Here is a 72,089-nt window from a genome sequence, read left to right as displayed (position 1 = left end):
TTTTCATATTTAAAAAGTATAATATTTATTTTTATGAGCAGGTTTTTTCTTCTTTATTTGCAGTACTTCAGGAACACCAAATAGTCTTTAAAGTGGTTGTTGGAAGAAGGTAAAGACTTCTTTTAGCCATGCTGTAGTGACTGGCAGCAATTCAACTTGTTGCAGTCAGAGGACTTTTAGTACATCCAGTGTATGGAGACGTGTAAGGTCTTGCATAGGGTACACCATGTGTTGAGAAATGTGCCACTGCCTCTGTACACTCCTGAACACAGTTCTGTAGGACTTGCAAATAAAAACTGGAGGGGAAAGGGAACTCTATTTTAAAGGTTCAATAGAGGAAAGACAACTGAAGGAAAAAACCCATATAAATGTAAGCAAAGGCAGTTCATTTAGTTATACACAAAGGCCAAATTAATGGAAAAATGGGATAATATTTTTCGAAACATAGCTCAAGACCACTTTTGTAAAGCTCTTTCTCAGTGAGAAGCTGTTTGAGTTGCAAGCTTTCCCAAATGGAACAAGTGTTGACACTTGGGGAGAAAGGAAAAAGGAAAACGTGTTTTTCGATTTAGAGGGGAAATATTCTTCATAGCACCCATAATGTTGACAGCTTTGTGAATAAAAAGATGATCTGTGCTATTAGACATGGATATCTGCCTTTTTTCTTAAAAGTATGTCCTATAATAGGTTCATGGAACGTTTGAACCACCAAAGATTTCTTATGTTTTCTTTTAAAAATCTTGTTTCCAGAGTAGTCAAGATTTTCAGCTGATATAAAATTGGGATAGTTTGTAACCCAGTTGTGTACTCTGTGCTGTTGAAGATCTGTCCCATGGAATGGGGTCTGGGGAAGTGTTGCTTTTTCTGCTTGTGGCAGGAGAGCACAAAAAATCAGCTCTATCCATCTCTTTCATCCTGTGCTGAGCACAGCATAGTGTGAGCTCTCCAACCTTACAGCACTGAACTCAGCCCTTGTCTGCTTGCCTAAAGGACTCCACTGTTGGTTGCAGAAATGTAAACTCAGTGCTGTTATTTTGGATAGCAGCACTGACTGATTTTCCCAGTTGATGAAAGAGCTGCAATTGCTCTTGGGCTGGAGGTTGAGTTTCGGCTTTCTGGATGAAATGGAATGTACTATATTTCCATGATTGATGTATGAAGAAAACTCAACCTTCATGTTCTTGAATAACATTTTTGGGAGTTGCATGTAGTAGAGGTTAATACAGATTCTGAGGACTGTAACAGCTGTGAAAGAGGACAGGAGTGATCAGTGTATGGACACTTATGCTGAGATAAAACCTAAGTCTTGAAATTTCTCTTGGGAAAAGCAAGCTGGAGCACAGGATGGGTCCCATGGTGCTTGCAGCTTCCTTCACGCAATCACATGGATCTCCTGTTAAAAGCGAGTTAACAACATGCTCCCCATTCTTTTCTCTGCTAGAAGTGTGGTAATTGCCTTTGCAATACTGGGAGAGCATTGTTCCCCCACAGTCTGTGCTCCCTTCCAGCTCTGCAGTGTCTGGATGTTGTCTGGGATTGATCTGTGTGTGACAGACTGTGGAGATGCTTGTTAGTTCAGTCAGCCCTCACTGGACAGGGAGAAGTTGGTCAGAGAGGTGATTCTGTCTGATCTAGAGAGAAAACTTAATTCAGAGGAAAATGTGAAAGAAATATTAAAAGCTTGTATGGGCTGTGGCAGCTCTCAGCTTGTAATTTTTATTATTTTACAGGTATTTGCGTTTTCTATCTATAAATTATTTCATTAGCAGAAAGTTTTTTTCTGTTTGCATGTTTTATGTAAAAGTCAGGATACAGGATTTTCCTTGTAGTACTTACAGAAGTCATTCAACTGGGGCAGGTAAATGCATTGAATTTGCCTATCAGAGAAAGTAATGCATGCTCCAGGTTATATACATGTATACATAGATATAGATACATATACATGTGTATGAGTTATCAGTATTTTTAAAAATGTATATAATTGTTTGAATTTTTCAACTTAGTTATTAGAGTTCTACTAAATGCTTATGGACAGTTTTGAATAAAAGAAAACACATCTAGGGAAAAGAATTGTGAAGTATATATTTAGATTTACTTATAGTAATAATATCCTCCTACAGAGTCACCTTACAAAGAATAACTGCAATGCTTTTTTGTCTCATTAATTTGGTGAATTAAATAAACTCTGGCTGTGAAGTAACATCTACTGTTATATTAATGTCTGCTATTTTAAAATTACAAACAATTTTTAAACAAGGGCAATCTAAGCTGATGCAGAGGCATTATTTGTTGGTTTATCAGTCTATAGATCCTGTGACTTGTTTTTTCCCTGATATTTTGCTGTGGTACTGTTGCTGCCCCATCATGCCTTATGTAATGGAGTTATTGGAATAATGTATTTTATTTCCATGGTTATAACTGCCTTCTTGCTTAGTTACAAAGCCTTGCTCGTGCAAGCAGCTTTCTCACCTGGCTTGTAAATCTCAGTGAACTGTGAAAAGTTCAGTTACCTTTGTGTATAAAAGGGAAGTATGAGCTAGTAAAACCCCTGAACATGTTATTTTGAAGCAGAAATAGAAATTATGATGTTTGGAAAGTGGCAAAATAGCCAACTATATTCTTTTGTAAATGAAGATGAAGGAGCTAGTTTCAAGAACATGGTATTTAACTAAAAAAGGAATATTTGTGTATTGAGTTATTTTCATTCTGCTGCATCTGAAACTAGCCTTTATTATGAAACCAATTATAAAATATATGTGAAATACATAATTCACTTGAAATTTTTCCTTGATCTGAAGACCAACCCTCACTGGTTTTGAAAGACTGATTCTCTGATATGGAATAATTTTCTTAATGAGTACTTTTGCTAAAACGAAGTTCTTTTACTATGGATATTAATGCTCTTGTCCAAATAAAAGAAAATAGATGAACTGAGATTTTTTTTCCCAGAATGCTATAAATAATTTAGTGTATTTCATGTTTGGTTGTAATCTATGTAATACTTACAAATGTGAGATCTAAGTGTCTGCTATTATAATGGCAAAGGATCTGTGCCCTCCCTGGGTACGTTACTATCATGTGTTGATGATTGATTCTGAGGGAATTTGAACTGAAGGACCTTTGCCAAAATATGTCTTCATTAAGAGAAGGTCAATAAAAGGTAATGGCAGATTTTGATAAGACTAAGGCCCATCAGCCAAAGTTTTATCCTCTATCAATAACCAAATATTAAAATCATCTTTTCTAATAAAAAATATATGAGCAAAAAATTACGCACATATACATACATATCAAAATTTATAATGTTCAGCATTTTCTAAAGTTGGGAGTAAGGATGACCACCACTTCCAAGGAAAAGTGGGTGAAAAAACCAGATGCATTTGTGTTGTCTAGCTGAAGTAAGATGCTCTCCAGTTTCAGTTTTCTGAATCTGAAAGATTGAAAACTTCCTACCAACTTTCTGGTCCATTTGTGGTTGCCTTGACTACTTTTAAACTGAAGTGAGATATATTTTGTATAATGACGCCAGTGTGTGTGTGTGTTAAATCAGGTGATAATATGAGATAAGAAGATAGGAAATGAGTGAATCTTGCATGATCCTTTTCGGAGTGAGGCCCTGCTGGGAGATGCAGAGGTTTTGCAGTTTGGTCTCTGCCTCTCCTGCAGAGCAGCCCCAGGTGTTGGGAAGGGGGGAGATGCTGCAGTTCTGTGCTGCCAGCTTGTGCAGGTGGGTTGCAGGAGGTGCACAGCTGTTTGGCTGCTCTGCAGCTGCCTCTGAAGGGACAGCTCTCAGGAGGAATTGCTGGCCAGTGTGCAAGGCAGAGAGGAGAATGCCTCAGGGACTGCCACATCACCTCTGCTTGCACTTCCAGTGGACTATGGGTTTGAGAGCATGTGGGGAAAATAGTCACGTTGTTTGTTCTATCAAGGAAAGGTGGAGAAAAATAATGATTTCTCTGCTGTACTGCACATAATGGCAGTGACAATGCATAGCCCACTTTTAACACAATTGTGGGAATTATATAAACAAGAACATAAATCATAAGCCCACCTTTTGAAGAACACTTACCCACTCATGTCATGGCCTTCCACATAATTAATGCAAATTTGGGGGCAAAGTTCAGTTTGGATTCCTTGCCCGCTGAAAATGCTTTTTCCACCATCTCATAATAAACCTGTGGAAGAGGTGGCAAAGTTCACTATATTCATTTTTGTTTTGTTCTCCTAGTGAGAGGGTTTGGGTTTTTTTAGTGATAGCATTAGAGATTACAGGAGTTTCACATTTTCATGGGTTTGGGATTGAACATATGGTTATTGTTAAACCACATAATTTTCTATGAATGAGGAAACTAAAATCCAGGTCTGGATTTTAGCACTGGCACCAATAAATACCTGTCACTTTTTAAATTTTAATTTAATTTATTTTGATACTTCACTGACTAGTCCTGTTCTTAAAATAAATCTGCACTAGTAATACAGGATAAAATTTTGCTCAGATGGTTGTAGATCTTTTAAAGGTAATCTATGAATCTCCCTGAGGCAAGAAATGGCTAGATTATTTTGAAAGGACTTCCTTATGAGAATCCTAGTAATTTGTGGTGTGAAATAGCAGTGAAATGCTGTGAATGGTATGTGTATTCCATCATGCAGATTTTTGCTATCTGTAAATTAAGGGTTTGTGCTTGGAATTTACATGTTTCATTGAGGAGGAATTAATACAGTAGTTTGATAGTCCTTGGCCTATGAAAGTGAAATCTTGGTTTGGTTTTTTGATTGGTTTCTTTGGATTTTTAAGGGTTTGGTGTGGTTTTAATTGGTTATTAGTTTTGTTTGCAAGATTTTTTTTTTTGTGGAAAAAATGCAAGAAATTTTCTATCTCTTGTTCGATGTACATAGTTTTAAATGATTTGGCTAATTTCTCTCTCGACCCACACTCGTGTATGGGTAAGGATGTCTTTTTACTGAGGCTCAGTTCATCTGCAGAGTCAGGAATTAAGCTTGAAAATGGGAAATTCTGCAGAGCTGCAGATGGTGGTGTGTTACCCTTGCACTGAGCTGGTTCACAGCTACTGCTCACTGAGGTAGGAACTTGCTGAGCACTTTGAAGAAGTGAAAGGAAAAAAATCCTGGGACTCCTTTTCTTCCCTTAGACTTGTAAATCAAAACCTTTTGCAAGGTAACACTATATGAAAGTTTTTAGTGTCTGGTGAGTGTAATGCAGCTCAGTGTAATGCACTTTCTATGGTGACAGGATGAAGTTCAAATTAATGTCTGCCTCTGATAGGTGAGTTTTTATTAAATGTACTTCTCAGAATTGGAGATGCGTCTGTGCAGCGGGGCACTTTCAACTTTTCAAATACTTCTCAAATTCTTTTCCTACTCCTTTTCTCTGAAAACATTGAATGTAAGTGTTGAATATATTTTAGGATTATTGTAACTGAAGTGAAAAACTTTGTCTATCAAGAGCATGATGCTATGTTATAGCCATGCTTTGCTGGACCCATGCATATACACACTGCCAAAACAGCCCCACCACACCCATAATATCTCTTAGAAAAGCCAGGAGATTTTCTCAGCCATTTGTTTCTATTTTTTTTTAAAAGGCTTTCACAATAGCCAGATGGTTGAGCTTTGTAGAAGATAAATAATCTTTCAAAAATGCACTAAATGAATAAACAAATGCATTATTAATTTAAAAATATTTGTTGTGAAGGATTTACATTCTTAAAAAAGTAAATAGTGATATATATACATACCATGTTCAACACATTTTTTTCTATGTTCAAGAGCAAGCATAGCTTTTGTTTCTGAAACTCTTTGGAGTGAGAGTCTTTGAGTCTGCAGTATACTTAAAAAATAGAAGAACAAAACTTGTTTCGATAATATTAGCACTAGGATGAAGCTCCATGGAAGAAGGGATATTATGGCTATATCTTTATGAATGTATCAAAATGAAAATAGTAAATAAAGTTATTATATTTTAATCCTTTGTAATAACTCATTAGGGATTTAGGTGATCTTATAGAAGGAAAGAAGAATCCTCTGTTAGGAGTGGGTTCCTGAAAGCTGGTTTTCTTTGAAAAAAGTTATACCACTGTGAATGCATTTATTTTTTATTAAAAATATCCGAAGAACAACTAAAGAGGTAAACTGTACTGATGCTTGTAAAACCATTGTGGGGAATTTTACTAGCTGTGAATTACTGCCTCACTTCATAGCTCAATTAACAGTTCTAACTGTAGATTAATTAAAATGTCAATCAGCTCTGAAAAGAAGCAGAATTGCATCTTAATTTGATTTGCTGCTGGAGCACATCAGGCACTGGGGGGCTCTGCACAATGGAGAGTGCAGCCTATCCAAAACTTCACACAAAAGCTTGTATCTGGAGGATGGCCTGTCTCTGATGGGTTGGCACGTGCTGAGCTGCATTTGCACTAAAAAAAACCAGATTGGGGGTTAGGGGAACAGATTCTCTATAAGGAGCTATACTGGCTTAAAGACTTTAGCTATGTTTTGTGCATGAAGTTGTGGGCTATGACTTGGCAGAGTGAAAGGTTGGTTTTTTCACACTACACCCAAACTGTAGAGATTTGAAAGTAGTGGGGCAAATAGGACTTAAAGGAAAGGCCATTTTAAAAAATATTTTTTTTCCATTTTTAAATTTTTTCTTTGTGAATAAAGTTTAGGTTGTGGTCTGAATACTAAGTTACATTATTTTGACAAAACCCCTAATTCCAGTCACTTCATGATGTTAGATTTTTGAAACAAGTTCTTATCAAAATAGTTCCTCATACTTTTTCATCTGTCTGAAATTAATTATTAGTCAAGCAGTTTGCTTTTTTTAAAGATTTTTATGTTTTTATTCTTCTATCCATTCCTTGCTTTGATTGATTATATAAATAAAAAGATATGAGTGCTGACTTATGGGGGCAGTGCTGGTCCCAGCCTTGAACGAGGGATTTTAAAGCCAGACGCTTGGAGGGGCAGATTTTATTACTGTTGGGAGATGCAATGTTCTTTGTTATTCTTAGCCTGTGATCATTACTAAAGCTGAATACTGCCCACAGTTGTCCGTTGTTTATCCTTTGAGTTGTGGAATCTGCTATGCCTCTAGGGTACCCGGCCAGGGCTGGTAAATTTATGGGACTTTGTTTCTTTGTGTGAATGTCCTGTTCTGGTCTTGAGGGCCATTCTGAGATTGCATGTCTACAAATATTAGATTTTTATGCTGTAGCATGATGTACCCATAGCCTTCTGAAAAGTAAAGTAGTTTATAACACAAAGAAAAACTTTGGTCTTGAACAAGTCCTTTCTTATTAAAATCGTATCATTTATACATATATAGCATTGTTATAATTCAGATCAATTAATTCGGTTATCATTCTGTTTTCATTACTTCCTTTAAGTCTAGAGCTGAGTTCAACACATACAGTAATACTTTTACGTAATTGGCTGATACAAAAATTTATTTTAATATTTTTGTTTGGAAAACCTAGATATTACCAGACAGTGCAAGTGATCACATCTGCTGGGGTAATTGCTTTCTCTCTGTGCTATAGCTGTGGTTTCTGTTGGGTAGCACTCTTCCATTTAATGCTAACAAATTGTAGCTTCTTAGCATTACACTGCAGACAGAACCCTCTTGGATGAATAAGAATTCAGATTTTATAGAGTCTAAACTTATCATTTTCCGGGAAGTGATACATAGCAGTGATTTGTTCCTTCTGATGTTTGCTGTGTAGCACACATAAGTGAGAATTTTTCATATGGGAACTTGACACAGGGGAAGTATTAAAATAGATTGTATTGTGATTTTGTATTTGGATTAGGTGAAAATGAACATGACTTGAGAGTGAACATGGACATCTTGAAACGAGGATATCCATGAGTTATGTGATTTATTCACCTACTCCCCCCAAATGCAAAGGACACATATCTTTCAGTGCTGTCCTCTTAAACAAGTCACTGTGATTGCCTGTCACTAATCCACAACTTGCTTTCTTTTGAATTTAATATCTGACTTGAAAAAAAAAAAAAAAATCAATTCCATATACCTATGTACTTCACATTTCCAAATGTCAGCATAGGGGTCCAGTATTGGAAGTAGATTGTCAGTGTAAAAACTGAGCATTTATGACATTATTTGATGCATCTAATTTTTTAAGTGCATAAAAGTGGCCACATAGGACCATCCCACTCTCTGCCTAGTGCTGTGGCCAGGAGACAAGGTTTGTCAGAGAAGGCAGGTGTGAACAGGGTGAGTGTCTGGTGACTGCCAGCTTCTTGCTGGTATGGATGCCTCATGATCAAACCAAGCAATGAATTTTTTTGTTTCATAATGTTCAGCTCAGATGGGGTATTGCTTTAAAAAGTTCCCATCAGTAATGGGTATAATTTAAAATTATTTCCATCATTTAAATACTAACAAAAGACCTGAATAAATAATGACTGTATGTAGACAGATATAACCATTAACAAAAAAATCTGCATTTTTATTCATTATCTTTGTTATTAAAAAAACCAGGTGGAAACTAGGGCAGGACTGATGACATAAGTTGCTCATGTTTGGTGTTTAAATAGCCCTTGTTGGTCTTATTGACGTTAAGTAGTCCTTGTTTCAAAATTTATGTGGTTTATCACTCATGTTCTGGGAAAACAACATCTTTGTGCCAAGACTGTAATCCAGACTTCTCCAAAATTTATATGAATTATGCAAGGCAAGTGAAAAGAGTAATACAGGAAAAAAATAAGGGTCATATTTCAATATGCATTTCAAGAAAAGTGTTTCCAAAATATTCTGTGCTTAATGATAGCAAGATTGAAGGTTTGAGTGCTCGACATGCAGAAGCATATTTTAATATTTTTCTTTATTTAGCTCTTCAAATGTAATGTTTTGCCTCTGTGAGCAAGTGGAATGAAGGAAATACTTGTCATTATCAATGTTACTTGGATTTCTGTTGGTTTTTTTTAAATTGTAAAGTTCTCAGACATGTCAGGGATTACTGGACTCTGCTGTGCCAGAAAAACGGAACGCGCTGTGTTATTTGGATGTAGATGAAGTGTTTATTTAAATGTGCTGTGATAATAGATGGTTGCTATAGCTTGTAGCTCTGTACAACAGAGTTGGATTCTGTAGTGCCATAGACAATTATATCCAGCTTAACTGAAGTTTTCATATGACAAAAGGGAAGAATAAACATCCTGTGTTTAAACTGAGTTAGAAGGCAGAGTGAATTATGAATTGATAGTTTTCTACAAAATGTTTGGCTGGCAGAGTAAGCAGTTAAGCCTTATGATTACTGAAGTAAACTTTATAGAAAAAGATTGGTGGAGTACAAGGGGTTGTGTTGCCTTTACTCTTGGTGCAAATAGAAAATTACTTTAGAGAAGTGGGATTCAAGCAGCTAATAAATACTTGGACATTGTATCTCTTTCTGAGGTTAACATCTTCAAAAGATGAAGAACTGGACAATGTCTGCAGAAGAGCTGGCAGGATTTGTGGGCTGATGAAATGCTATTGTATTGAGGGCTATCTGAGTCAATCCAAATTTTTTACAGGACAATGATACAAAGAGGTGAATGCTTAATACAAAGATAAAAGCAACGTCAAAAGCCTTTCTGAATCACATAGAGAAATTCAGAGCAGTGCTCGGAAGCTGGATCCTGAAAAATTCAAAGGAGAATAAAGGAAGAGGGTCTTTTCTAAAACAAACAAGAGAACACTGCAGTGTTCATAGAAACCAGCAGGCAGTGAGAATGGTGTGCTCTTCCTTTGTCTTCAGACAGTGTGTGTTGCTCTGAGATGCACCAGCAGCAAACACAAACAACAGGAGCAGGACAATGGGATAAGATGCACAATGTCTCAGAGCTCCTTGGGGGGCCTCATTGCCTGAGAAGATTGGTGGGAAGTTGTTAGTGCATGGTACTGGGAATACGCAGTTAGTGACCTGGAGGAAGCATTGCCCTGGGGAGCAGAGAGCTTCCATCACCTGTGGATCACAGCTTTTGCCTCTGCATTTAGTTTGAGTTGATGTGCTTGTAAGAGGAACATATTTACCCTGGCAGTTAGGGAGAAAAGAGCAGGCTCTTTGGAAGGGAACATTGTGTTTTCAGTTTTAGAAGGAAAACCTTCATCCTTCATCCAAATCCAAGAGGGTTTTCAGACAGGCATTTCTGAGAGTTTTTTTGCACAAGTTTGTAGTGGCAGTGCTCTTTTGTTGGTTCCATATGATGAAATGTCAATGTTTGTTTTCACAGATGTGAATTTGGGAATGTTCTTTTCTGTCACATTGCATAACTGAGGCAGAAGCAGGGAGATGCTGTTTCACGACTTGTTAATCCTTTGTGATTGTACATGGAAACGGAGTGAGTCTGTTCTTGTTGGAGCTTACTAATAAAAAACACTGGCAAGAGGAGAATTATTGATTTTTAAAGATGAATGAAAATAGTGAGATAAGGGAGGAAAAGAAGGAGCAGATTTGGAAGTGCTTAAGACCCTACAGAACTGGACTTTGAGTTTATATAAACATGGTTTGTGAAGAGAATGTTGACTATTTCCTCCCTTTTTCAATTATTTAAATTAATCTACAAGAATATGCAGTGGCTGAAGCCCTTCTGTAGTTAGGAAATGCTGTGGAGCTCAGACTTCAGGCTGAAATATGGCCAAATTTAGGGTCAGGCAGGGGAGACAGGTATAATTAGTACTGGAACCTGTGGCAGAAAGGCACAACATCATGCTTGCAGTGAATTACCAGGGTAGAAAAAAAAATTCTTCAGCAAAAGTTGCCAAGTGTAATGTCTAATTAACACAGGTTTTGTGTTAATGAGGGGAAAACTAATGATTCCCACAGCAAAATCAAGTGTTGTAGGAGGATTAACACCTCCGAGGTGCTTTTACATGAGGACACACAGGGAAAGAGGAGGGGTCATCACAGGGTTCCTTACTCTCACAGAAGGAAACAGGTTTTGCCTTTTTCCCAGTGCTATTTCTCTTGGTGTGGGGCTGTTTTGAAGATGAGGATGATGGCTAAAGACACAGACTATCAAACTGAATCTGAAATATTAATATAATCATTGAATTATATGATACCAACCTTGCAACCTACCTCAAGCCCTTGATTTGAAAGGCTGAAAAAAGGTGTCTTTCCCCAGAGATAAGTGGTTGGGAGTTCCTGTTGCTGGACTTACTGTTTCTCTCATTTCACTTGTTTCAGTCACCCACAACATAAAATGGCTTGAACAACAAGAGGAGAAAAAATTTAAGGCTTACACTGTGGATTTTAAAAGCAAATTGTGTCAGGAGTGTTCTGAGCAGTCTCAGCCTTCATGCCTTTATCAGAATGGCAAGCAAATACATAATTTCTTTAAGTACAACATTCAATTGTAATTCTCAGTCTCAATAATTTTACATTGATGTTTTTAGGATCATTTTGTATTTAGCTATTGCTCTAGTAACATTGTACTGTGCTGGTGGGTTCAGGTCTGTTTTAATTTTTTTGGATTTTTTGAGTGTTCACAAATGCTTTTTTAACTTCAGGTTAAAATGTTGACAGGCTGTAGATACTTTCAATCTTGGCACATATCAATGTTTTCAAAGACAATTCCTTAGAGAAAGACTCAAACACATAAGTTGTGAAACACATAAAAGTTTGTGACTTCAGCCATTTACTGTAAGGGACTGTGTGTAGCCTGTCCTCTTCTAGAAGATCACAAATTTAGTTTTCTCTATAAGGAACACCTCTATAAGTAAGAGAAAACATTAACCAAATAATGAAATTATTTCAAAACCAAATTCTCCATTAACAGGAATGTTCTTTATTTGATTTTACCTTTTTGCTTGTAATAAATTAAATTGTGCATTTTAGTAAGAAGGTTTTAAGAGCTGTTTTATGTGACATTATTCCTGCTGTCTAAAATAATTATTCATGGTCTCTAGCAAAAGTAGTCTGTTGAGTAAAAGAGTTCCAAAATGTTTCTATCTTCAAAGGATGTGTTTGTTTTAAGTCGCTCTAGCTTTGTGTTCATCAGAGCCCCATAAACATAATGGGAATTTACATTTTCATAGGGCCAATCCACAAACCTGCAACTTCTGCCAGAATTACTTTCAGTGAAGAGTAGTTACAGTCTCTAGAGACATAAATGGTTATCACAAATATGTAATAGGAAACAGTTCAGCATTTGCATTCATTTCAATGCCGTGTCAAAATTTAGAGATATGAAGGGAAATAAAACAAAAAAGAATAATGTTAACTGTATTAGTTCCATGATTTTCAGAATGTGATGAGGTAAACTTTCTGAAATTCAATTATCATCATGTTGAATTCTGCCCTTGAACAAGTCAATGTAAGCAAAAAATATCTACTAATCAATGTAAAAAGCAGCAGTCATGCCATGAAACAACTTACTGTATAATTGAAAATATATGATTGGCAAAGGCTCTTATATGAATTTGAAAGTTCATATGGAGTTTCTCTTCGGGGTAATTTAGTTACTTTAAAGAATGCTGGCAATGAAATGGAATGTCTGCCCTAAATGAAAAATAAAGTTTTTGGGTGTGGAAGGAGAGTTACTAGATTATCTAAACTTCTGTGTGCAATACTTGTATGATAAGAGTTAGGACCTTAGCTGTAAAACTCTGAAGAACAATATGCACTTGGGTTATAGAACAGGTAATTAATGGTTGCCTGTAACACTGAGCCTGTTCAATCTGTGTAATTAGAGCAAATCAGGCAGAAACACAATTATCAGCTGTGAAATGCTATTGTAGTACTTCATTTCTCCTTTTACACTTGAGATGGGACATGACACCTTAATTGAATACATCTTGATGTTGCTGTCGAATTTTAAAGCAGATACAAGCCTGCCTTCCTGTTACCAAGTGATGGTGAAGGGTTTTAAAGCAGGTGCCCCTATGCCCCAGTGAGGAGAAGCTCACACAGACTCTGCTGCTCTGCTCAGGGCATCGCAGGTTGAGGTCTCTGCTGGTCAATGTCCTTGTGACGCCTTCCTTGGCCAGGCTTTTTCTCTAGGTTTGTTAGCAAACCTTGGCATTATGGGATATCAAATATCCATGGTGGTGGATCTTGGAGTCTGTCTGCAGTGGTCAACCCTTCCCACAGGCAGGCTCTTGAGAATGCTGCTGCCCCGTGTGTTAGGAGCTGTCACACACAGTCTCCTTTTCCTTCATCCTGGTCAGTCTGTGAGGCAGGAAGGGTGAGGGAGAAACAGGCTGGGCTGCTGTGCTGCAAATGACATAAAATGGTGCAGATACACCAAAATATCTTTGTTTGGAAGACATGGCTTATGCTTCAACATTGGGCTCAAATTTGATCCACAGAATCTGGTGATAAGATTAGTATGCTAGGCTACTATACCATATGCATCATATCTCATTAGAAATAAGTAATTTTCTACCATCAGTCTGAAAATGTCTTTCATCTTAATGCCACTTGTGGCAGCAACAAAAAATGTTGTGTTATAGTGCAAGTAATCTATAGCACCACTGATTTTTGTATCAAGGCTGTTCAAGTTTACCAAAACAGGCTCCAAACTGGCATAATTCTGTGTGTGTCCTTTTTTTTGTTAAAAGTTCATATGAAAATTTGGAGTTAGTGCCTTGCAATGTGTTGACATTTATGTTTGAAGGTATTTGCTGTATGCTATTTTAGTCTAGTGCTGGGTTTTCCCACAGCAGCAAAATCCTTATATGTCTAAATTATAACATTTAACGACTTTCATGACTTTCCTGTTTGCAGTGGTCAATTGCCACGACAGCAGCATTGAGCAGGAAGTTAAAATGTTGTACGTGCCCTCTGGGATATGCTTTGACCTTCCAGGTCAGAAGTGAAGATGGATCTGCTTAGGAGCCCTTGCCTTTGTACCAAGCTTAAAATTCTGAAATGCTAGCCTAGATGTTTAATGTGCGGAGAAAGAGTCACGAGTGTGTGTGAGCAGGGAACATTCATTACAGAAGCAGCTTCAGGTTTCCTTGAGCAATATCAGAAAAAATTAAGAGAAAAGGGGAAACACCTTTCCTTAAGGCAGCATGAAAAGAGAAACTTCATCATGTTCTGCCAACAGGGGTACATGCAAAAAATCCCCAAGTCTATTTTCTGGGTTTGCTTATTTTCTAAAACCACATAGCAATGAAAAGAATTTAAGTAATTCAGTACAGTTGTTAAAAGGGTAGCTACTACAGGAACTTATCTAGTTAGAAATACCCTTTGTAAGCTGGTGCTGAAAATCTAGGAAAGACCAGAGGAAAAGGTGTGGGCTAGGAGTGTTCATGGGTCTGGTCTATGAAGTGTGCTCCCTCAGACCTATGATGTTCCCTTCTGCCGGTGCCTCGAGGCTTAACCTAAGCTGGTAAACTGAAGTGTTTAAAGCACAAGGTGTTAGCAGCGGCAGAATAAATACAACCAGTGTAAGCTCTTCCTGTGGTTTGTGGCAGAAAGTGTCTTGCAGCAGCATCTCCAATACTTCAGTATCACATGGCAAAATCCCCTGAAGTTAGAGGAGACAACCCTATGTTGGTGGTGCTGTGTGAAGATAAGGTTCATTTTTGATAAATAGGAATATGCCATCCTATTTTTGTGAGATCCCTCAAGAGCTCTCCCTGTGGTTTGGTTTTTCAGACAGAACACACGATGTTTCTGCATTACAGCACTTCAGAGTAGCCTTTCCTTCTCCAGAGAGCTGCAGGGCCTAGAAGCAGTAGCATACTAGAAGCAGTAGTTTCTGTTTGAAATAATGCCAATGAGAAATGCTATTGGTACTTCCAAAAAGAGATGAATTCTTCTTGAAGGCTAACTGTGTTATTGCTCAGCAATGATAGGAGAGAATAGTTTGAAAATAGTAGAGATCACCTGCAGGTGTGTTGCTGGCCAGGTTATAAATGCTATTTGTTAATTGTGGAGTGGGAAAACCTGTGATAGAAACACCACCAAAGATCAGAGCCCTGTTGTGCTAATTCATGATGAAATAGGCTCAAGTTCAGAGCTTTCTGTTAGAGGAGTTTGGCTTTTTCCCCAGTCCTATGGAAGTAGTTGGGGAATATCTGTTTCTGACCTTCAGTACCTAGCAATGTAAATAGTGTTGCCTGAGTGTGCTCTCCTGGAAGAATTAAGTTTCTTTTTTGAACATTAGCATGCAGTTATAGTTATTTATTTAAACTCAAAATAGACAGTGAAGCATTTTTCATAGTAATTTCTAAGATTCTGGACTATGAATGTGTCCTTATATCTTTCAGATGAATAACAATAGATATTAATCTTGATGGAAAAAATACTTTCATCTCAGATTCTGTGAATATCTAAGTAGCATGTTTAAAGCTGTTCTAATATTTCAGAAGTCTGATCATTTAATATTTGATTTTGCTATCACGCATACTGTTGAATATCTATTAATTTTGATTTATGTCTTCAAGCCAAGGGACATACAGGGTATTGACATATTCTTTCTTGAAGGAAAAAGCTACTAAAAAACTTCAATTAATATAATGTGAGAATGTATTTTTCTGATTATTTCTAGAATATGAATCCATCACATATAGCAATAAGCTCCCAGCAATTAGTTATTAATTGTTGTGGTTTGAGGCCTGCTGAGTCCCAGTCAGAGTTCCATTGGGATATGGCTGCTTCAATTTTTAACCAAGAGGAGTTTCCCCAGCACAACCATACATCTTACAATAAAAGATTTTATACAATAGAGTCTTATGAAGGGCAGAGGGAAGGGACATATGAGGAGAGTTAAAACACCCTGGTGCTTCCTTCCAATCTGGATGTGCTCCGGTCCATGGTACTTTGATGTGTTTCTTCCAGCACAATGTTCCTACCAAGTTACTAATAACCAAATTCACTGTGTGTCCTGGGGGTGGTTTTTCCTCAATGCTTTTCTTGGGGAATAAGCTGCTTCTCAACTCTTCAAACCACATCAAGGTGAATGTACAGGGGAAGGTGAATCCACTCTCCAGTGGAGCTCATACCAGGATATTGTCATCTTTTGAAATACCTTTGCAAATCCAATTTGCCAGTGAAGGATGTGAGGACACTGGGGCTCAGTAATTGCATCATCCATGTGGTTTGACAGAAAGATGACTGTCCCCTTTCTCTGGCAGTGGCTTGCTTGCTTCTGCCGCTTTCTACTCAAGGAGAGGAACCTCCTTGAATGCACCATTAATTGTTGTGTTTTTCTGCACAAAGCCCTCCTGGTTTTGGAAGTCTCTCTTTATTAGGAGAAGAAAAGAGTACCAATAAAATTACTAAAAGCATTACCAAAAATGAGCACTGAGATTGAGGCCAGTAATCATGGATTTTTTATACTTGCTAAGTGTTTTTGATGGTTAAGCAAAAAAACAACCATAGTGGAAAGGAGTTCGCTCCTTCCTTTTTTAAAAAAACCTTTTTTCTTTCAGAAACAATGAAACACGTTTGTTTTTAAAATCAAAACATGTAATGAGCTCATTCCTTATTTAGTTTTTTTTTTTTATGAGGACATAACAGTTCTTTAGGAAGTAGTAGGGTACTTTTGAAGATGGAGATGCTTCTCTTTTTACCAGTGCTGGCCTGCAAAAGAAACTTGTGAATATTTTAGTCCATTTTGAGAATTTTTGTGTGTGTGTGTATAGCTTGGTTTTACATATATATATCTATATGTATATGTATCTATCTATATATATCTGTATGTTTTTTATTTAATTTTCATGCAGATATACAAAGAGTCATGACAGTTGGTCTGCCTTCTTTCTGTCAGGATAGTCATTAGCACATTGTATTGCATGAGATTTTAAGCAGAACTCCCCAGAGAATTAGTCGGGTATTCGACTTAAAATCAATGTCACAGGATAGTTCTATGTATTTGCATACATTAATTATATAATTAAATTGTGAATCTCGATAATTATATGATTACATGTCTTAAATGTGTAATTACAACTACTTATGCAAAGTGCATGACCAAAAGCATGAAATTAGAGGGTATAATTACAGTAGATACAGTATTTGAACAAGTGTGATGTAGTTTTTTGTGTACTAAATATAACTTAAAAATAAATAACAAGTTCCACACTATTTAGAGAATATTTACATAATATTCTCTAAAGATGATTATGAGGAAGCTGGTAACAAAAAAACCAAAAAATGCTTCACTTTTTTGTTCATGTGGAATATATGTGCCTTGACTTTTATCCTGAATACTCTGCCTAGGCAAAACTTAGTACCTGCCATAAGACAGTGACCCCAAAGACTGATCTTAAATGAAATATTCATGCAAAATTAATAATAAATCTGTTATGATCTTTGCATATAGTATATTTTTAGAAAGTTGTTTCATGAATTTTTGTCATATGTTCTGATGCTGAAAATCCAGGGTGCTAGGATCAATCATATGACAGTAGCACCAAGGTAAAATGAGTCTTCCCATTGCAGATGATTTGAAACTGATTCTGCAGATCAAATAAAGTTCATATTTCCTACACATATATCTTAGGTAGAGGCTAAGATAGACCACTTAAACCCATCTTTCACTGCACAGTCACACCAAAATAAAGTCATATCTACCCTGAGATGCTGCAGGTCATGCCTGACAATTCCCTTAAGCCTCTAGTGACTATACATTTTTTTCAGATAGGGTTTAATTTGTAGGAAGCTCATCTCCATCTTCTGTCTTCCCCACTTCAGAATGAGATACTGGTGTGTTCACAGATTTGAGTCTCCAGAAAATGCTTTACAGACTGAGACTTTATCACTGTGGAGGAAGCTGAAAGAGTTTTTTCCAGGAATTTTTGTATAGGAAGCTCAGTAATAAAGTCTAGCCCTGCTACCTGTCTGATTTATTGCAAGATGGCTGAGTGATTCTTCAGCTTGGCTTTGCAAGTATTTTAGGATGAAGACACAGGGAAGCGTACAACTGGGTGGTTTTGTGGATCAATCAACATTTTTGGAACTGAAAATTTTCTGGGGAGTTTGTAAAAGTAACCTTTTTTTAAAAAAAAAAAAAAAGGTTTTTTTTTTTTCTCCAGAGTGTCTCTTCTGGACTACAAACTTTTTGTTACCTTGAGCAACTTTATTTTTCAGTGCCTCAAGTCTGATGTGCACAAAGATACAATATGCTTTGCTGCATTGCAGGAGTGTTGTGTTGTAAGGACACTGGAGATTGCATAGCTCAGTAGGAGGTGTGTGAGTTCCTTTTATAGGTAGGGATGAAATAGGGGAGATTGCTGAGGGTGAAACAAGTGTTCCTTCTCTTTCTTCACACAATCGGAGGTGGCTGCTGCTCCTGTATGAAGCAGTAATAGGTTGTTGTATTCTCTCTTCAGGCAGCTGCCACCAGCCTTGCCTCCTGCTGTTGACCAAGAGAGCCAGTCACAGCAGGGACAGACCTTCCCAGGGAGAAAGGAACAGGTCTGGAGCCCCCAGATGGCAAAAATCAGTTAAACGAAAAAGACCCAAATTGGTCATTTATTCACCGGGGCCATTGCTTTGCTGCAAGGAAAAGGTCACCAGGAAAATGGTGCCTGCTGTGCTTTAGATCTGATATGTTCCTTCCTTTCTCAGCCCTGTGAGAGTGGATCTATTTGTGTCTGCTGCCTTCTGATTGTGAGAATTGCTTCTTAAGAGTTATATAGCAAACTTTCTGGTTTTACCCAAACCCAAGATAATAATAACTGAGTAGCAAACAGCAGAGCCACTCCAAGTCCCCCATCTTCAGAGCACAATGGTGTGGTTTACATAGCATGGTGGTAATGGTGAGCTTAGACATCAAAATGACTACAGATCACCTTGTGCCATACTCAGAAAGGTGACTGCTTAGTAGGACTTCAAATAGAACTTCAGGTTAAAAGATCTTCAGGTTGAAGATTCCTGAAGATTTTTTCTTATTGTTGTTCTGAGCACTGATGTTTGCAGAGATGTGGTCTCCTCACTAGGAGCTGTTCTGATAGCATCTGCTATCAGACCCCAGGAGATGGTAAGCATGAGTTTTCTGAAAGAGCTCATAAGCAGCTTCAACCAGTATTTCTGTCTTTACTGTACTTTAGAGGCAGGAAAACAGAAGCACAGGCAGCAGGGAAGTCTGAAGCGTCATAGGAACTAAGGATTATGAATTCCTTGTACTTGCTGAATTTTTCTTTTGAGAAATTTGATTTTTTCCATTTGGAAAAATGGCTTTCCTCAAGTATTATAGTGATTTCTTAGGAAAAGTAGTTTTTTTAAAACTTTATAGAAAAAGTGTTGTTGGATGAAAATGTGTAGCTACTGTAAACAACACTGGTCTTGTCACCACACATGGGTGTTTCAGGAGGTTTTTTGCAAGATCCAGAGTCACATTTCATTTTCTGATAATCTCTCCACCAAGTTTCTCCTGGAACTCATCACATACATGGAAATAATATGCCTTTGCATTTTTTTTGGATAAGAAGCCTTGTTTAAGAGACATTTAGCTAGTCTTAAAGACAGTGCTTGTTTTGAGTTGGCAAAAGTAAGGCCCTGTTGGGTTGGGGTTTTTTAGTTTAAAGAAATGCAGGTTACCTAATAATCCTCAAACCTTAAAAGAAAAATGTTCTGCATGGATTAATGGCCACATGTGGGAGTCTACTGATAAACTGGAAATTTTTGCAACAAGGCCCATGCCTTGGAAACAGGTGCCAGGGTTATAAAAGGAAACTATTCTATAACTTAGACTTTCACAGTTCCACCAATTCAGTAATACACTTTACAGTTTCAGGACCTTGTTCTTTGCTCCTATTTTGTATTCTAAAAATATTTGCATATAAGAGTATCAGTTTGAGTTTCATGACAAACATGCACAGAAGCTTTTTTTCTCCTTCTGTGGTATTTTTGTAAATATTTCCATGGTGATATTTAAATTCTCTCGATCATTATTATTCCTGTCATTCTTATGTTTACAAATAACTACTAAACACTTTGAGGGGAATATGCTACAGTCTTCCGGCACAGAATTTCTCCTTCTGCAGGTTCCCAGAACTGTTTACATACTCAATACATAAAACCCCCACAGAAATGTAGGTGGTGTAGACTTGTAATAGAATCTCTGCTTCATTTTCACTATAACTTTGTAGGAGATCATTAAGTCCTTTGCCATCCTCAGTGAAGCTGACTTGTGGCTAAGGTTACAAAATGTGAAAAATTTAATATAAAAAAAGTTAAGACATAAATGAAAATAATAGCAATAAACCATACAAGAAGACTGGAAAATGTACTTGCCGTATGCTAAGCCTTGTAGACAGTGTCTGAGTGGATTAAGACACTTCTAATTGCTTAACTCTGGAAATCTCCATCTCAGCTTCATAAAAAAAAGAAAAGAAGATTTGGAAATTTTTATAACATTGAATTTATGCATTAATTAGGGTGTGAGCCATGTGGTCTAGTAGTTAAAGCCAAGGGCTTGGCAATAAGAAGATCAGGGTGTTCTAATTACACAGTTTGGATAATTTTCCATTGTCTTTTCTTATTTGTTTGTTTTACTTGCATGTATGCAGTGGATGCTATAAAACGTGAAAATCAGATTTAAACTGTGAGCTATAATTCTACACGAAACCTTTCTATGGAGAACTTGTATAAATTTTGTTTGTATTTTTCATTATCCCATTTTGGACTTTTTTAGCCCTCACTATTCTGGTATTTCAATTATAATGCACACAATAGAGACTTCTGTTCTCACCCTGTCAAACAGAGCTGATCTCTGTCTATGCACAGGAAGAAATGTTCTTTGCTCTGATGCTTCTGAATTTCCCAATGACCTCTAACTTGCACAGTTCATTTGGAGAACCCTGATTTCCTTGTGCATTTTAGCATTAATATCTCCACCAGTACTATCAGGATAGAAAGACTTTGTCTTTCTACCTTGAATCTACTACACAGTCTGTAGGTCCTGTCTGTGTTGGTGTGCTCTCTCAACCCTATGGATCTGCTCTTTTCCACTGCACTTGGAGGTGGGGAGAATATAAGATCCCTATTGTCACACCTGAACAGAAGGTAAAAGGGAAGCAAGCATTTAGATAATGAACTTTAAGACCTTCCACACAGTCAGAAGTTCTGTCTTCCTGGCCTGCTTACTGGCTCATGAGATCTGTGTCTATTGTTGATGGCCCTCCTGAGATGCGTTAAGTTCTTATTGCTGCAGAACCAAAAGTGTTGGGCATCTTCCTGTTAAGATAAAGTGTAAAGTTTATTCTGCTTTCTGTTGAGAGAAAAATTGGTATTAGTGAGCACAGAATTGCATCAATAGTAACCCCCTCCCTAAGGTCTTGAACCTTGGTCACTTTTCACATAATTTTTTTCAATGTGAGGCAGGATAGGGAAAGAGAATTTGTCTTTTTCATGTTTTGAGGGAACATCCTGTTTATGAAGACCCTTCTTCATGGAAATCAAAATAGATAATAAATTGTGCTGTGAATTAGAGGAGAACTTTGTCTGAATTCAGTTTCCTTGTTCAGGGTGTGCTGATGAACACAGCAGGAGGTGTGAATTCAGGGCAGCCAGAAGAAAAGGTACCACAGACCAGAGTAATTTAAAAGTGTAAGTACTATGCTTGACATCAAGAGCTGTGTAGGGACATTAATTACTATTATTATCATCAAATAATGCAGGTCAAATAATAGGTCAGAGAAGCAAAATGTCCACAAACACTCTGTACAGAGTTCCAGTTAGCTGGCTCTGAGAACACACAGTACTGTTCCAATTAATTGAGAGAATAGCTTGATACTTCACAGGTTGGAGCAGCCAGATCATTCTAAAGCAGTGATTATCTTCCCTCCTACACAGAATGTTTAATTTCAAACTTAATTGTATCCACATTTCCGTTTCTAATTAATCCAGATATAGAAATGCTATAGTAACCGAACAGCGTGTCCTTTGAGGAAATAAAACATGGCACAATCCTTTGGTACCAGAGTAATCTGATTAAAGAGATGTTTATGTAACATGGGTCTTTATAAGTTAACTAATTTCCCATATGCTTACTATTCTTGTGGTGCACTTCTAAGGAAGAGATGAGAAAATGTTCATCTTGCTCGTTTATGCTTTGGGATTTCCACTGTCTCTAGTTTGCCATGAAATTTATGGAAGTAATGGAGAAGGGAGTCAACCACTATGTAGCATACACTTTTGCACAGGGCAAGGATGCAGTTTCTAGTAGGAAATTTCCACCCCTGGTGTCTGCTCAAGGGATTAGATGCACTGATTTTCATATAGTTAATAAGGTGTACCTCTGTAATTTGTATTCTGCAGCTCTGAGAGGGTTTCCACAGATGACCAGTGTTCCCAAGGTCAGGATGACCTGTAAGAGACTGGGAATTAATTTTTCACCTCTGATTTTGTGTGTACTGAGATTAAAGGCTTTGACTGCTTCAAGGTGGTGCAAGGGTTTCCATGGATCTGGACCATACTGAAACTCAGAGTTATCAGAGTCCTGTATGTGACTGACCTCCATCACTGGTGTGCCAGTTTTGTTGCTGCTGGACAAATTTATAACCCTAAAAGTCCAAAATTCTGGGCAAAACATGTTATTGAACTTGCTCTGAATAATAATTTTCATCTGAAAGAAAGCATTCTGCAAAGAGCAAGTGGGATTACTTTGTTCTGGTTTTTCATCTGGAAGTGCTGCACATGCACTTGTTTTGATGGGCAGAAGTATGATTGATTTTTTTGGAGCTGATTTGGAAGTTCTGGCAATGAAAGTCTATCAGTGTTTTCCTAGGAGGGAAATGGAAGAACTGAATGGAATGCTGATACATATTATTAATAACACAAATAGGAAACAAACCACTGTTGATCTTTAATAGGGTGTCTGGGTTGGGGTTAATCTAGTGTTTAGATTCTCATAGTGCAAACTGAGTGTGCCAAGGAAACCTTGTTCATAAAGTGTCTCTGAGGGGTTATCTTTTACACTTGATAAAAAACCAAGAAACTGATTTTGTTGGGGGTTTTGGGAGCCTCTGAGGAAAGAGCTTGTGTATCTCCTTTGAAAGCCTTAAGTCCTGGTGACATCCAGTTGGATGAGAGATCACCTAGAGAGACTGGAAGATGCAGTGGGAAATCTGCAGGCAGACCTGTGATAGGAGAATTGATGCAGTGGAAGTTTAATTTCATTCAGCAAAATACCTTTAGGGGAAAAGAAAGTGCTTAAGTACTGATTTAAATATCTGATCTCAAAATTCTGGTTTTGGGGGAAAAATGCCTCTGAAATCTGGTTGCAGTTCTCAAAAACAGTCGTGCAAGCTGTAAACCAGGGTTGGAGCTGTTTACTAAGAAGAGAGCACCACCTTGTGTTAGTAAGTCACTACACCTTGTAACATCAGATGTGGACATTATCATGTGCAGATGAATGGAAAAAAACCCGTGTACATATTTCTTCATGTAGTGGTCTTGTGCTTGTGCCATAGAAAACCAAAAAAGAAAAATTTGGAGTGGTTAAAAGATGGATATGTGGTGTGAGAGTCAGAGCATAGACTCAACCCATGACAGAACTCTGGGCTTATACTGAGCAGAGATTCTTATACAGAATTCAGACACACAGAATTTGCATTTGTGGGATCTGAAACTCTTCAGAAAAACTTTTTCATTGAATAGAATTACAGTACATGCATTATCTGACTTGAGAGTTAACAAACTGAGTGCACATCTCTCATAAGCACTAATGAGCAGGACTTGTGTTTTATGAGACCCTTGCTGGCTGCATACACAAATATTTCCCAGGGTCTGAGTGCTTTGCCCTGTCTGAACCAACTCAGGCATTTATCTCACATCCATCCGTAGTAATTCGGATGGTCATCTCTTCAGAAACACAAATATTCACTTGAGATCATTTTGCCATAAATTTCTACTGAAGCTTCCCTTACTTTTTTTTTCCCCTTTTGATTTCTGTTTCTTTCATAAATGGGCTGTTTACAGTTAATATATTATTATTATGTGGGGCTTATGACAAGAAAAACTTCTACATATTGGATTATATATATATTCTCATAAGGGGGAGATAAATCTGAGATGTTCCTTAATTTATAAGTAAGGTTCAGGTTGTGTAACTCACAATTCTAATATAGTGCAGAAGATTGTTTTCAAATATATTGGTTAAAGTGGGTTCTATACTGAGTTCTGCAATCATCTTTGGTGATAATAAGAATAAGTAGGAGAAAATTTTGTGGCACTGAATTCAAAAGCTGAGCAGTTGGGAACCACATTTCAGTACCTTTTAAATATTCTTTAAAAATTGAGGGTTTGGATGTGTTTGGATGTATTAACTTCGTTGATTGCATAATAAACACTGTAAGCATACAACCTGGATTTAATAATTCTAATTTATTCTTTATTACCAAAAAATAACAACAACAAAATTAATCTCTGCTGACAGAGGAGTAATACAGATATATTGCACATTATCTCAACCTTAGTGAACAGACTAGGGAAGTGTTCCCAGACTTATTTTGTTAAGGCACTGAAAAAAGATGACATACATGAGAATTTAAACTTATAAGAACTTTCTGGTTGCTTAACTGTGGATGCATTTCATCTTATGAAACATCAATTAGTCAGTTTGAATGCAGGTGATGTTTTTGCATTGTTACTTAGACTTCAGTTTCTTTATACTTGTGAAGGAGACAGTAAAGGCTTCAAGATCTCATTCACTTTTTTTCATAAAAAGATAAATTGATTGTGTTTATTTTTTTTTGCGAAGCAGAATATTCTCACAGCCAAATTGTCAGGGCCAGTTGGTTTTTGGGGTGTTTTTGATGTGTCTATGTGATGATAAATATTTCAGCAACTTTATTCAGAATTACTATGCTCCTTTAATCCATAACATTCTCATTTTGTACAGATAATCTTCACTATTTTGAACCCCTTTTACAGATGGACCTGTGTTCTGATTAGGAGCTCTTTTCAAAGGAACTTAGCTCTTCATCAGGGAGATGAGCCTGAAGGAAAAGATCACCCTATGATAGAACCAGTGGAAAACAGAAAAAAAAATCTTTGCATTTCTAAGTTTGAATACAAATGCTTGACACTAAACAGAAATTGGCTTGTAAGTGGAAAAACAGAAAGCCACAGAAAAATAGGACTTTGAAGAACTGAAAAAAAAGCAAAGAAAATTTTAATCTATTTGTATTAAAAATATCCCATTATCAATGAAACAAATATATTTAGTGTGAATGAAAAACACAAATCTAGTTCCAATAATTATGCTAGAGTTTCAGATATTTAAGGTGTAGCATACAGGAGCAGAGCATGTCTCCACCATGGTGCCCAGCAGTGAGTTCTGCCTGCACGTGGAGTCTGGAGCTGTGCGTGGCTACGCAACTCTTGCTTTGAGCATTTGCCCTGAACCATATAAACTCACCACAGTGGTTGTCAATCTACATGTGTGCTCCCTGCTGTTCCCAGAATCCCAGCATGTGTTCCCAACATGTGTTCCCAGAATATCCCAGCTGTATACTATCAGTTCTGCTCTGAATCCTTTGTAATACATCAGATAAAGCCTGTTTTCCCACCATGGAGGCACGGTAGATTGATGTTTTTTGGTGAAAAAGGATGGAGATTGCTGCAGGTTTGAATGAGAACTCTTAGTTCTGGTGCCTGACTCAAAGCTACCATGGCTACATCTTTAAAAGTGCAGGAAATTTAAGTGGCTTGTACTAAACATCATCTCAGACCAGTGCCTTTCAATTTCCTGTGCAAAGGTGTTATGGATTCCTATTTTTGGAGTAGTAATTGAACCAGGTAAAATTGAATTAGTAACACTGGTTTAGGACAAAGACTTATGAAGAGCCAAGGTGTAAGAAAACATTTAACTTTCAGTATTTTCAAATAATTTCAGACCAAAATTAGTTGATTGCCATAAAAAGAGCTCTACTTTGGCTTGTTTGCTTTATTACTAGAGTACCTTTAGTGCTCTAGAATTTGATATTGCTGATGAAGAAAGATGAGAAAATGAAAGAATAGTCTTGGTATAGAGGGGATCTTTCTTATTTCCAAGAACTATTTACAGGTTTACACTGAGTGGCATAAAAATCTTACCATAACTATGTACTGTGTAATCATTAGGAAACTGAGATAGAATTCTGTTAGTAGGAAAACTAGAAGAGATGAATATAAAAAGTGATTAGGAATATAAAAAGTGATTAGCTTTGAATACTGTAAGAGACCACTGTGTGAGTGCATACAGCAAAAAAGTGATGAACAAAGCTCCACTGCTTTGGACTTAAAACCCAAACCATAAAGCCCTATCTTTGTATATGTATGTATATGTGTTGAAACCAAGATACTTTTTCTCCCAAAAAACAAAACAAGTTGGTCTATATTTCCTGAAGTTTGTAATCAGCCATTCTTTTCAGTATGAGAAATGTGAATAGCATATAAGGAAAATAAACTTTTCCAATTAGAGTATTTGGATATTTGTTGAACAATGAAAGGAGTTTGTTTCATTAGATAAGGCTGTCTCAAGGTTCCTTTGTAAAAGGTTTCTCAGGTCTAGCATGATCAGGGTCTGAATGAGTGTGTAGCAAAGGTGGCTGTGGTATTTCTGTGTCAGGGAGGAGACAGAGATTCATCCTCTGTTCACAGGAGGAAGGAGCATTGAGTGTGCTGACCAGCACAGAGATAAAAAACGTGTCAAGAAAAAAAGTGAAATTTAAGGGGAGAAAAGTTCTTCTAAAGTTCTGCTGCGTAGTCATAAGTCAACCAGGGTAAGAAAGCAAAAGATGGGTAAGGCCTTCCCTGTATAGAACCGTGTATCTGTTCTTCCTTGTAGAGGCATGCAAAACAAAACAGGAAACATGGAGCTGCTTCCCAGTGGTAGCTGCTGCCTTTTTACAGTTGTCCCAGCGTGTGTTCATGATATAGCACAGTTAGGAAGATACCTGGAATTTCTGGGATTTATTTCTAATCAAAGCTGTGCACAGAGCTTAGTGAGCAAAGATAGAAAAATGACATTGTCTGGTGAACAATGGAACACTTGGAAGAGTATCCCTGGGAAAGCTCTCGCTGACAGAGCACCTTGCCCGGGTGCTCCCCCAGCTTGGTGCACTTGGGATGTGGAGCTGTGGGCCTGGATCACCCCCACTACACTGCTCCATGGAAGAAAGAGCTGCTCCTGGTGTCCCCAGGCTGCACTTGCCCTGCAGAGCACGGGACAACTCATGTGTGTTCTCCCCAGGTCCCTTTGCCCACACATCCCTGCAGGGAGGGAATTGCTGTGCCCCTCAGTGTCTCCTCCAAGGCTGCTCAGGATGGCTGTGACTACAGCATGTTTGGTCTTCCCATCCTTTATCCTATGCCCATGCTTACATTTTTTAATAAAGCAGTTTAATTTTGTGCTCCTTCTGCCTTTACTGCAGTCACCACTGCTCTGGCACTCATCTCTGTCAATTCTCAAAGTTGGTGTTAAGGGTGATCCCCTTGTGGCAGGGTTTCAGTTCCAAGGGTCAGCCATTCCATAGGTTTTGTCCACCTGACTCCTTCCCAGAAAGATGACCTTTCCCATTTTAGCAGTTGCTACCTGTTGCTTCACAATGTGGATAGTTCATATGAACTGCAGTTGGTGTACCAGGGCTCACAGTGCGTGTTTACAGCAGTAGATCCACAATTTTGAGGTTATGTCAATAAACACTGCATAGATATTTCAGCGTTATCTAATTTAGTTTATCCTGCTAAACAAGGATCTCTTGAATCTCCCAGCTAATCAGAATTTCCCACTTGCTTTCAGTATTTTTTCTTGTTCCTGTCTACAGTTTTCCTTGGTGTTCTTTGCCTTTAACTTCCAAACCTGGATCTATCCTTGCCTCATATTGTCCCCCAGAAACCAGAGCTGTAGTGGATCTTTATTTCTTTCCACCAAGGCACAACAGATCCAGGTTTTGACTTAGAGTTGATTCTAACTTCTGAAAGTTGCTGGAGTAAACACCTGCTGTATTTTAAAAGGCAGGTGATGGGGATTCTTTTCTGTCTTGCCTACCATAGTATTTCAAAGAACAAAACCTGTTTGGTGTGGGACAAGTGAGTGCTACTCTCTTTACAACAGTTCAACACAAAAGCAGTGTATTAATGCTATTTACAGTATTCACAACCTCCCCATGTTTTAGGATCTTGCCCTGCTCTGCTTAAGGCTACAACAGTTAAACAACTCAATGACCCGTGTATTTTTTACTTTTGTAAAATTATGACCGTTTACCTGTAAAAGCATATTTCTATTTGACTGTTTACTTTCCTGAAAGGTGTAGATTAATCCTTAAACATTTTTCCTATTGTTCCTGTTCAGAATTTTGTGATAAATATGTTTTTGTTCACTGCTTGCCTTCATAGGTTACACACATTTTTATATGATTTCAAGAGACACATGAGAAACAATAATTTCGAAATTCATTACAATGCCAGGGTTTATACGCTCTCATTAAGCATTAATTGGTAGTTGATGGCTATTGCTATTTTTAACACCATTAGTTCATAGCAATGTAATTAGTGATGCTAAGTACAGGATCCACATTAATAGCATTACTAATTGTAAATCTGGAGATAGAAACACAAGATGACTGGTTAATTTCTAGGCAATATCTCATGATAATTGGTTATAGGACATTTGTGCTGAAGTAGAAAGGTAAATAATTTAAAATCTTTTCTTATAGTTTGCCCTGTACTTTGGAAAACTAATACAGTCTATGCTGCCCACATTTTAGTCTTGTGAAATACAATGCCATTAGCACCTCACAGCTTCTGCAGTTATTAATTTCCATGCTTCTCAACTCTTTTATGTATACTAGCAACTGTGAATTAAAAAAGGAGCAGAAGCAATAAACCAACAACTTTATGAACATTTTCCTGAAGAAGCTTTGTTTTAACAAAACAGTGTTGTATATGCAGGAAAGAGAGGAGATTTAAAATAGTTTTTTAACTATATAGTGGTTAGAGGGAAGATGCTTACCAATGCTGTCTTTTTTGTTTTGTATTTTGTACATGAGATTCATACTAGTCAACAAAAAAATAGGCCTTGTTCTAGGTATTAATAATACAGTGATTGCAGTATTTAAATTCTACTGATCTAGGGTGTAAGCAATTTTTGCTCTGGCTCTATGTGATAGATCTTTAGAAGTAAAAGTTCTTGTGTGCAGATATCTAAGCTCCTTCTCTGCCTCTCAGTGTCTGTACAGGCTCTCATGGAGCCCATATCCACAGCGTAACTGGGTACCTCCTAAATATTAAAAAATAAGTAACAAATCAGCATGATCTTTTCAGCTCCCAGCAAGTAGGAGTACACGTCTTGATTAGATCCTGAGTTATATAAATAGTATAAGAACTGATATTAGAGAGGGAATGGATGTGTGTGAAAGCGAGGCTGAAAAAATTAATGATGCATCTTTACAGCCTTACTGAGACCTCATTGATTTCCATGGAAACCTTTTCATTGACTTCAGTGGGTCTCGTTAGTGTGATGCTAGAAAGGGTGGCTGACAGATAGTGAGGTGCATGCTCTGGTCTCAGCTCCATTGTGCTCCCAGCCCTGCCTGCTGCTCAGCCAGGCTTTGCTTTCAGCAGGCTTTAACTGCATCCTGATTGAGGGAGGCTTTAATTTGGAGCCATTTTCTGTGGTGAGGAAATGCTGATAGATGCTTTCTAAGCCAGTGTCTTGAAGGTGGTGCTACTACTGTAAGTACAGACATGCTATAGGTAAACCAAGAAATTGAAAATACAGGGAAAAGGTTAAGCTGTCAAGCTCTAGCCAAGCAGTTTTTCCCAGAGGTATCTTTGGCCCTTCTGACAGCATAGTGAAAACCAAGGAGAAAGCTATAACACCAACCTCTGGAGTCTATTTTTATAAGATTCTTTTCCCCAGCTGAAAATCATTTGGTTTTCTGTGAATGCAGAAATATTCTGCATTTCTGGATTTGTTTCATGCCTTTCCCCCACCATCTTGCCTCACCTGATTCGGCAACTTAGAAAATGAAGTTCTGAGAAAAGGACAGAAGCCATTTCATGCTGATTTAGCAGTAAAATTTCTGTCTCTGGACATTAGAAATATAGTCAGCTTTCTCTGAGCAGCATTATTTTTTGGAGAGAAAATTTTAAAAATTGGAATTGTAAAGTTCTTTTGTAAGCAGATGGTAGAAAATACTTTATTAGAGTTCCTTCTGCAGATGTGAACAGTATTGGAACTCTGGAAATCACAGTTGTTCTTGCTGTCACTTTTCTTTCTTTATCTGTTTGTTTGGTGCAATTTGTTTAACAGGTGACTCTTACTGATGTCTCATGTCAGGAATGATTGAAATAAGTAACACTCCCCCTGTTGTTTGTTTCTGAAATCCTTGTGTGATAGCCAGCTTAGGACAAGAAAGTTCTTTTATCCTCATTGAAACTGTTCCATATTGTATTCTGAGAACCACCTATTTTCCTCTATCCAGATACTTAAATGTTGCTTTATAATTCCTTTCAGACTGCAAAGATTACAAGCAGTGGAAGGATAGCTGGTTCCCTTACTGATAATATAAGGATTATTACCCTTGCTTTCACAATGGTGATGGCAATCTCTGATGACTTTCAGACCAAGAGAGAATTAGCAGAAAATATTATTTTCTTCATAAAATGGTTTGGATCTGGATAACACGCGGGCACAGAACGGAGCAAACCATCAGTGCCATTGCCATGATCCTTAATTGGTCTGAAGTGCTATTCTCTGGCAGCCAGACACTGAGGAGCTGGGAAAGCCCCATAATCTCATCCCGTCCTGGATGCTGAGGGGTTTTATGTCCTGAGTGTGACAGTTTAATTCAGCTCTGTGGGGCTGCAGCTGACTTCTCTCAGATCTATTTGGGTTCTAACATCTCTGGACAACAACATTTGTAACTGATACACATAGAAAATTGTGTAATACATTTCTGCATGTGTTTAGGATATCTATTTTTGTAGTGCTTGTTTATTTTTTTGTAATTTCTTTTTAGGCCTGCATTGCAGGCGGTGAGACAAAAATTGAAACAGTCATCTAAAAATTTCTATGCTGATCCCACTTTCAGTTACTGACTGATTGTGAAACTGCTTTGTAGACTACAACATAAATTTGTTATTTGTCTGTTATATAGACCTGTTTGGTTTTTTGGTGAGAAGGAAGGATCAGAATGGAAAGTAATCTTTTTTCCATTATTTAACACAAGGGTTAGACAGACATACTGGTGAAGTTTCTTTTTCCTCTTCTTTTTTGCTTATCTGTTTTCTTCCATGTTCTGTTTTGCTGGTTTTTTAAGAAAAGAGCAGTCAGCCAAAAGTGATGAGTTTTATTGGGTTCTGATAAATGACAATTTGGAAAAGCCAAACAGTACCTTATGAGTTTAACGTGTTTCTGAAAGGGAGAGTTTAAATTGAACTCCCGCCCTTTCCCTGCCCCATGGGAAGGTTTGTGCATGAGAGACAGCTCTGGTGCAGCAGGGAGGCAGGAGAGTTTCTGCAGAAATCAGGAGGCAGTGGAGTTGTCTGCTCACAGGGGCTGAGCCGAGGAAGTTCACCAGGTCTTGCTGAGCTCTTGGGTTTATTAAACACGGGTGTGATCGGCTATAAAAATTAATGCACACAGCCGTAGGTGGCTGGAAAACACGTAGGTGTATACTCAAACTGATTTTCTCGATAGGTATGTTAGACACAAATTTAATCACTGTTTCTGATTAAAAGACAGTCTTCCTTAAGATGAATTATAATTTTAATTATTATTCTAGCCTTTGCTTCATAGGGAATAGCTGCAAAGATTAATTGGTTTATGAATTTTTTAGTTTTGTTTTTTTTTAGGAAAATAGAAGTTTATGCAAATACCTCTTACTTTTAGTTATCATCTTCAAATTAAACAGATACATTCAAACACTTCCCGCACTTTCAAGGCAGGTGAGGAAACCACCTGATTTGAGGCAGATCAGTGTGCAGAGTGATTGTGTTTTCTCGGGAAATTCTGCACGTCTCAAACGAATCCAATTTCGCTTAAAAACCAAACACGCGCCTGCGCTGCCCGGCACGGCCGGCAGGTGGCGCTGCAAGGCCACAGTTGAGAGCGCTGCCATCCCGATCCTAATCCCGGTCCCAATCCCCATCCCGATCCCGGTCCCGATCCTTGGTTCAAGGTGCCGCAGGCTGGAGCCGGAGCCGCTGGAGGCGGGCGGGCACAGCGCTGCTGCCGGGGCTGTGCCATCCCGGCTCCTTCCCTGCCCGGTCCCTTTTTCCCGGCGGCGCGGGCCGAGCGCTGCTGAGGCCCCGCTGTGCCACGGCCGGGCCCGAGCAGAGCCAGCGGCACTGCCGGCTCGGCCCTCCCCGCCCTGCCTCCCCTTCAGGTGTCACTGCGGTATTCCGAGGAAAACCGGGGCGAGATGCGTCCCTAGGTGTGCAGCATTTAAACACTTCTCATTGCATCTGTGGGAGGATAGCTCCTCCAAGCTGGCTCTTCCAGTAACCCAGATACTGGGTTAGATCACTCTGGAAATGCCTTGGTCCTCTTCAGAAGGAGCTGGGACAACCTGGGGTGGACGAGTGAAGAGCTCTGGTTGAAGCCAGGCTTGGGGAGCAGGTTGCAAGCTCTGCTCCTGGTTTGGTTCTGCACAGTTCCCTACAGAGCCCTCATCCATGCCAGGCTTCCTAAATACTGCCGGGGCACAAACAGCAGCGAACTGACTTGGGGATACCTTTCTTAGTGCACTGATAGGAGTTTCTGCATTTTAAAGTTTCTACATTACAAATCAATCTGCAGAGCTTTTGCTTTCTCATGACACTTGTAGTCTGATCTTAGTTCAAGTAGTTTACCATGGGATTTTGAGTTATTCAAACTTTTAGTACAGATTCCTAGATGAACTCCTTTAACTGATACTTATGAAGCCTCTTGGATATCCTGATGATGAATAACAAAATTGTAAAGTGTTCTTTTTTAAATGATAATTGTTACTAATGCCCCTACAGAGTATGATCTTAATGAAAAATTATGATTTTGTGATGCTTGTGCCTTCTATGCATTTACTTTATGTGCCAAAATTTAAAATAAGTAATCATTTAGGAATGACAATACTCTAGCAATCTTTCCTATTTCTGACCTTTATGCCTTTTCTGCTGCAGTAACTTTTGAATCTTATAACAAAGATACCAACTTGATTCATACTCAAGTAGAGGTTACTGTGAAATATTGCAGAAACCTGAATGGAAGGCTAAACATTTGAGGAAATCTGACTTGGTTTAAAAAAACCTAAAAGTCCCCCTAACCCACAGCTTGTATTTTTTAGGGGCATAGGTTGTGATGGTGGGTCTTTTCTCTGTATTTTTTGAGATGCAATGAGGTAGTTTCTAAATAAGTGAAGCATTAGAAGGTTCACTATAGACAGCAGTGTAACAGGAGTAAAAGTAAATTTGTATTTAAAGATAGACGTGCAGTAGTTATTGCCATCTAGTGTTCCCATACCTTTATGGCATCAAACACAGTCATGATATGGGAACTCTCTTGCAGCTTCCATCCACTCTTCATTTTGCTTAAGCAATGTTAATAGGATGTTTATATTTATTTGAAACAGAAAAATTAATTTAAACTGAACATTACTACATTTTTTTTCAGTGAGGGAAACAGGGATGTCAGACAAAAAGATATGAGTATATCCTAATTCAAGATAATGTGGGCAAGGATGAACAAGTTATATGTTTGAGAACTTTATATGAAAATATATTATGGAAAATACATGTAAGAAGTACTGATGTTTATCAAAGTAAGTATTCCATGAGTGAATTAGTGAATTCTCTTAAGAGTTCCCAGGAGGGTTCTGCCATTAAATCAACTTTGAGAAGTCCAGTGGGACTAAGTGGTGAATGTTTTTGGTATATAGGAAAGAACTGTAAATGAGTTAATGAAGGACTTTTTCAGTCCCCAGTTTCAGGAAGTATGCTAATGCATAAGCATATGTGTTTTAATTATGGTGTTATTGTGAGTTGCTATTTATATCTCAGTAGCACTTAGCAGTCCCAGTGAAGACTCGAGCTCTGGAGTGCGGGCTGGGAGGTGGGAGTCAGGAGGCTGAGGGTGTTGCTAATAAATCTCAGTCCTTGTTTGAGCTGTCACCAGTTGCTTCTAGAGCAGGAGGGTGAAAACATGAACATAATTTCTTGTTACTGATCTAGACTGGGGTAGAAAGCAATGCAGTGGTTTTTTTCTATGACAAAAGAAACTTGTGTTCAGAAACCCAAACTAATCTTCTGGATCCAATTCTCAAACCAAATGCAATAGTCATTTGCAGACCTTTCTTAGTTTTAATTACTGTGTCAAATCCAAACTATCATGCAAATCTCAGTACTGCCTCAAAGAGGTTTCAGTGAATTGCATGTTCACTGACAAATTGAATTTGGGGAGTCCTGTGTATAGCATTATGTCTTAAGTTATTCACAGTGCTTGAAGTCTTTATCTTTAAAGTCTGCCTCTGGTATAGTCACCGTATGGCTCAATTCACAGCTCTACCTGAACAGCTGTTAATGAGACCTGTGGTAGTACTAGATGTATATATAGCAACATTTATGCTAAAAATGGCCTTAGGGGAGATAACTTCTGTGGCTACATTAAAGATCATTTGTGCTTCCTCTTTTTCTTATAAATCTGTTTATCGTTTCTGCCTAGGTTTTTATTGTATTTTATTATAGAACTAAATTTTTTAGAAGAGCTTGGTTGGCATGTAGATAATAAAACAAGAACTTATTTGGTTGGAGCTCCTGAGGTTTTTTACGGAATATTATTTTTTACTGTATGGACTCTTTCTGTGATGGCCATTTCTTATACTTTTGTACATTCTCTTTTCTTCTGTTTTCTTCAGTTTCTCCTTGTAAACTGGTATCCATCTTTATAGGAGTACTCCTGAGAGTTAGCTCTGCTTTTGTGAGATTTTTGGTCACAGTCGTTTGTTGATTTTTGGACTGTCAGTTCCTATAGATAAGAAAGGCTTATAGCTCAGTTTGAAGAAACAGCTCTTCCTGCTCTGAAGCTCAGTGTCCAGCTGCTTGTTTAAATTGTGCCTGTGTGTCTGTTTATGGCTCTCATCAATAAATGTTCCCATCACAGATCCAGTGGAGTGCCAGACAGAAAAATGAGACCTGCACAGCATACTTGTAAATGTTCTTTGCCTTGTGAAGGAAGCTCGGAGGTATGAACTCAAGGGCAGCTGGGGCTTGCAGCCTGCAGATGGGCTGTGCTTGTACAGGGTGGGTGCCAGCAGCTGGAGGCACAGCTTTCCTGAAGCAGTCCATGGACACAGGAAGGTGGCAACTTCAGCCCCATCTTCCCTGGCCTGACCATCTTACGTTCAATGTTGTCATCACCCATCCTTCCTTCTGAGCCCTTCACCCCCACAGCCATAGGTTGTTTTCAGCTTGGTTCATTCTATCCCTCAAGTCTTGTGCCAGCCCTCTCCAACAAGAGCTGGTCTGTGGTGATGTCAGGGTGAGAAAATCTCTGCATTCGTATTTTCTGACAGCTTTATGACCTGCCAAAGGAGGCTACTGATGTGACCCTAACTGTAGGGCCTGGACTGAAAGTCATCCTAGGAAAATGTGAAATCCTTGTGCTGTGCTGTAGAGCAGGTTTTAACTTTTCTGAGGCTGGTAATCATCCCTCAGGAGCACTAAGAGGTGTTCACCCAGAGCAGGATTACATGCATTGCTCAGGATGGAGAAAGGCTGTTGTCTTATTTTGATGCATCACAGCTACTTCACTGGGTTCTTTTTTCTGCAAGCCTGATTGTAGACATGTAGTAAAAATAGGTACCCTTCTTGCCACCTAATGAAATAAGCACATTTCTTGTGCTTTGTGGTATAGGTTGGTGAAATTATAGTCTTAAAAATGACAAGTTCTTGACACGTCTCCATTAATGGAAGGTTTGACTCTATACTCTTCCTGCATATAGAAACACCAGTTGCTCCCTTACAAATAATGAACATGGATTTCCAATACTGCTTTTGAGGCAGGCCATAAGCTAAACTGAGAAAGAAACAGTGTCTTGTCCCATCTCTTCCAAATTCCTACTCAAGCACATCCTGCTCAGGCATCCTACTCAAGTGCTTTAGCATCCCCTGTGCAACTCTCCTTGATACCCCAATTTTTGAAGTTCTACAGTTGTGATGATATATTGAAGCGTTTCTAAGAATATGGTAGGTACTGGGCTATCTCAACATTCTCAGCCTCTTGCAGGCCTAAACTTGCAAAAGTTGCAAGTGATTTGGGCTGAACAGATCCTTTAGAGCAGATAAGGAATGTGCATGTGGATGGTGTGTTAACAAGAACAGCTACAGAAAGAAATTAACTCATCCTTCTCTTAGTCAATTTATAGCAATTTCTATTGCTGCAAACCTCAGCTTTGTTCATACTGCAACCAATGGAAAAGAAACCCAAACACCAAAACCCAAAGCAAAACCACAGTGAGAAATACACAGGTATTGTAAAGGGCTGTGTATTTGTCAACACTAAGAAGCATTCGTTTTTGTTTGAAGATGTTTTTCTCTTTCAAGAGTTTATTCTGCAGTGCTCAGCAGTTTCTCAGGCTGTTAATTTCAGAAAGAGTTAAGGGCACTTATGGTGCCCCAAAGTTAATAGAATAGTTAACAGAATAAATTAATTTGGACGCAAATCTGTACTTGTCTTCTGAGCATTATATACCTATTTATGTGGCATGAAACACTCTGGTTTGAGTTACCTTCTTATTTTTTTGTGAGATCAGGTGTGCAGGCATAAAAATATCTCTTAAGAAATAGGCTTTTTAAAAATAATGAAACTATATAACTCTAGATATTTAACTCATCATTCCTAGATAGTTGCAACTTCTCAAGTGAAAAATAAACTGCCCATTTTGTGTACATTTGCCTGCACACATTTTGCTAAGATGGGAATAAATTCTTTCATGTATACACCAGTGTCTTCTGTTTTCCTGCAGCAAGTACTTTCTTTGATTGATGTACTTGGAAGCGATCCTTATCCTCATTCATTTTAATTGAGAGTAATGAATTTAGAGCTTTTATATGAACAGATTGGCTTCATTCCATTTCTAACTTTCCTCACCTTTGCTAGGAACACAGCCTGCTCAGGGCTGCATTGGAAGAGGTTCAGAACTTAGTGCAGCATTCCTGGAGAGGACAGTATCCCGTGAGGAGTAGCCATCTGTTTGTAGACAGGCTGATATTTCCTAACAGCTATGATTTTTGTAGGCAAGTTCTTCCTCCCCACCACTACCACTGAGGAATTGCTAATCAGAAATAAGCTTCTTCCCTTCTCTGATTTGCACCAGATAGAGCACAGAGTCCACAACTGTGGTTCAAGTTGCTTTGCATTCAGTGTGCTAATTTGGGGAAAGCATTAGAATAGAAGGAGAATTTGTCTTTCTGGTGGTTATGTCCTTTAAAGTGGATATTCTTGGCATGAACTGTTAGACTGTGATCACTTGCTAATGTGGAAACGCTGAAATTGTCTAAGATTAGAAATATTTTAATTTCACCTTTCCTCATGTTCACTCAAATTTATTTGCAAGACAAGAACCTTAGAAACACGGATGTAATTTTCCTGCTTTTCAATTTTGAAGGTTACTCTAAAATGCACACCAATCCCTCAGGTATTTTTCTTTCTCAATTATATGGAAACTTTGGTGTTCACCTGCTGTGGGAGAAGTCCCACTGCCATGTTATATTCACAAGCCATGTGGCTGTTTGCACACTGATGATGTAATGGCTTTGTACCTATGGAGAATGTGAGGCAGCATAGGGATAAACTGGCAAGCACTGGCAGTACTGTGCTTGCAAGGAACTGCCAAGCTCTTCCTGACTTCGTGATCATCATCAAGAGAATTCCTCCCTTTTGGCACACTTTGCCAAGTGTGAAGTAATCATTGTACTTATTGGCATCAGTCAAAGCAATTGGTGTGACTGTGCTGATTTATCCCAAGTGAAGGTCACTGTTTCTGAAATGTGCAAAAATAAGGTGCTCAGTAGTAGTCCCCTCTGTTTTAGATATTGGTTTTGTCTTAACTCTATGCCTGGAAAGGGTGGCATGGGGATAGTGCTGGTTGCAGTGGGTGTTGCAGTGCCATGGACTTGCAGAACACAGGCTGTGGTATGGAGGGTGCCTTCAGGGCAAATACCTCTGCTTGTTTCTGTTTCAGCAAGGGGCTTGGTTGGTTTTGGGAGGTTTTTGTGTTTGTTCTTTAGAGAAATGTAGTGACCATGCCTAATCACGGGTATTTGGGAATGGTTTCCTGCGTGCCCCTACTCTGCACCTCTATCAGAGATCTGGGCTATGTGCCAGTCATCCCTCCAGCATGGTGAGACAAACTGGGATCCAGCCTTCCCTCCTGGAGCTGGATTAGCACTGCCGTGCTATCAGTACTAATGAATTGTTTTGTCAGTGAAGGTATCAAGAATGACTCAGAGAATACAGAATACAGAATACTCTTTTGAGTAGGAAGGTCTTTTTACAGTGTTGCTTTTCTGATCATAACAGCACCTAAATGCTGGGAGAAGTCCAGCAGCTGTGATAAGGCTGAATTGTTTGTTCAGTCTCAGAAACAGCCTTGTCAGACCATTTATAATTATCCTTTAAAACCTTGACAGTTCTTTGAGTCTTCTTCGATACTCCTACTGTTATTACCATTATTAATTCACATGTGGTTTCCTCATACACAGGGCCACTCACACAGATAGGCTGCTGGCATTACTTCTTTAAATTCCTAGATTGCATAAAAGGCAGAAGAGAGTTTGCTTCCATCCTGCAGTATGTTCTGCACACTGCTGGTTTCCACACTTAAATTCTCAGTTATCTGTAGGGCTGATTGTCTCCTCTGCCTCTGTGGGGGAAGGGAGATGTTTTGTGGCTGAGGCACAATACCTCCCACGCTTACTCTTGGGTTCCTGCCGCTTAAGCACGCACCCCATGTTCCTGGCTCTGCCCTAAGGTGCAATCCATCTCCAGATTAGTAGGAAAAAACCCCCTGAAGTTGGGCAAAGTACAATCAAGCCTCTTGGAAATTAGTTAAACACTTAGAAGGGTGTATTTAAAAGCAAACTTTCTGCAATCAACAAAGCACAGCTTTCATCATGTGTTCCTGGTCAGAGACTTCCTTTCCTCTTGATGGCCATTTAGCTTTTTTTCTGGGCAAGCTATCTCACATGAATTTCCCTCCTGTTAGTCTGTGCTTCAGCTGTGCTTTGATTTTGTTTACCCTGTCAAAGCTTACTGGCTTTTGTACATAGCTGCCATTCAGCTATTTCAGGTTTTGCAAATGCATATATGCAATGTTACATGCAATGTACAAATACATTCTTCAAAGAAGATGTCAAAACAAGTTTCAGCTCGTTTTCAGCAGTATCTAATTATAGATACATAATTAATGAGTCTGACATTTATCTTTCTTAACACAAAAGACCATACTTACAAATAAAAGCCTTTCCTACAGTACATGTAATAACTCGAGCATTAGTTGAAAAGAAATGAGAATTTAAAGCATTGTATATTCTGAAGAAATAGAAGTATTTCTTAGCTAATAAAATATAGGTTGTTACTGTGGTTACTCACAACTGTTACACCTTGATACTATAGAAGGAATTTCTGATATCCAGTTGCTAAAAATAAATGGTAAATCTCCTGTAGAAAGGATAAAAATTTCATTAATGTAAAGGCATCTTTCTCAGAAAGCATCCAGGTACTGTGTCTGCAGCTGTTTTAGATGAAAGAGGTGGCATTTTCTTTCTTGTTTACTCAGTGCATTTGACATCAGGTGTAGACAATGTCAGGTTTTTTTGTTAGTATTGAAGACTATCCATTTATACATCCCTTTATAACATTTCACCTACTCAAAGCCACATATTAATCTAGTTATGAATAAGGCTAATGGTATAGGGAAAACTGCTTCAAATATCTTTATTGGACATTTGCATAAAAAAATGACCATATTGTGTGCCAGTATGCTTCATCTACTTCAGGAGGCGAGTACTATTTCCCATATTTCTTACGGTGTAAAGCAGTTTTATTTGGGACAGCAGGATTCTCCAAAGTCTTTCAAGTGTATTTCTAGATGTTGACTTTATTCCATGGGAAATTAATCACAAGTAAACCACAACCAGGCTTTTGTCTTATAGCAGTACCTGGTCTCTGATGAGACAAACAGAAATATTTTGGGATTTACAAAAAGGATGTGGAGCCTTATGTTTTCTATATATGTTCATTTTCTTAAATACAAGCTGGTATACATAAAGTGCCACTAACAATGCATCTGTATTTCTTATTCTATGAAAAAGAAAAGGAATAATCAACTAAGTAATATTTCAGTGGCTTAAAATTTGAAACCAATACTTCAGTGAAGTGGATGGGAGCTGGGGAGAGAAGTGAGTTCATATTTTCCTCTGCTATAGTCTAGCCAAGGGTACTTTCCCTAATTGAAATGGTCTCAGCTTATGAGGCAATGGATATATCTTAATGCTTTTGCTTACAGAAATCTAATTGTTTGTCCTTATTCCTTAGTACTACTTGAGTGAGCTATAGGAAAAGCAGCTGGTGAACATTATTTGTCCTTTTGCAGTGACAGTGTGAAAGCTGAACGTTCTCTATTCCTTACTTGGTAAATTTAAATTAGTTTTTAAAATTGCTCTTTGCATCCAAACATAGTAGTAAATAAGTGTGTTATCTTTTTGCATGTTGGAATGGTAATGTATGTTTTGGTTAGATTTAGAAACTTTGGTTATATAAATTTGTGACTCATATTTCCAAGTTATCTGTAGTTTGTAGTAATGGACATTTAAATCCAGCTATTTATAAAATAATACTCTTGCGTATTTCCTTCTGTGAAGGTGGAGGGAAGAATGACTCAGCATCCAGAAGAAAATGCTTGCTCTGCACAGCACAGCATGTATGATGGCAGTGTTTACATAAGATACCACTTGCTGAAGTGATGCAGAAACTTATTCAGCCAGCATTTTATCCTCTGTGTGTGTTTGCATGTTCCAGGTATTTGGGCCTGAAGCTGTTTAAACAACATGCAAGTTGGACTGTTATATTGCAGTGGTATGAGAAGTCCTGGGCATGCCTGTGGACCCATTTGGGAACCTTTTGAGAGCATGTCCTTGCCCTGAAGAGCTGGCTATCTGAGCAGCTACAACAGGCAACAAGGAAAAAAAAAAAGGGGGAGAGTGAAAAGTGTGAAATTGAAACAACATTTTTGATTCTAAACATGGATTGGCACAGTAACACACCTTTCCTGTCCTGAACTATTATTTAAGAAGACTCTTCACCTTGGCTTCCCATCTGTAGCTCAGGTTTTAGTGTCCAGCTTCTTCAGCTGCTCCTACAAACTAAGCCCAGAAAGTAAAGGATTGTACATATGACAGTCTGGAAGGGGCTCTGGAAAAAGAAACCAAACAAAAATCTTCAGCTTGGACTTCAATCTCTGGCTGACTGTGAGTCATCAGGAAAATAACAGGCACAAATTTTGTTCTCTTCATCATCACCTCTGCATGTTGCTCCAAATTTGGTTTCAAGGTTTTTGGTGTTTTCCCTCTGTCATCTCTTCCTATTACAATACATCTAGTTTTCATTTTAAGAGTTGTTTTAAACAAATTTATTCATTTACTTTTAGCTGTAGGAATTATAGTTTGATTTGTTTTGGTTTGTTTGCAAGTGCAGATTTCCAGCTTTTTCTACGAGATGGCATTTAAGGTTTAACTTATTCCTTATCATCGTTCCTTTCAGTTGTAGGTGGCTTCCTCTTTCTTTTTGATTCTAGATGAAGGCTTAGTTAAATGCCTATTTAAGAACTGATGAGCAATTTAAAGGATTTAGGGGAACATTCTGTGCTATTATATGCAAATACATGCCATGCATGGCTCCCTGTGTTATTAACCTGGCAGTCATTTCGTGCATGACTCCCCATCTTATTAAGCTAGCAGTATGGAATATTTGATTTACTAAACTGCTATGAACTACCTAGTGTGCTAAAACAGGAATATAACTTTTAAATTTCTCTGGAATATCTATCTTTGGAACAGATTCAGGAATACAACAACATTGTTTCGACAGCTGTGCTCAGTTTCTAAGGTCTATTTTAGTAAGCTTCACCGAACAGGTGGAGAAGTACCTGTGATTTGAATAAGCCATACAATGACTGAAAATGAAAGCCATCAGATTAATTAGGGCCCTTCAGAATTCTGCAGGCATTGCAAGCCCAGGTCTGTGGTGTACACTTAAGTGTTTAGTGCACAGGGCTTGTGGGAGTTACCCACAGGTGCATGCAGTTCTCAATCTAAAACTCTACCCCAACATTTTGGAAACTGTGTATATCCAAACTCTTCCTACATCCTGGGCTTTTGTTTCCATAGCAGCATTCAATGGCCATGGGATTCACTGGGGCTGGTGGGGGAAGGAATGTATATTTGTTGCCTTGGTTCAATGCCAAATGGAGTAGGAATTATATATGCAGGATGTTGGATTCTTCCTTTAGTGTCCATTTCAGCTGGCATCTAATGTCATCCAGATAATTGCAAGCCACTCTGCCATCATTCAACCAGCTGCATAAAACAAAACAAAGAGAAATTTAGGATTAAAAGGAAGGAATAGCAATTTAAAAGGCTTTTAAATGTTGTTTTCTCTCTTTCTCAATCAGTAATACTCAAAAGCCTTTAATTTACCCCACCCCTTATGCCCCTTCAGCGACATACACATACACTCACATTTGTATGACTTTGAGTGCGGCTGGCTTGATGATAATATGTGAGCATTGAGCTGCCCAAGAAAATGCCACAAGCAAGAAATGAGGTCAGATAATGACATCCAAAACCAGAGCAGAGGGAATCATTCAGCATCCTCTGGTAGTTTGATTGCGGCTAAGAGTGTGAATCAGCTCCACTTTTATACCTCCTTTATGTTGAAAGTTCTCTTAGTACTCTGTGTGTGTGCTTTGGATTTGGAGCAGGCATCTGAATCACAAATGCAGCATAATGCCATACATACAGTATGGGTCATCAGAGGCTTATTTACCTAGAAGGATGGTGATTCAGAGGGCTGTGGAAGTCTCCCTTGAAATGTGCCTGTGCTCTGCGGTACTTTTAGCACTGGCACAAGCTGTGAATATGCATTCAAGGGGGAGCTGTGTGCGAAGCGAGCCTGTTACATGTGGAGGAAGGAGGGTATGGAGGCACTGCTAGGACTGGCTGGGGAAGCATGTGCACACAGCTGCCTTGTGCAGGAAGAGCTGCACAGTGTGCATGTGTGTCAGGGGATGTGCTGATGACTTGGCTTAGCAGAACACACACAAAATATAGGCTTGGTAGTGGGTCTCATTCAGCACATCCAGTACACTGCTCAGCAGAGACCGTGAGAGCCTGGGAAACCAGCTCTGCATAGGTTGAGATGAGGAAGATTTGGCAAAACACACTTGGTGTGGCCAAGAAGCCAAGGACAGATTGAAGAGTGGTTCAACTCCCTCCTGTTTGAACTTTGGAGGAAAAAACCCCTCAGATTTTGGCAGGAAATTGGGTTCGTGTGAAGCAGGTCAGCCGAAGGACAGTCAGTAGTCCAAAACGTAATAAATCTGTATATATTTTAGAATAAGATCATTATACGTTAATAAATTGCTTAAAGATCCATTTGGTTATCCCCTGCCCTTCATTGCACTCATTAATTTTTTCTTGCACATGAATATTTTCCTGTTTTTATCGATGCCTGCCTTCTCACCCACCCTCTTTTCCTCTTGAGAACAAAACTGATTTCTCATTTGCTTTAAAGGATTTTTTTCCTTCTGTTTGTTATGGTGGCAGGTTATCTCTTCTTACAAGAACTCTTCATCAAAGCTGGACTCTGCTTACCTGCTGATCTCTTCTGCTCTCTTTTATTTTCATTTCGATGATTAGGTCTCTGGTTTGTAAATGCTTTTCACTTCTCTCTTTGTGCAACAGAGAGTCCCTCATTTTTTCCTGTTGTTGGCTGGCCCTAGCCATAGGATGAAATAACCTCTACAACAGAAGTGGGCAGCCAGACTGTGAGAGACTCTTAGTTAACCATTTGAGAGCAAGCTAAACCTCTTAATTCACTGGAAGAGAGGTTATCTAAGTGTTTTGGAATCATTCTATTCATAAGGAAGAAAATGAAATGTCCTGAGTAAAACAGGGTTGCTACTTAGTCTTTGTTGTAGCTTTACACCCAGATATTGATTATTCAAGAAACCCCACACTGACTGTTTAAATTGGGAAAAAAAATAATCTAATTTACTTCTATACACAGGTAAACTAAGTCCTGCTAAGTGTCAGTAATTATCAAGGCAAATTCAATCACAGTAAATATATTCTGCTCATTTATTTGAGCAGATAAAATGATATAAAACTACCGTTGCAGGTAGACTTCCTGTGTAAAGAATACAAGCCAAGTGTCTCAATTGACAGCCTGATTGTTTTTTATTTCTGTGGGTAGCTGAGGTGAAGAACAAAGTGCCCAGAGGTGAATAGTACCCCTGACTAGAGGATACTTACACTAGGAAAATAGGGCATAGTGTGTGATGGAGTGGTTGTGGGTGAGCAGAATAGCATAGAGGAAGCAGTGAGAATCCAAGTGTGGAAAGCCTTATAAATGCTTCTGGCCTGAATCATATCCCCAACAACTGCAGTTTTACAGAGATGTTTTATTATTATTTTTTCCCCTGTTTCTGTGTGAATCACTTACTGGCTACTGTGCTAACTAAGCATGACCACAGAGCAGGTTCAGTCAGAAAACTTCTAGTGGTGGGGCAGCTAATTCATCCGAGTAGTCCATGCAAATAGTCCAATTTGACAAATTTCCTTCTGGAAACATGTAAAGTTTCAACCTGGTTTCCTGCTGGTTCACCCAGGCAGCTCCTGGAAGTATGCCAGCTCTGAAGTGAGAGGCACAGGATGTGGAGGTTGTTTGGCTGTTCTGCCAGGTGGGCTACCCTGGGTCTGGGGCTCCCAGATTTCCAGGCTGCTGCCTGCAAGCCAGGGCAGGTGGGCAGCCAAAGGTGTGAGAAAGCCCACCAGGCAGCCTGGGATGGAGCTGCAGTCACCTCCTCTTTTGGATAGTATTTCTGAATTGATAAGCAGAACAAATTCATCTTGGGAGCAGCAAAATTCTCTTTGAATGCATTCTCCTTTCCTGCTTTAAAACTGGAGGAAACAAGGGCAAGAAAACATACTGAAGGACAGAGAAAGAATCATTACTCCTTTTAATTAATACATCTTTCCTCCATGTATTATCAAAACTAAAGCTGAAGAAACATTTTTGAACAAAGCTGTGAAGCTCTCGCTCATACAGAATTGTAGGTCCAGGAGCCAAAGGCAAGCAAGATGAAGCTAAAGATTCTTTCAAGAAGTTTGCATGTCTTCAGTTAAATGTGTCCTTTTCAATCAGGTCAGTTAATCCAGAGGAAGAGTTATGCTGAACGTATTTTTATAGGTTTGAACCCTAATTTTGCCAACTCAAATCAAAGGGACAGGGATGGCAAGCCATCCAGTCTGTAACACAGGAATGTCATCCCAGGAAGCCTCCTGCTGGCTCCTCCATTAGCCAGTGTGCTGTGGGCAGCCATCACCAGCAGCTGTCACACCCTTTGGCTGACCTGGGGCTGCTACTGGCTGTCCAGTGCAGCACACAGCTTGCTGCTTTATTCACTTGCCTGCATTTCCTAGGTTTTGTGGACTGAATTATTCATACAGCAGCAATTGTCAAATGATCTGGGCCAGAGAAACTCATTTTCTTGCAGGACCCAACCTGATGTGGCAGTGAGCTGTTATGTACCACACCAGAATTAGCAGCTGCTGCTTTTTAGAGAGGCAGTGCTTCACTGATGTACCACTAGAAAGGCAGCTGCCAAGAGATGGCCCCAAATGTTTCAGAGGCAGCTGTTTGCCTGGAGAAGGTGCTGACATTACTTTGCAGATACCAACCAAAGCTGATAACAAAAACAGAACCATGAAAAACAAATGAGGAGAAGGGGACTATCTTAACTCTGAGTTTTCTAGCAGATTTGACCTGTACTTTCCCATTTTCCTCTTTTTTGCTTATATGGACTGCCAGCACTGGACTAAGGTTATAGGTATGTAAGGATTGATTCCTCTCGTTGAATGTGGATGTGACTGAGCATAACTGCAGTTTCCTTCCAGCAGCAAAAGTCACAGTTGTCTTGAGCCTGCCCTTCACCTCAATTAGTGGCTGCTTTGCAAGTAATCAGAGAAGGTGTGACTGTGGGAATGCAGGTCATGCTGCTGAGGAAGCTCTGCCTACTGTGCACAATAAAATATTCATGTGTACCAACACTGTCCACATATCCCTGGAGACATGAAAACATTCAAAATTATAGACCTTTAACTTCTCCAAAGCTGCTGCAGCATTTCCTCTCCTCTTCCCCTCCCTACCACCACAGACTTTCTCAGGAGTTTCTCCTTCGAAGCCGAAAGTAGATTTTACTCTGAAACCAGTACTCTGTACTTTCTGTATTCAGGCTTGGGGACTCAGTCACGCTCAAGTCAAGCTCCTGCTCATTACAGGAAAACTTGACCACTTGGTTGTGGAGGCTCTAAAGGCTGGAGAAAGGCTTTAGGACCTGTAGACTCTTGCTAGTATGCTCTCTTCAGTAGGAAGCCCACAGGAGAAACCTAGAGCAGAGCTGGAGCTTGGATTTTGGGATCAAACATAGTAAGAGGAAATGTTTCACCATTTGGTTCATGTCATATATGTAACCTAGCATTATTATTTCTGTAGAAGAAAAAAGCTCTCTGATAGTAGATGGATTCTTCTATGCAGCAGAGAAAGGCATAATAAAGCTTAATTGGTTTATACAGTGAGAGTAATTAATCCCTGGTACTCAAGGAGTTAAGATATCCTCTATTGTTTGTAATCAGGGTAGAGTATCTTCCTATACCTCAACCACGAGAAAGGAGCTTGAGATAGAACTCATTGTGTTACATCTTTAGTCTGTGCTACTCTGGAAGCTCTGAACAACATGGTTCCTCCTGAACAAGGAATCTGTGAATAACTGCTCTTAAGTTTTGCCTTTTTTTCTTCACTGGTGGTTATTTTGAAAGCAAAATGGGGGTGAAATCCTACAGTTGAGTTTGACATCACAGATGAGATTTTAGTCGGCTAAAACACCTACAATTTTTTTTTTTTTTTTTTTTTAATTTCAGCTACTTGCAGTATTGTTAAAAAATGAGATTTTTCTTTTCTCCAAGAAAACACTTTCTAGACTTCTGAGCCTCTGACATAATGGAATAAGCAGGTACAAGCCAGAGGACAAAAACACCCTCTACAGAATTCCCCCTCTCTCATTCATGAAGCACTATTTGTAGGCAACATAATCTAAAAAATCCATAATGGTTTAGGTGCTGTTGCATTACATTCCTTAGGATCAGAATAAACTATAATCAACAATTCTGCTTTTTCTTCTATTGTAATAATAAATAACAAAAACTAGCAATTCCATTTAAAATAACTTTAAGTGGCACTACAGATCAGACCAGTGAAGAATTGTTTGCTTTACAGATTATGAACTCATGAAGGATTTCTTGTTTATCCCTTTTCTTGGTAATATCATATAATTAACTTAGCAACATTCTGAGTTTTAATAAAGATTTTTATTACTGTATTATACAAACAAGTTTCATTTTTCCAGGTCCGCATGTAGGAGAAGTGTTAGCAAAAATAAATATTCTAATCACTTTTGTCAAAACAAATTACTAACAATGTCTTTACTATTCTGCATGTGAGAGCTACTTGTAACATTCATTAATCTAACAGTTTATGATTCTGATTTCCAGATGGAATGATTAGCATTTCTAAGCTTTTTATATTCAAGCTGCAAAAATAAGCCTATTTTGGGGGTCACTGGAGGCAAATAATTTAAGTCTAACATTTTGCCCAGTTAAACATGGTGGTTCCTAAGTAATTAATTTAACACTTTTTTTCTCATGCCTTTTTTTGAATATGATTTTAAAAAATTAATTATCATAGGAAGCAGTGAAGTCAACTGTTATTATCTCAAATAGCTACAAAGGTAACTTCTGCAATTTTAATATTTCTTTTGTTTTCTTACATCCCTTTCTATCCCTATGGCACCTCACCATACTGCAAAACAAGAATAATAGAATCTGTGATTGGAAAAAAATTTATTTTTTCTTGATTTTGTGTGTGAATAGAGCCAACATATTGTGACTGGTCGCAAACTAACATAATTTTGATCAGTTTCAAGTGTCGAGAGCAGTGGGTGAAGCTAACTGTACACTTTTGTATTTAAATTGTGAGTATTATTAAACAGGTCTAGTGGGTATCTCCTGGAATACCCGGTAGAAATTTAGCTTCACTCTTTTTAACCTAATTCTTATACATATTTTCCTTCAAGTCATCTGCCAGAGGGAATGGTGACACTTCAGTGAAGTACCTTGCTCTGCAAAACTCTAGTGGTTTTCCTTTCTCCTACAAATAATATCAAATGGTTCCTTTGGTTGGAAAAGCTGAGATCTTTTAACCTCCTATATGCAAAACCATTTGATTATTTTTTATGATTTCAGTGTGTAAATTCTCAGCCTTATTCTGCCTAAAGGACTGGGTGGTGATGCTGACGAGCATGACTATTGCCATGTCAGTTGTCTGAAATAAGAAATTCCTTCCTCACTCCAGATGATTCCCTTGAAGAGAGAGTTGGGCTTGAAACCCCCGTGAGATTCCAGCCAGTGTTTGTTTTGCCATGAGAGATTTGTTTCTCTGGGATTTGCAGCAGTTTTCTGTAGTTTAAGCTGAATTTAAGTGCTTCAAACTAAGTGACATATTATTACATTAAATCTGACACAGACTCTGAACTGTTGCATCCTGACTAGTGCTGCAAATGCTGTTGAACAAGACTGAATGATGTTGCTGGGGCAATGGGAATAGAAACCTCTCCCTTTTGGGAGTCAGTAATAAGTTTAGTAGCAAAGTTGCTGCAAGTGGTCAATTTTACAACTGGAATGCTACAGCTATACACTCTTGAAAGGGATGTAGAATTTTTATTTTCCCTCTACAAAAGAGTTAGCTATTCAAGGGGTAAAAAGTAAACATACAGCCCTTTGGATGCCCTGTAGTTTCCAAAGGAAGGATGCTGACTTGGTGTCTCAAAACAGACTGAAAAAAGACAGCTGCTGCAGGTTTAATACAAAATTTTAAATATCTGCGCCTTTCTTTTCCCGCATTTTTAAGCGCATTTAATTTCTAAAGAAAGTTAAGAATTCAGCAAGTTCATGTCAGAAAAGTCCTTATAGTCTTTGCTAGGTTGTTGAAAATAGCTGACAGTACCTGAAAGCTTTTGAGTGTAAACTGAGTAATGCTCCAAAGTGCATAATGCAGAGAAGAAATGCAACAAGATAATGAGTTGAAAAGTTAAGAACGTGATTAGTACCTGTTATGGTTTAATAAATATTCAGTGCTTTTTAGTGGACCTATAGGCAGCTTTACCAGCATTAAATTTCTGCAGCAGAGAATCTGATCCCAGATCTTCACAATTTCTAAGTTCTGTATAAATTGCATAGTCAAATAGTGTGCTAAAACAGTGAAATTAATCTGGGAAGGAAGAAATTTTTTTAGTATTTAGGAGGTTATGGCAGCAATCACTGTTTTTTTCACGTGAGCAAAATTGTGGCATAACTTTATTGATTTAAATGGATCTGTGCATGATAAAGACAGAAAGCTCAGAATCCATCCCAGCATGCTGTAGGCTGAAGGCTTGCCTTTGCAAAACTGTCCCACAGGCACAGATAACTGATCAGCTCATATTCTGCTTTGCACAAGTTTTATTACTTAATTTTTATGTGCTTTTTCTTTCTCTTTATTGACTTTAATTAAGTTTTCCTTAGGGTTTGAATGCCTGGTGAACTTTGGCTACCTAAACAAGTAATCCTGTTTACTCATCACATTATCCCAGCTCCACTTTTGGGCTGAAGTGTGTATTTTCTCAAATTCTGTTGAAACTATTGCTGTTCAGCATTATAATGATGTACAAAGAACTACTCTTGTAAAAATGAGGCAGTGGCTTTGCATGGCCCATTTGATAAACTAAATTTAAGATTTTATAGCTACGAAAAGAGTGTCTTTTCAGGGGAAACTTTCTAAATGGCATAAGAGCCAACATTGTCTCTCCTCATGCTTTGCTTGAAAATTTTTATGTTTTTAAAAGATGGACTGGGTTGCTCATACTATAAATTGCATAAGAGGTGTAGTTCTACATCGAAGCAGAGAAACAGCTAATGCAGCAAGTGTTTTAAGTTTAATTTATGTCATTTAAAGCTTTAAGATATAGGTATAATTTTGGAATTTTTTTGCTAAATTATATTGATGGTTAAATTGTAGAAACCATTGTAAGGCACTTAGTTGTTCTATATTTTTAGTTTATTAAAGAAACTTTAGCAACTTCTTTTTAAATTCTTGCAAACTTAAGGATTTTTATATTGTGAAACTCTAAAATCCCAGGGAAAAGCCAAATGAAATTAATGGAGAAACTGTTAAAGTTATTAACTTTTCAGAGAGAACTCTAGTGGGGATAGAGCTTGTGAAGAACTATCTCTGAATTCTCACATTCTGTAAAATTAGCATTCTAAATTAAAAATGATGAAGAGCACACCCTTCTGGCACAACAGATGAGCTTTATAGACAAAACATTTGTTTATGTTTGTCTGCGTTCACAATTATTCTGAAAAGTCCTAAGAAAGAGAATGAATGCTTTCCTGAGGAAAAATGTTTATAACTGAATTTTAAAATAAAAGCAAAATTTATTCATTGTTAAGACCTAAGGATAAATACCTTTTTTTAGTGCATGGATGTATATCTGATTTGGTTGTCTGGTTCTAACACAAGCAAATTCATTAAGTTAGGAGACAGGGAAGTAAAAATATAGCTTTAATAAATGTAGTTATTAATTTCATGCAATTGAAATGAGTATGAGAATTAAATACAGATGTTGATACATCTGTATGTACAGTTGCAGCTAATTGAAAATAAAGTTCTCAAAATTAGCTTTCTGCTGAACAAGGAATAATTTTGTAATATAATGCCAGTTACTTTGAGTTCTTGGCTATTTGTGTAAGAAAAAGTTTACTTTTTAATGTTTTATTTTAAAATCCTTATGTTAGAGTTGTGGAGTTCAACTGTTAAGTTCTAGAACATGTTTTAATCTTTCCAGTCTAAATTTCTTTTATATTCTGTTGTGATTCTAAGCATCTAAGCCTGTTCTAAAATATTTGCTCTGGTATCAATAACTGCTGTAAATTCACAATGCATGAATAACTACAGATGTTCAGAAATCACTTGGTAATCGTGATGAGTTGTGCAGAAAGGGGTGATGGATGTGAGCAGGAAAACTGACAGTGGCTTAAGCACCTCTTCAAGTGAATGGACACTTTTGGGAGTTATTTCTGTACTAGGGGAAAACCTGTAAGAATTACTCATAATGGCAGAATCCAGCATATGTTTAAATGTTTGCAATATGAGAAATATAATGATGCAAGCCTAGATTGTTATGGTAGCAATGGATCCTGAGTCTCTCTGAACAGGATGACTTTGGCCAGAAGCTTCAGTTCAGCTGGATGTGTCTTTGTTAGAGAAGAAGTTAATTTTCATCATGGCTTTCTGTGTTGCATGTTTCCCTTTTTGGGTTACTCCTGACAATTATCAAGTAATCCAGGATTTTCATTCCACCCTGCTTTAGTCTTCCAAAGGGTTAGTTCCAGACAGAGAACTTCAGGAAGCTGCTACCCTGGAGAATATTCTGGACATGTACCTCTGCATGAAATCTTACAGAGGAGTGAAGGGCTATGAATTGGAGGTGTAATCATCTGAGAGATCCAGGCAAGTAAATAACTATGTTTCTATGTAATTTCAGTTTCTCTAGATAGGGGTTTTGTTTTACTTCGAAGTTGCAGACACAGGACCAACCATACTGTAATATTATTCAGAATTTGGGAGCTCTCAGATTAGTATGAGTTTTCTAGAATAGAACTTTCTAAACTCCCATAATAGTAAGAAATGACTGGAAAACCTCAGTTCACGGGAACTGAATTTTTTCAGAGACACAGCGGAAAATGGATGTTTTTACAAAATATTCCCCAGCATAATCTGTTCTCATATGGTGTCAAATAATTGCCTTGTATTTGATGGAGCTTCAATAGATTTATTTTTCTCTTAGAAAATGGATCACTTGGCAAATGTTTCCTTGAGCTTGAATCTAGTTATTATGCTTGATATATGTTGTTAAATATGTGGTAGAAATTGCACAGTATCAGATTAAAAGAAATCTAATAACAAAATTTCCTTCTTCCAAATCAGATGAATAGAAAATCCTATTGAAATGACATAATTTTGGGATTGAAATGGTCAGATTTGTCAAAAGAAGCAAGATTAAAACACCAGTTCATTTAATGCCGGCCTGTGTCATTTATGGGGCTTTCATGAGATCTCCTGTCAGCTTACGTTAACCAGAAGTCATTGTTTCCATTGGAAACATTGACAACTAGAGGTGTTTGGTTGCAGTGGGCCTTGTTACTTATGTCTTGTTACCTTGTGATAATACTGTAATAGGTCATTACTGTTCTTGTTATAGAGAAAAGGATTTAGTTAGGTGATGCATAGTGGCTGTTTCTGTTCAAAATGTTTGCACCTTGAAGCTGCAATGCCTCGTCACATCATTAGAGTACAGTTGTAGGAAGAGGGAAAGCATATTTACTGGAAACAGTCAGGGTGGGAAGGCATATGTGTGTCTGTGAGCCAGTTTTTAATATGTTAATGGCAATATGAAAAATGGGCAGTTGCTGCTCCATTGATGGTGTTGAGGGGAACCCTGTCCAGAATGGACCCCACTATTTTTATGGAGAGCATGAATTTTCTGTTCCTTCAGTATTCGCAAAACCATGGAGGAGGCTGAGATGACAGCAGTGACTTTAGTTTTGTTTATTTCCACCTAATTATTTAACAGTGCTTAAACACGTGCTTAATCTCTCTCTAGTTTTAAAATCATAGTTTAAAGAAATACCTCATAAAAGTGTCCGAATGAAACTACACACCATAAAATCTCTTTAGAAAAGAGATTTTTAATGGAAACACTGCTGCAAGATTTATTGCACTGGTTCTGAAATTGCACTGTTATAATAAGGGTTAAGGCTCAATTGTTCACTCTCCAACAGCAACAACTTTCTCATTGGAATCTGAAAATAAACCCCTATGAATAAAATGACACCAAAGACTTAAGTTGTTTTCTTGAGACAGCTAGCCTTTTTGTACAGAAGCTATTCTGAGGTCTGGTACTGTAGTTCTGCTGAAAAATTACACTGGCTTCCCAAATATCTTAATGACTTTTCTCTCAGCAGTTGGTAATGGTGAAATGTTATTCCAGTAACCATAATGTCTCTCATAAAACAATTGCATACAATATGCACTGTACTTCTATTTTAGTGAGCACTTCCATCGGGCTTGCACTGCCAGTAGCCATTTAACATTTCATAGCAAACTGCTCACCAGTCCTTCAAGTGTAATATTACAGAAACAGTGAAGAAATGCGTGATTAAAAGCATTCACTGAGAGTGGACCATTTAGTTCTACCCTATCTTGCAAGATAAACCAGCCTTCACGTTTGTAGGTGCTCATCATATAAATGACAGTTCTATGTGGTCATTTAATTTTACGATCTCAATTCTCGCATATATTGCTAACATAAATATAGCGTTCTCCTGCAGGGAGGTCTGCTGGGTATTATAAAATCAGTAAGACCTCAATGGGTTCAAATGGACATCTTTTATAATTATTGCTATAAAATTTCTTGACAATGCATTTTGTTGTCCAATGAGTAAAGAAAATGATTTTCTGAAAGAATGGGTTTTGACAAAGAGAACAACGCAGCTTAGGGATTTGTTGCTGTGCTCAAGCATATTTAAATTACCTCCGTTACTCTTACCTTTTGGACAGAAGCCAATATCCTGGAATAACTTTTTACAATGGAGCTCCAGTCAGTGTGTGGCTATATTTCACATTGTTTTCTGGTGTGGAGAGACAATGTAGGATAACTAGAGGGAAAAGATTAATTTGCTATTTAATGCAATTAAATTCTATTTGCCAAGCAATTCTTTTTACAAGCTCTTGAAGAGATTGGGAATCTGAGAGAGGATGGGGGTAGTAAATGTATTCCCAGAAGTGGTTTTAAGCAAAGAAACAGACGTGTCTGTGCTGGATTTCAGGACAGTCCTATCAGCTGTAAATCAGGAGGTGCCCTGTCACATCTTTCTTATAATTCTCTAAAATTCTTCTCCTTCACCTGTGTCCAGAAAGGAATTCTTTATGTCATTTGAGCACATTTACACAATAAAAAGGTATTAAATTTCCCTTGGAAGACTGAATAGCAAAGTTTCGATGCTTTATTTGCCTTTGGAGCATGAGCTTTGCCTGCAGAGTGCCTGTGCTGGGCAGCAGCAGTGCCCTGGGGAGCACCAGTGGGCTGTGGAGAACACGGTCTGTGTGCTGCCAGCCAGGGGCTGGAGTTAGGCTCAGTGCTGGTGTCTCCTTGGACGTGGAAACACTCAGAAATTATTCAGCTGCTTAGTGCCTCGATGCACTAGATATTGATTCAGTTTCATAGAAAACATTTGTAGCAGTTGTGTTGGACTATTAGTGAATTTTGAAACCTTCTAAATAGAGTGGTATCAATACCTGTATGGATAGACTGTATCAGTATCCCGAGTTTCTAGTTTGTGTATATATTATGAAATGCGCATCATAGGTTATGGAAGGAGAGGCAGTGTTCTCGTGGGTTGGTGTTACTTCATGGATTTGATTGAAACTAGAATGATTGATGTTAGCTTATGATTTAATTTAGTTCCTCCTGTCCATCTTGGAAAGAACTGGTCTACATAACATGAGGGTTCTCTGCACCTTTTTTTCCAACAAATATATCTCTCACATATCAGCAGCACTTCTTTAAAGGAATCTGTGCGTTCTTACATAATTTGATTTCCCAGTGTCAGCAATGGTGGCATTCTAATCTCTGAACAGCCTTGGAGGTGCTGCTGTTACACACAGGCAGCAACAACAGAAATTTAACACTAAATATGTGTTGGAGTGGGAGGTGCAAGGGAAATATGCATTTACCCCTGGAGTCAATTGGCTGGATACTACATAATTATAGTAATGAAGTTGTAGGTTCACAGTTGATAAATAACTGCACAGAACCTTTGATAAGTTTAGGTAGCAAGTAAGTTGACTTGTTACCACTGCGGTATTCATTGGAAAAAGGTGAAGGCAAAGGTAAAATAAACAGTATATTTATTAATATATGGGGGTTTTAAGTGTTGGCAGTTCATGTTTTTGATTTTTTTTTTCTCTGTGCAGTTCTTAAGCCGTTATATTAATTGTTTTTCTTACCTGGAATGACAGCCAAGTGTCTTCAAATACATTTACTTTTGAAGTAATTAAAATAAAGTGTCTACTGACCATAGCAAATAAGCAAACATGCTCTGCATAAAAATAAGCAATGATAAGGAAAGAAATGTTATGCAAGAAAACAGCAAGGGAAAAAAAAAAAAGAGATAGTCGCTGTAGTTTCTTTACTGGAACCTTAGCGAACCAAATTGATTATTCAGAGCCATCTCACACATAAATATGTGTTAGCTACTATAGCTTGGAGATATCTCTTAAGAAGATCATCAGACTTTTGTGTGAAGAGTTGAAGCCAGCTTTTTGCATCCATGTTCCAGGAAAAAATAATTTACAGGAATTCCAAGCACTTTGGGAAGGTTCTCATTATATGAGAAAGTATTCATGCTTCTTGTAAGTATTTATGCATATGAAGAAATGAGCTTGGCTGAGCGGTCAAATTCCTAAATTATACAAAATAGAAAGGATTAGATAAGGAATGGGGAACTAAGACCTAGAACTAGGTGGGAAAATGTCAATAGTTTGAGATCTAAACTGATTTTTGTATTTCAAATGAGAAAAGATCTTCTGCCCTTTAAAAGGATACACCACAGGTAAAAGCTTTCCAAATATTTAATGCTGAGATTAGAACGCCTCGGTTCAGTCTCCAAACTACATAAATTGATTTTATTGTAAGGCAACAGCTCAGGCTGTGCTGTTGGGTGAGTTGTTTGCTGTACACAACAGCCAGGAAGGGAGTTCTCAAGCCTAGTTTGCTGAGAACACCTCAGCCACCAGGCAGCTTCCAGCAGTGAGCTTGGACTTCACTCACAGTGTTTCCCCTACCCCTGGTGCTGTGCCCAAGGGCACTGTGAGTCCTCCTGCTCCCCACTGTGACATTCCCTGGTTTTAACTGAGAAAGATGCTTGGCCACTCTAAATACAGCTTGGTCAACCACTTGTGTTCTGTTGTAATATTTATGAATACTTGTACAAGTTTCCAAAATCCATCCTTCCTTTAGAAAATGCTGTGAACAAAATTGTGTGTGCTGATTGTTTACAGAAGTCACAAATATATTAATATTATGGGGGTTTTTTTGATTCACAGATGGAGTTTCTTCAGCATTTGTCTGCACTCAAAATTCATGTAAGTGTGAAACAGAGTTAACCAGCAGCCAAAATAGTAGATCAGTTTTCAGACCACATGGTACTGCTACTTAGTGCCTTCTGTGTTTTTTTCTTTTTAACATGTTTATGACACTGCCTGTATGAACAAGCTTAATTTAAATGATGTGAAAACATGCAACAGATTTTCCCTGTACAGAGGAAATGTGCGTCAAATGCCATAACAGTTTCCATAACAAACCATTTACACTTTTCTGACAGTGTTGACACTGCTTGATACAAAAGTGGGGTTTGTTCATTTGCTCTGAAGATAGAGGTACAGGGTCCAGGGGAACAAAATACATGCTTAACAGATTTTAAAATTCATTTTAGTAATATTTTTCTTTTTAGCAAAAGTAATTCTGCAATTATTGCTTTTATGAGTCTCAGCTGTGGCCACTTGATTTCAGGTGCTGGGTCCCAAATCTGGGGGCTTTGGTTGCCAGCCTTTTAATATTCTGGAGACTTTTTGATATTCAGTGAAAATTCCCAAAATATCGCTGGTTTGCCTTCCCTGTGTCAAACTCCAGTTAATATACGCTAAATTCTTCTGATTGTTGGCTTAATCCTGCTTTGGCGTTATTTCACTGCGGAGAATCTCCTTTAAGAGCACTGGCTCTCAGATCCTTGACTTGTCAGCACTCAACACTTCTCCCTCCCTGCAATTTATGCCAGTTGCTGCAGTGCATATGTATGGCAGCCCCCGTGGTCAGCAGCGTGGAAAGAAAATCAGATTGGACAGTCCATGGGGTAGTACAGCATCAATCTTTAGTGGTGTGTTGTTCCTGGATCTGTTGAAGTGCAGGCAGTAACAGGGAGTTTTGGAAAGCCTAATGATTCTTTAGATTTAGAAAATGAGCATGGGGGACTATTGCTGGAACTCTCTGAAGTCAAAAGACAGACTCCAGTGGATTTTGAAGGGCTCAGATTGGTCCCACAGGGCATTCTGGTGATTTTCTGCATACACACTGCTTTTCAAATGGCTTGCCTTTTGGGTCTCTAGGGACATAAGATATTCCCAAAATACTGAAACATCCCAGCAGAGGAAAATTAACCATTTCTATTTGCATTTCTGTGACCTCTTCTTGGATTTTAATGTGTTTTCTTAAAGAATTCTGACAATAATAAAGAGACAGGATTCTTCTAAAATGTCATAATTTTTTTTTAAAAGTATCAAGTACATAAAGTAATCTGTAATACAATGACAACATTTTTCATGTGAACTTTTATTTGTGAGGACAATGAACTGCCTGTACACTGAGTTTATCTTGGAGTTTAAATTAAACCCACAGAAGCAAAAGTCAAAAGAAAAAAGGTCCAATCAGGTTCCACAGGATTTCTGAGTATGTTTTCATTCAGTTCAATCTCTTATTTGTATAATGGATCTTAAGCCTGCCCAAGCTTATGAAATACTTGGGACTTACATCTCAGACTTCTGCAGTGCAACTTGGAGTAATTGTACTGAAGCCAATGGTCCATATCTTGCCACCAGTTCTTAAATAGTACTTCTAGTGAATTTCAATAAAGACTTTTGCTTAAAAGTCAACAGCACAGCATGGTTCAGGGAAATTACAAGGCTGCAAGCAAAAATGTTAGTTTATTTTTTCTTTTCAGAATACCTTGTGTTTGGTTCTATAAAATAAGATTATTGCCTTGCATTGATCTGAATCAGTATGACATCAGAATTGGATCTTGGAGCTTTCAGTAACATGCCTAAGCTTCACTGACACTAAAATTAAATAACTTTTAAAATTAACACAGATTGAGAACCTCTGAGAGATATATACCTGTGTTTCTTTAAAAAAAAAAATCTTCCTTTTTGACAGAATGGAGCTAAGCCACATTGCTTCATGTACAGCCCTTACATTCATTATAAATTTCAAGCTCCTTTTCTCTTGTCCCAACAGAAGAAGAAGTTACTTTATAGTGTAGAACTTGCCATGTCATAATTGAACTCCATTCACTCCATTCACAGGTAGTGCTGCTACCTGTGTGCACAAGTAGAAAACAGGAATTTTGAGGAGGAGGTCAGTGTTTCAAGGGAGATGGTCAGTACCAGAGCTGTGAGATAGCATCAGGAGCAGACTTTGTCTACCGTGCTGGGGAAATGAAGTATTGCAAAGAAGCAAGTGAAACTAGTGACTGGTTTATCTTGCAAGGACTGAAGAAAACTCTGAAGAAAAAGAGTTCTCTTTTTTCTTTGCCTAATTTTCAAGCTATTTATTAAATGAGTGCCAGAAGCTTGCTACACACCCTAAGATCTGAGTCACCATTTCTGCTGGGTGATGGAGAAAGAACTGGATGATCCAGTCACATGCTGCTGTTGTGTGCACATGTGAGTGGAAAATTTGGGCATTTCTCTCATTTTTATATTTCTCAGCTACTTTTGACTGGCAACACCTAGGACAGAAAGGCAGCTGATCTTAGAGCTCTGGTTTCTCTATCATCTCGATCTATCTCTATCATTTCCTTAGTGTGGGTGAGATAAAATGGAGAGAGTAGCGCTCCTTTACCTTGCCAGGAGAATGGTCCAATGGTAATCACAGTGCTGGAAAAGGGTGTTGTGTGCATGCAAGAAAGCTGAATGATGAGGTGGGGAGCAGTGTGTATGATAAGGAGCAGGTGGTCAATAATCAATTCAAACTACATAAAAATAATATCAATTTGTAATGTGTAGGAAACACATTTTCTCATTCCTTTTAGGCTTTAAACCTAATCCTGGTTTTGCTAATTTAATAGACCATATTCTTAGGGGACTCTGTAAGCAGTTTCCTGCACTCATACTATGAAGAAGAGATGTAATCTAGCTGCAAATGCTCACTGAGGAGTCCTAGTGTGGTAAGAGAACTCTCTGCTGGCTATTGTCAAGCCAAATGTGGGTCTACACTTCTGGTACCTTCTTATAGCTCTGCAGAGACCATATAACAGTGATGTGAGAAGAAGGTCCCAGCCTACCACACTGCACTTATCATCTGTCAAAATGGGGCCAACTGAGGATGGTATATTCCAGAAGCAATGAGCATGGGCATATGAGAGTAAATTACACAGTAATTTCAGTGTCCCAGCTGCCCTGGTGCAGCTGCCAGTGATGTACTTTTGTGCTGTGGTAGCAGTGAGGTAGCCTGAAGCTGTGAGCTGCCTTAGATAAGCCATGTGGGAAGCTGGTGTCCCAGCTTTTTCCCACAATGTATTTTAGGAAGCTCACACCTTACCAGCTCCAAACTGTGCCAGGAATCCCACAGGACTGGAGGTTTCCCTCACAGCTCTTCCCACTTTGTATAGCAAAGAGGAATGGGGGCTAGGGAGTTTTTTGCTGCTTTTATCCCTGTCCCAGAATATTCTTTGAAGATGAAGGAAGCAATAGTGTGAAAAATATTCCCACTCTCCTATTCTGATGTTTGTTTCTCTCTTGCTCAGTAGGGCAGCTGTTTGATAACACAACTGGCCTGGATCCATCTGATGGAACTGCTTAAAGGTGAGCTACTTTGGCAGGAATTCACATTATACCATGAAAAATATCTATTTCATCACCAGGTACTGTAAAGTGGTGGCATAAGGCAAGATCTTACCATCTCTGTTTCAGGCAAATGTATTTTAGATTCCTGAGACACTTCATTTCTGAGAGAATTTTCTGTAGGTGTAGATGAACACTCCATGAACAAATCTGTTACACACATTCTCAAGGCTCCACATTAAACAGAACAATGTACAAGAAAGTGCACTTCACAGAAAATAAGGTAAAGATACAAAGTGGTCGAGGATCAATATAGGTAAGCAGGCTCAGTGTGTCCAATAGGTTTTAAAGCTAGTCCAAAATCACATGTTTTCAGATGTCACAAAGATACTTTTCCATAGCTATCAGGTAAGAGATGAATAAAACTTCTGTCTAAAAAATATGGAAAAAATACATTCGTGCAAATGTTTTCTATTATTATTATTGCTTCATTGTCCCTGAAGTCTGGAGTGCAAGTATGAATTTACATTTGCAGAGATGGTTCACTGCCCATGCTTATAGCAGAGGAGGAACTATCTGTTAAATCGAGCCCAGAACCTGAGCATTTCTGTTAGCTCTGAAAAGTAGAATTGTTAATTTAGGCACTGCCCCTTGGGATTGTGGCTGATAAAATGAAACTTCATTGGAGGCCACCAGCTTGGTTTGCAGGTGGAGAAGTACCTGCCTTTCAAAAGACATTATTTCAAAACAAGCTGTGAAACCCCTTTACAATTGGCAGAAAATATATGATGTGTTGCTCTCCACTGTCACATAGGTTGCCCTAATTCAGTGAAACATCTCTGTTCCCATGTGGAGGCACTCTTACTCCTCCAAACTGTAATCTCATTTTGTCCTGAATATTATTTATGTTCCCTCTCCATAGGTTTGAGTCAGTAATAGGAACAGAGAGAGAGAGAGCCATCTTGTGGAAGATCACTTTACTATTGTGCAATTTTAGGTGCTAGGCACTTCAGAAGCTAATTCTGGAGACCTTATTTTTGCAACGAGAGACCTCAATTACAAGTGAGTGTCCTATAATATTTATACAGATGTGTCAGTTTCCGCACAAAGCAAGTTAAGCGAGCAGGGAATGATACTATTCCAGCATTTGCCTGCTGGCACTTGATACGTGTGAACAGCATGTTTTTCGCCCCATCTTGAACTACATAATCAGCACTTTCTTCTCTTCTTTCCATATTGCTTCTGTGCACAATTTAGATATTAAATATATATCTTGATTTGCTTTGTAACAGACTGCAAATGAAGCTTCACTGCCTCATCTTGGAAATGTGCAGTGAAAGTAGAGTTGAAAATAATATTTTTCCCTTCATGCTTACTGCTTTCAGTTGAATAATTGCACAATTCTTACAGACTACAGAAAACATTAAAAAGCTGTTCTCATCTACAGGTTCCAGCCTGAGATGTGCAAAATGCTTGTAATGAAGCTGCAAACCATGTGAAAGCAGTGGCAAAATCCTTTGTGCAGCAGAGAGGGGCTCTCGCTTCAAGCAGAAGAAAGAGAGCAGAGGGCATCTTTCTGATAAGAGCAGATGATGTGGGTCTAGGAAGGTCTGAGCTCTTGATAAAGTGAAAATGAAAGTGATGCCTGATGTTCCAGCTTCCCCTCCTGAGTTAAGGGGATGAGCTACACTTTTCAACCCCTGTATGAGGTAAGGGTCAGCGATTAGCACGCGACTACCTGGTACCTTAAATGCTGCAGTCAACAGGTGCTCTGAGGGTAGCAAATTTCCAGTTAATCAAAGGTGTCAGTCCTTTTAAACATGCTTGATTTCTTTATCAATGGGAAACAGCCTTAATTTAAATTCTTTAAATATGTCACTTTTCCCCTCTGCCTTAATTTGCAAAGGATTTGTGAGATATGAAGTAGGGGAGGTCAAATTTAATCCAGTCTAATGGGATCTTTTCATAGATCAATAATAAATTAATGTATAGAGATTTTATTTTTTTTGCATCCAGAATCACAGCATACCTTTATTTTGTTGAGGAAATGAGCATAGCATTCACAGTTTTCATCTGTTTTGGTTTTTCCCCATCAACAGTCCTTGTTGTATTTTAGTATTTGTAATACTCAATTCAAAGTCAATTATATATGATGTAACTCTATGATGTCCCACTCAAGGTTTAGGAGAATGAATTTAAGGAAATGCTTATTATTATTGTTATTAAGAATATATGTTTGTGAAGTGTGGGATCTGAAATAACTAACTCAGTAATTGTTGCATAAAGCTGGCAAATCTGTAACCATGTGATAATCTTGACTTAGAAATTAAATCAGCCATAACATTGGTAAACTATTTTTCTATCTCAAAGCACAGATTAGCTTTTTAATTGAAAAAAAATTTCTCTACCAAATGATATAACATTTTCCTTTCTTTAAAAACTCGAACTGAAAACAAAACCCATATCAAATCGAAAATACATTTAAATTAGCAATGTATGATAGAATTATAGAATTATGGCATATTCTGAGTTGGAAGAGATCCACAGGGGTTATCAAAGAACTCCTGGCCCTGCTCAGCACCATCCCAAGACTCACACCCTGTGTCTGAGAGCATTGCCCAAACCCTTCTTGAGCTCTGCCAGGCTTGGTGCTGTGCCCACTGCCCTGGGGAGCTGTTCCTGTGCCCAAACACCCTCCAGGGGAAAACCTTTTTCAAGTGCCCTCAACTGCTCCTCACACAGCCTCCCCTCAAGGTCCTTCACCATTCACAGCCCTCCTTTGGATGATCTCTAATAGTTTAGAATCTTTCCTGCATTGTGATGCCCAAAGCTGCCCCCAGCACTCGAGGTGAGGCTGCCCCAGCCCAGGGCAGAGCGGGACAATCCCCCGCCTTGCACCTGGTGATGCTGTGCCTGATGTCCCCAGGACAGAATGTCCCTGCTGGCTGCCAGGGCACTGCAGACTCACATTTAACTTTCCACTTACCAGGACCCCCAGGTTCCTTTCCATGGCACTGCTCTCCAACCTCTCATTCCCCAGTCTGTGTGTACTTCCAGGGTTGCCCCATCCCAGGTGCAGATTCTGCCACTTGTCTTTGTTTAACTTCATACAACTGGTGATTGTCCAGCCCTCTAACTTCTCAAGATCGCCCTGCAGGGCCTCTCTGCCTTTAAAGAAATCAACAGTTCCTCCCAAGTTAGTACCATTAGCAAATTTATTTAGTTTCCCTTTGAGTCCTGTGTCCAAGTCATTTATGGTAATTGATGAGTCAGCCCTGAGCAGATCTGCTCCATCAGTAACACTGGGAAGCAACATTCCCTTCAACTTGATGGGCTACTGCTCTGTAGCAGCTGCTCAGCAATGCTAAAGGCCCTGTCCTTTAGCCACAGATCCTCTCCCTGACAATGACTGCTGTAACTGAAAATACTTCAATGGTCCCGGCTGTCTTTCCATGTACACTGTCTTTCAAAATAGTTGAAAACAAAGGATAATGCTACATTGCACTCTGCTTTTTTAGAAACTCAGAGTGAGTGTGTGTGTGTGTTAAGCTGTAAATATCATTACCTATTTCTCATGAATATTTCAGATTCCAAAATTTACAGGCTATTGTTCTCATAAGGTAAACAGATTGTTTCTGGATAGATGAATAATGAGTGACACAGGAAGTCTCAGTAAGATGAAATAAATCTGTTCTGAGTGAGAAGTACTGTGTAACCTGATTTTGCCTTATTTTGTTTTTTTACTGGAATAGTCAGAGGTGAAAAAATGATGTAACACTTGATTTAAGTTTGGTTATTTGCCTGTGTGATACACAGATGCCATAATATTTCTTTAGTTTTTGTCAGATGTCAAGGTATCTGAACAGCTGGTAAATGTTAATGTCTTAAAGATAACTGGTTTACTGAGGCATATGTTTTCAGTTGACACACTAGTAGGTGATTCAAACAGAACTATAGCAAAGATGGGGGAAGAGCAGTCTTTGTCTCACCTGCATGTGAACAATAGAGAAATTCAGAACAAATAGGGTCCAACACTGTCTCTTTTGCCATCTTAAAAGGGATTGCAGGTCTGTGATGCTGTGTTGAGCCAGTGGCCCAGGGAGTTTGGAGGGAGCACTCAGGGTGCTCACTGCCTGGAGGCTGAGGGTGGGGAACTGGTGCTGGGTGGGCCAAGGGAAAGGGACTGGATGCATCCTGCTCTGCTCTGAATAAAGTCCAACAAATTGGCAGTGGCAAGTTTTGTCACCTAGAGAAGGCACTCAGGTACTGTTCAGTGGTATCATGCAGTTCACAAATAGAAAACTGCATTCAGTGAATACAGAGGAAGTAAGAATGAGTCATGATGAGTGCTCTGCATTATTCTGATGTGTATTGTGGGTTTCTTCAAACTTGTACATTGCTGCCTGAGTGAATGCAGCTATATGTCAAGGAAGCCTTTAAAATGGTCTTTAAAGCTGGAAGAGGGAAAAGGAAAGTGCTGGCGCAGGTAAGATAACATCAGATGCACAGCTTTAAATTGTCACAGTAGCAGTCTGGAGTAGGATGGCTTACTTTCTCAGGACTCACTTGATGGCCAGGGAGAATTTCTATTCTTCTGTCCTGAAGAGAGAGAGAGAGGTTTTAGAGAGATGTGATAGGGAGGGAAATGTGATGCAGACCCTGGGAAGAATCAGGCACCAAGAAATTTCAGGGGTAGGGCTTGCTGTCCCAAGCTGGACAGGTAACCAGGCTGTCTTGAGTACTGGAGAAATGGGATATAGGTATGCAGGAGGATAGGGTGTGTATATGAAACATCAGATCCTGAGAAAGGCCTGTGGAGCAGAGTCACCTGGCCAAGTGACAGGGACGTGAGCTGTGCTAAGAGAATGTCTGGCCAAGGGCTGAGGCTTCAATGGTGTGGAATACACCATTGGAGGAAGTGCCTTTAAGTAACACAAAATATGTTATAATCCAACATTTTGTGTTCTGTAGCATTTCAGTTGTGTATTAAAAACAGTAAATTACTCTGATAGAGTGTGATATTCAAGGGTCTAAGCACTCTTTTTGAATCTCTGCTTCTAACTGATATTTTGAATGACACATCCAACACAGTGAGTATTGTTTTATTGTAAGATTATCTAAAAAAATACTGAGAATTCATCTGCTTTTTGCTTCCATCCCAGTGTCTTTGTGCTTCAATTTTATGACTGGTGTGACATTTGATAATTAAAATCCTTCCTTTTTGTGTAATATTTGCAATAATGGTGGTGCCTTCACCTACCGACAGCGTTAGTTTCAGTTGATGCTTTTTTATTCACCTGTCAAATCGGCTCATTGTAACCACAGATTCGATAACCACAGAGAAAACTATAATTTTTATAGTGCTCTTATTCCATAAAGGGTACTGTAATTTCCCCAAGATATTTAGGGAAATAGATCATAAAATCTCAGAGATTTTGGCATCATGTAACAAAGTTTCACGTGTGCCGTTGGTCCACCACTTCTCTCTGGTATCCTGACTGTGGAAGGAGCGAAGAGAAAATTCCAATTGCCTTCCTAAGGTCAAGATTTCCAAATGGAAGCCTAGCACAAAATTGATTGCAGATAAATTTAGGATCCTTTCTGCATCTGTTGCCATACAGGATCATGTATGTCATCCAGAATGTCTCATGGTTTGAGTTACAGATTACGGCCTCAGAGTTCCCTGTGCACACATGCAGCTATTCTTTCCCATGAAGCATCTATTTCCTCTTACAGATTTGCCCAAGACAGATTGCTGAGCCAAGGCAGAGGTGATGTCATTGCTGTGGATATATTTGGGGATTTTTGAGCCCCTCCAGGATCCACTCTTGTCAAACTGAAGAGAAGCTGGAAACACTTTTCCCCTTCTCTCTGTCTCTCCAGATACTCCCAAGTCACTTCTAAAGAGCACCTGTGTAAGAGAAGAAATTCCCTAAATAGCAGGAGTTTTACACACATTCTCAGGGGAATGAGTTAGAAGGAAAGCTGCCACCTCATAGTATCTCTTCTCCCAGCAGAGAGGCTTGTGCCCACTGACACATTGCCAGTGTGACAGATGGAGCTCTGGAGACAGGGTACACCTCCCCAGTGCCTAGATTCCAACCCAGTAGTTCGCTGAGCCACGCTGCCTCTCTCCTGCATATGATTTAGGGAATTGTTTTTAATCAAATAAAACAATTGACTTAAATCCAATGAAAACAGCTAATGGCATGGTAAGGGCAAAAAGTGTGTAGGACTGGTCTGTGTAAATGCTGCTGTGAATTTTTTCAGTTCACCACACCTTGTGATTGAGGAAAAGATGTTGCCTGGCAATTATTGCATCTTGGGTGTTACGGGATAGAAGTTTCTTTGGGTCCAAATGAGTGTGCACTGCAGTTTTCTGACATTCTTACAGCAGCCTTCACCCCAGCAATGTTCTCTCCCAAGTGCTTTGTATGCAGCTGAGATCAGCACTACTTGCTCTAATGACAGAGATTTTTTTTAAAACTGAAATTTTTTTAATGACAGTTTTAGGGAAATTCTGTCAGCATGGACATGGGAAAACATCCTGAAATGAGTAATATTTAAGCTGTTTGGCAAGTGTGGATGTGCTTTGCTGTATTTGTCCACATTTATCAATCAGCTCCAGGATTCTCAGTTGTCTAGCCAGGAACAACTGTATGTTTTTGAAACTAGGGCAAGTTAATTACTGATACTGAACAAGTAACTTATTTATGTAGTTCAATAGAGAGATTTAATATACCTCCAGCTTCTTACCTCTTCTATTTTCATAATATAAACTCTTGAACCTGGTCTGCAAGTATTGCTTGATAAATGCCAACAGCTAACCTGGCCTTGTTGTGACTGTTAAAATATATTGACAGAGCTCTTTCTTCTGAAAGAATCATATATAGTGCTGAATAGCTGCCTACCACAGGAAAAAACAACAACCAAGTTAGACAATCTTCAGACCTTTGCTACAAGCTAATTATGGTATGAATTGTGTGAATTTCATTTGTACTTGCGTATTTATATATATCTCATTAATTTGTTACAAAGAGGGAAAAAATCATTACTGTAGAGTCAAATTGCCTGCAAATGACTTAAGGAATATGTTAATGATCCTGCTCCAAATGAATAATTATAACACAGGTGCACTTGAGATGTGATCATTTAACTGACAGCACACAGCTTCTAATGTCTTGAATATCCATGATAATGGTGATGTCATAGCAGCCAGTTAAAATAATCGCTCACATCCTCCATTTAATGCACAGGAGAACTGTGGGTATAATTCCCATATAGAGCTATTGCTGTGCTTATTTAAGGAATGGTTAATTTATAAACAAATCAAGAAGTCACTCTGCATTGATTTTAATGCAATATGCTTCCAGTAAAATGTCAGGCTATTGTCTCCAGTAGAAAATAAACATAGATGGCAGAAAGACGTTACTGCATCAATTTGATATTACAGAGTAAAGGAACTTAGTTAAAAATATCTGACTTTAATAAATATATGAATTGTACTTCACCTGCTTTGCTACTAATATCCAGCTAAACCTTTTATGTTTGTTGTTTTGAAAGTCCTTATAGTTCAGTTCCCTCTGAAGCTGATGCCTGTGGAAATCAGGGATGTGTTCTCTGACATGCACAAGAAAAGCCCCTGTCTACAGACATGCTGTCTCATTAAGACAAAATTTGACCTCTGTAAAGGCCAGTCTTCTTCTGGGCTTATGTCCCACTTCATTTCACACAACTGTGCAACACATTAAGTTTTCCAGTTGTATTTGTGGTCAAAATCAGATTTTAAGTGTCTAACAGTCTGAAATTTAAATAGGTTACCTTGCATGAGCAGGAGTTCAGAGAAGGCAGCAGTGTGCTGCCTAGGTGTTGTCTCCATGATAAGAGCAACAAAACTGGAGCAGTAGCTAAATATAGAACCCTTTTTATGCATCTATTTTATGTGTTGTTATGTAATTACAAATAGATGAAGAATTAAATCTCTAATCTGTAATGAGGTTTATGAGGAAAACTTAGAGAATTCCTAATGTAAAAGGGGTTGTTTCCAGTTAAGGTTAGCACTGAATGCCTTGAGAACACTACCACCTTATTTAGAATGATAGCACTGTATTGATGCAGGTTATGTTAGCAGCAAGAGTCTGTGCTAGGAGGGGAGAACTCTTTTGAAGATATCAGTTCCAAAGCATAATAAAACAGGTGCATCTTAATAGGTCTACCAGGAATGTTTTAGCTGTTAGCATCTTTTAAATGCTTCTGCTGAGAAACCCTGTTTTCATAACAAGGTTGGTGAGTATTAAACCTGTGATAGTTCTTTCTGGGATTACTATAATTTATAAAAACAATAAAAACCTGCTAAAAAACATTTATGTATTTATAAATGTTGTAATCCAGGGGTCCCACTGATATTTGTGGTGAAGGATATGCCTAAGGGCACATAACCCTGCTTGTACATTGCCAGGACTGCAATCTGGTTTATGACAAAACAGATTCATTTATCTCCAAATAAATAAATTACTTTTGTGAACATTTAGAAACATTTGCATAATTAGGCTGTAAGATCTTAGCAGTCTTTTTCATAATAATTAAACTAATCTAATCTTGGACAGGGTAAACAGACTTACTAGGCTGAGAGCAGCCTTCAGGCAAGGAACTTACTATATTCTACAGGAACTGTAAGGCTGATGATGTTTGTTAATTATGCAGAGCTTTTACTCCCCAGTAATAGCAGCGTTTGTATTGCCTGAAGCTCAGATAGCTACTCCCAGGCACATAAAATTAGGCTCTGGGTTTTTTTGTCATTCTTTCAAAAAACCCAACACAACAAAACAACAAACAACCAAAAACAAAACAAAAACACCCAAAACACAAAACCACAACAAAACCACAAAACAAAACAAAGAAGATACTTCAAAATGATTATACGCTTTCAACAAGGAGGCATTAACCTTACAGCTTTGGTTCCTGGAGCTGCACACAATTGGCTCCCTCTGCAGTCATGTGGTCCAGATTATCCTCAGATCTGGAGTCTTTCATGCCATAGAGAGACACAGAGTTGTGAGGCTTGGTGAAAGAAAAGCAGAAGACACCACTTTATTTTCTGGGGACCTCAGGAGGAAAAGATTGAGAATATCAAATAGGTCTTACCCACGACAGTTCTCAGTCAAGCAGTCAACCAAGATTTATAACCATTAATCAAAAAAAGAATATCAGAAACAGTACCTAGCAAATTCTGAAAAGATGTTCTTTTTTAAAGAATCTGTCACCTTTATCTAGTTTTATACAAGCCATCAGTCCATGAAGACTTCAACTGACAAGTAAACTAAAAACGGATTTTTCTGCTTACAAAAACAGCATGGCATTAACAAGGATGGTATTCAAGCTCTACAAGGTTATTTTTAGAAAACCATCTCTTAAAAAAACCCTGGTTTTAGACAAGAATTTAATTTGTAAATATTATGTTCCTCAAAACTGAATATGCAAAGAAATTCTCCTGATTTTTTTTTCTTTGTGCTTTGTTTAACTTGGAATATTTTTATTAAAAAAATAATCATGTGATTAGACCTTAAAAGACTGATTTATAGTTTATAATTTTTTCCCTCAGAATTTGCATACAAATTCATGATGCATTACCTTTTTCAGTAAAGATTTAATTATGTGTGGATAGGAATAATGACGCCTGACCCTTGCAAGGCAGGTGGTTAAACCGTATGAAAGTGGTGTTGGAAATTGAAGCATTGCCTCTAATAATCAAGGTATGGATTTCACTGACACCAAAAAGTAGAATGTTTTAGGAATTTGTCCTGTTCATTTCAAAGGTTGTTCCCTAAATGATGTTAGATGAAGTTTTCAGAATGTGACTCTTCAAACAAGTTACATCAAGATTTGCGTATGATGAGGGACTCATGGATCTGAATAATCACCAATCTTTTAAAGCCTTGAGGGCCAGAAAATCTCGAGCAGGTAATGCATGTATGGATGTTTTTTCCATAATAAATGAGTGGGTAGAGGCAAGAAATTGGCAGGAATTTGTGTTCAGCTTTTTCCTCTTCTCGTCTGTACAGCTGAGCCATCCAAAGATGCTGTAATGGATAATAAGCAAACATCCCATTGCCAACTATTTTCTGCACAAGAACAATGCAAGATATCAACTGTCCCCCTGCAGTTTGAACTACTTCAGGCCTTATTATTTTTCACTGTGCTTTTCATTCCCAGGCACATTATTTCACCAAATTTAGTGAGTCCAGCATGTCTGCCAGTCAGTGCTATAGGTTAGTGGGTTGTTGCTGTTCCAGTTAACATTCTGTGGTGTTGCCAATGGCATGAATTCATGTTCCATGTATTGTTCTTTATTAAATTTCATCAGGGAATAATACAGGTTTCTTGTATCAATGAAATTAATCAGAAAGCAAAATTGTGGTTTAAAGCCATGAATTGTGTAAACAAATAATGTTGCTCTCTAGTCTCCAGGTGGCCTTCCAAAAAGTTTCCTTTGACAACCCAGGCTAAGAACCTCTGAGCTAGAACAGTTTATCCCAATATTGCACAAAGCCTAGAAATAAGGCTAGAAGGGACTGCTCTGGGTTTTCTGGTCACAGGAGCAGCTCCTGGTTTCTGTGAGGAGCACACCTTCACCTGAAGCCCTATTCCTCCTCTCTGCAGTGCATTGCATAGATAAGCAGTATTTATTTCCCAGAAATACAGAATGGATTTGAGATAGAGGAGTTGCCAAGACTGGACTACCAGATTTACAGTGAGGAAATGTGGCACTGCTGCTTTTATAACTTCCACCCTAGTGCTATTTCCCATAGGGTCACTGTTGAGCCCTTGGACTAGTGCAGGTCAGAAGAGTGAGCAGGAGCAACTCCAAGCCTCTTGTCCTGGTCACAGCAGGAAATCTAGGAAAAGTCACATTGCCTATTCTGTTAGCAAACACAGATTTTTAGATTATGATATGGATAAACGGCATTATGTATACTATTTGGTGTCTCTGGTTGTTGATTACCTTTGATAGTTTATATCTTTAACATGAAGGTAATTATCAGGTTAGATTTAATAAGTACATAGCTTGAAATTTTAGGAGCTGCTCGTATGTTGCTGTTCAGTGCATTTAATATTTACTGTGCAATGTAATGTGCACCTTCATCTGCCTCACTTAGCAGTAGTGGTCAATGAGCCCCCTCTTTTTTCTTTTTATCCTGCCCCTCTTGAATTTTCAGTCAAATGATAAGGAGAACATATGAGACTGACTGCTGTTTTTCTCTGTGGGGACAGAGGATGACCTGTATAGAGATGGTGCCATTCTCTCTGCTCACCAGACTGTCTTCATGTTAGAGTTAATTTTCCCTCCCCCTTATCTCTTCAGAAGAATGAGAAAATGGTGCATAAGCTGCTACTTTTCCTGGGTGCTGTCTGAGTAGGTGCAGTTATGTCTGCTGCTCTTTCAGGACAGAGTGAGATTTGGGATAAATTGGCCCATCAAACCCGTGTACCACCTATTTGCAAAATGGCACAGCATGCTGTGGACATTAGATGCATCTGAAGATGATGTTAAGTTGAATGCACATATATGACTGCAGATAATTAGAAAAACAGGGTTTTTAAAAATTATAGTTTTATGAAAAATTTGCATTTTTATAGGAACCAGGGAAAAACTTGTTTTATGAAGGTAATCCAATTTTTCAATCACTATATAGAAAGAGATGCCATTCATAGCTATAGCTTTTTTTTCTCCTGTCTAGCTCTGTCTTAATGTTAGAATTTCATTGGGTGAACTAATTTCAGGGCTTAAACCCTGAATAGTTGAAGTACTGAATATTTTTTGTTAGTATTAAGCTCATTATCAACAATCACTTGTGATCAAGGTATTCTACATTTTTTTTACCGTGTGAACTCTTTGAAAATGGTATTTTAGGGAAACTTGGTATATGCAAGTATCATTCTCTTGAGAGTTTGAAAGGGGAAAAAAAATTAAAAATTGTCAGCTTTCTTATTCCCAACACTTCAAAGCATATTTACAAAGATATGTTGACTGGATTTTTGTATAATTTTGTATGAATGATTTATCTTGTCTGGTCCAGAATGTAAACTTGTTA

This window comes from Catharus ustulatus, chromosome 10 (assembly GCF_009819885.2).
Source record: "Catharus ustulatus isolate bCatUst1 chromosome 10, bCatUst1.pri.v2, whole genome shotgun sequence".
NCBI classification, from domain to species: Eukaryota; Metazoa; Chordata; class Aves; order Passeriformes; family Turdidae; genus Catharus; species Catharus ustulatus.
This window is presented reverse-complemented; position numbering follows the sequence as displayed.